This window comes from Homo sapiens, chromosome 4, assembly GCF_000001405.40.
Source record: "Homo sapiens chromosome 4, GRCh38.p14 Primary Assembly".
Taxonomy (NCBI): domain Eukaryota; kingdom Metazoa; phylum Chordata; class Mammalia; order Primates; family Hominidae; genus Homo; species Homo sapiens.
In genome coordinates, this window is record NC_000004.12 from 114450587 (window position 1) to 114522675 (window position 72089).

Consider the following 72089-nt stretch of genomic DNA (forward strand, 5'->3'; position numbering starts at 1 on the left):
TTCAAACCCCACTGACAGCGTAAGACAGATCATTGAGGAAGAAAACTAACAAAGATATTAACGACCTAAACTTGACAATGGAACAAATGGACCTAACAGACATCTATAGAACACTCCACCCAACAAGACAGAATACACATTTTCTCATCTGCACATGGCACATACTCTAAAATTGAGAACACACTCTACCGTAAAGCATTTTTTCAAAAAATTCATAACAAAACAAAATCTAACCAACCACACTATCAGGCCAGAGTGCAATACAAATAGAAATCAATACCAAGATTTCTCAAAACCATACAATTACATGGAAATTAAACAACTGGAACCTGAGTGACTTTTGGGTAAGCAATAAAATGAAGGGAGAAATCAAAACAAAATCTTTGAAACTAATGAAAATGAAGATACACTATACCAGAAACTCTGGGACAAAACTCAGGCAGTCTTAAGGGGAAAGTTCATAGCATTACATGCCCAAATCAGAAAGTTAGAAAGATCTCAAATTAACAAACTAACATTACAATTACAGAAACTAGAAAAACAAGAGCAAACCAAAACCAAAGCTAGCAGAAGAAAATAAACAACCCAAATCAGTCAAACTGAACTAAATGGAGACACAAAAAATTACACAAATGATTAATGAAATCAAAAGCTAATTATTTGAAAGAATAAATAAGATTGCTAGATCACTAGCTAGACTAACAAAAAAAACAGAAGATCCAAATAAACACAATCAGAAATGACAAAGGTGTGTTACCACCAACCACACAGAAATACAAAAAGCCCTCAGAGACTATTATGAACACATCTTTGCAAACACACTAGAAAACCTGGAAGAAATGGATAAATTTCAGGAAACATACAACCTTCCAAGACTGAACCAGAAAGAAATTGAAATTCTGAACAGACCAATATGAGATCCAAAATTGAATTCATAATGAAAAAACTCCACCAAACAAGAAATGCCCTATCCAGACAGCTTCATAGCTGAATTCTACCACAAACAAAAGAAAACCTGGTATCAATCCTCTAAAATTATTTTAAAACATTGAGGAGAAGGAACTATTCTCTAACTCATTCTATGAGGCCTGCATTGTTCTGATACTAAAACCTGGAAATAGGAAATAATGGAAAAAGAAAAATCCAGGCCAATATCCTTGATGAACATAGATGCAAAATTCCTCAACGAAATATTGAAAACCAAAACCAGAAGCACATCCAAATAATTCACCATGATCAAGGAAGCTTTGTCCCTTGGATGCAAGATTGATTCAACATATGCAAATCAATAAATGTAATTCATCACGTAAATGAAACTAAAATCAAAACAACATGATGATCTCAATAGACGCAGATAAAGCTTTTGATAAAATTCAACATCCCTTCATATTGAAAACCCTCAACAAACTAGGCATTGAAGGAACATCAAAATAATAGGAGCCATCAATAAAAATAAAACAAAACAACCACAGCCAATATCAGAGTGAATGGGCAAAAGTTGGAAGCAATCCCCTTGAAAACTAGAACAAGACGAGGATGCCCACTCACCACTCCTATTCAATATATTACTGGAAATCCTAGCCAGAGCAATCAGGTAAGAAGAGAAAGAAATAAAAGGCATCCAAATAGAAAGAGAGAAAGTCAAACTAGCCTTGTTTGCAGAGGATATAATTCTATACCTAGATAACCCCATAGTCTCTGCCCGAAGGCCCATACCTCTGATAAACAATTTCAGCGAAGTTTCAGGATACAAAGTCAATGTACAAAAAGTCAGTAGCACTTCTATATACCAATGTGTCCAAGTTGAAAGCCAAATCAAGAATGCAATCCCAGTTATGATAGTCACAAAAAGGATAAAATACCTATGAATACACGTAACCAGAGAGGTAAAAGATCACTACAATGAGAATTTCAAAACACTGCTCAAAGAAATCAGGGATGACACATATAGAAAAACATTCCATGCTCACGAATAGGAAGAATCAATATTCTTAAAATGTTCATACTGATCAAGGCAATTTACAGATTGAATGGTATTCTTATCAAACAGCCAATGACATTTTTCATAGAATTAGAAAAAATTTATTCTAAAATTTCATATGGAACCAAGGAAAGAGCCCAGATAGCCAAAGCACCCTAAGCAAAAAGAATAAAGACAGAGGCATCACACTACCCTACTTCAAACTATATTAGAATGCTACAGTAACCAAAACAGCATGGCACTGGTACAAAAACAGGCACACAGAGAATTAAGAATGCAGAAATAAAGCCACCCACCTACAGCCATCTGATCTTTGACAAATTCAACAATGAAAAACAATGAAGAAAAGACTCCGTATTCAATAAAGGGTGCTGTGATAACTGGCTAGCCATATGCAGAAGATTGAAACTGGAGTCCTTCCTTATACCATGTTAAGAAAGTCAAGATGGATTAAAGATTTAAATGTAAAACCTAAAATTATAAATCCCTGAAAAAAACTAGGAAATACCATCCTTGACTTTGGCCCTGGCAAAGATTTCATGACAAAGACTCCAAAAGCAATTGCAACAAAAACAAAATTGACAAGTGAAACCTAATTAAAGAGCTTCTGAACACTGAAAGAAGCAATTGGCTAGTAAATAGAAAGCCTATATTATGGGAGAAAATATGTGCAAAGTACACATTCCACAAAGGTGTAATATCCAGAATCTGTAAGGAACTTAAATCAACAAGCAAAACACAACCCTATTAAAAAATGAGCAAGGAACACGAACAGACATTCATGCAGCCAATAAGCATACGAAGAAATGCACAACATCCCTAACCATTAGAAAATGCAAATCAAAACTATAATTAGATGCCATTTCACATCAGTTATAATGGCTATTATTAAAAAGTAAAAAAATAACAGGCTGGCAAGGTTGCAGAGAAAAGGGACCACTTATAGACTGCTGATGGGAATGTAAATTAGTTTAGCCACTGTAGAAACCAGTTTGGAGATTTCTCAAAGAACTCAAAACACAACTACCATTTGACACAGCAATCCCATTACTGAATGTATACCCAAAGGGATACAAATTGTTCAACCATAAAGACACATGCACTTGCATGTTCATTGCAGCATTATTTACAACAACAAAGACATAAAATCAACATAAATCCCCATCAATAGTGGACTGGGTAAAGAAAATGTGATATATATATCTCTCACATTTATTCATATATAATGGAATACTAGGCAGCAATAAATAAGAAAGAAATTGTATTCTTTGAAGCACTATGAATGCCACTGGAGGCCATTTTCCTAAGCAAATTAATGCAGGAAAAGAAAACCAAATACCCCATGTTCTATAATCAGTGGGAGCTAAACACTGAGTACATGTGGACACAAAGGAAGAAACAATAGTACCATATGTATAATCTTCATTGTTAACTATGTAAAAGTGTTACAGGAAAGAAGCCCCAGTCCAGACCGCAAGAGAGGGTTCTTGGATCTCGCACAAAAAAGAATTCAGGGTGAGTCCACAGAGTAAAGTGAAAGCAAATTTATTAAGAAAGTAAAGGAAAAAAAAAGAAAGGAATAAAAGAATGGCTACTCCACAGACAGAGCAGCCCCAAGGGCTGCTGGTTGCCCATTTTTATGGTTATTTCTTGATGATATGCTAAACAAGGGGTGGATTATTCATACCTCCCATTTTTAGACCATATAGGGTAACTTCCTAACATTGCCATGGCATTTATACACTGTTGTGGTCCTGGTGGGAGTGTAGCAGTGAGGATGACCAGAGGTCACTCCCATGGCCATCTTGGTTTTGGTGGGTTTTGGCCAGCTTCTTTATTGCAACCTATTTTATCAGCAAGGTCTTTATGACCTGTATCTTGTGCTGACCTCCTATTTCATCCGGTGACTTAGAATGCTTTAACCATCTGGGAATGCAGCCCAATACATCTCAGCCTCATTTTACCCAGCTCCTATTTAAGATGAAGTTGCTCTGGTTCACACTTCTCTGACAAAACTGCCAGAAAATGAAATTTTTTAGGGGTTTACTTAGTATCTTGAATGATAAAACACACCAAAATGAATTTAGACCTCATTCTCCTTTCTTATTCTAATATTCTAAAGCATCTTCCTTGTGATTCAACTGATAAATGTTTTGAACTTCAAAAATCAAAAGATGAGTTCTTTGGCAATAAAGCGGAACTTGCTAATTTATAGCTGATATGTCTTAATGAATAAAACTCTGATTTATGAAATTTGAAAATATGTTTAAAGATAATTATTGTAATTTTTATAGTTTTTTATTAAATTAGTATATTATGTTATACTGTAAAATAGAATATATAAAAGTCTACTCTTATTATTTGTGATACTAATGTTCTATAAAAATACTACAAACACTGGATTAACACACACTGAGCCTCTACTCCTAAGGGAAATACAGGGTTAAGTTCCTATGAACCTATGGTCACATTTTTATCACTTAGTCAGTACGTAACTCTATTTTATGTATTCTTCTGTTTAAAGACAGATTTTAAAATATATATATTATTAATTTATTAACATTGAACTCATGGCCAACAGCATTTCAACTCATGCCTGAATGAACTTTATCTAACATGCATTTTTTTCCTAAATTATGTCACAGCCTCCTTGCACCTAGGAAACACTAGACAGCACTTCAACACTACAACTGAGGGCCATTAAAGAAGCGAAATCATCAACAACCAAAGCACAGAAATGAGAAAAAGAGGGCATTAGTTTATACTGATGAGAGCTAAAACAAAAAGGCAGAGCATCACCTTGTTCAATTTCAGCCGCACATCGGGCAACTCAAAATTTGCTTTGCTCTGTGCATGTCCACAAATGTTTAAAAAAGAGTCACAAGTATTGATTTTGGTGTTACAAGTAAATTTTAGTGAGTAGGCAAAATTGCAGATATGGAATCTATGAATAATGAAAATTGAAGATTGTGTGTTTACATATATGTATATGTGTGTATATACGTGTGTGTAAATAAACATGTGTCGAATAAATATTCTGCAGGAGATGTTTATAAGATTCTTTGGCTTTATGAATTCTTTTATCTTTTTTTTTTTTAACGAAATATCTTAGTGAATGGCCTTTCCATTTATCCAATGACCCACGTTGGTAACCAGGAGTGATCTTTGAGTTTATCCATATTATTGGATGCAATTAATCATGATGTGTCTGTTAAAAATTTTTTTGATTGTGTGTCACAAAATATCAGCAAAAAGTAGTTTGAGTATGGAGTGTAATTTATAATAAAGACTCAAGCATCACTCATGGAAATCAAAGTAAAAATCAAGTGGGCGTCTATATTGAACTGAAACCAAGTATTTCAGTATTTTCAGGTTCTTTTTCTACTTTTCTTGCTTCTATTTGTCTGCAATTCTTATCATTCATGCCTCTCATTAGATTACTTTTCTCCATAGTGAGCATAACAGACTATAGCCACCCACGTTTGGTAAATGAACAAAATTTGTAAGAGAATAGAGATAACATTGTTCCCACCCCACCCCCCAATAGGTCAGCTTCGCAAATTCATGGAGTATACCTTTTATTGGTTATAGGAAAGTGTTGAACAACTGTTGAGTCAATTTTCTGGAACAGAGTATTCTTAAACAGGATAAATTTTTATTCTACTAATATTAAATGAATAAGTTTTTGTTGCTAACCATATTAATGTCCCAGCTATTACCCTGAAATAATTTATGAAGCAGTCACAAAGGCAGTGTTTAAATATGCTGTAAGATATAAGGATAATTCTGCTATTAAACATTGATCAATCACATCTGTTATATATATACCCATCACATCTTAAATTTTTGAATTATGAGAGGTTGTACTATAAATCTGAAATTAAAACAACACAACTTTATTAGCTCAGATGCATTTTCATTACAAAAATGTAACTCATTGAGAATAATGCTTTTTTCTTCCTACTTAAACTGGAAAAGTTAGAAAGTATAATTATCCAAGCCCTTTATTTCAAGAAGTATCATTATTATTATTGTTATTATTATTTTTTTTTTTTTTGAGACGGAGTCTCGCTCTGTCACCCAGGCTGGAGTGCAGTGGCGTGATTTCGGCTCACTGCAAGCTCTGCCTCCCGGGTTCACGCCATTCTCCTGCCTCAGCCTTCCAAGTAGCTGGGACTACAGGCGCCTGCCACCACTCCCAGCTATTTTTTTGTATTTTTAGTGGAGACAGGGTTTCACCGTGTTAGCAGGATGGTCTCCATCTCCTGACCTCGTGATCCGCCCGCCTCGGCTTCCCAAAGTGCTGGGATTACAGGCATGAGCCACCATGCCCAGCCAAGAATTATCATTATTTTTATAATCACCTTTGATTAGAATATACTTTCATTTGGGCACACAAACCTAAAATTATATATGGTAAAGTTCTAAACTGAAAAAGAGTAAAGCTGTTTGTATAATCTTAATAGTAGCATTATCATCTATTAAAATTATATCAAGATTTAGAATTTGTTAGACAATTAATTATAGAAAACTTTGCATATGAGTAGATGAATGTATGTACTTTTCTCAAATTTTTTACCTTTTGGTAAACCATGTGTATAATTCAGTTTGTGCATTACATGTGTTCCATTACATATATACCAGGCTGGCTTCTATTATCATAGGGCCTCCTCTTATGAATTATGCTCCCAAACCATAGTAGCTATACTGACAAAAAAAAAAAAAACCCTCAACCCTGTAAAATATTTTTAAAAGTTTATTCTGAGCCAGATATGAGTAACAACAGCCCACGGCACAGTCTCAAGAAGTCCTGAGAAGCTGTGCTCAAGGTGATTGGGTTACAGCTTGATTTCATACATTTTAGGGAGACATAAGACATCAACTAATACATTTGAGGTAAACATTGGTTTGGCCTGGAAAGATGGGACAACTCAAAACAGGGGCGCGGAGAGGGTTATAGCTCATAGATGGATTTAAAGATTTTCTGATTGGCAGTTGGTTGAAAGAGCTAACTTATTATCTAAAAACCTGGAATCAACAGAAAGGAGTGTCTTGGTTAAGACAAGGGATTGTGGAGACCAAGGTTCTTATTACGTAGATGAGTCTCATAGGTGGCCTACCCTTAGAGACAAGAGTTGGCAAATATTTCCTATTCAGACTTTTAAAAGTTGCTAGACTTTTAGTTAATGTCTTCAGCGTTGGGAGGGACTGGAAGGGGGAAAGATCTAATTATGTTAATAAAGATTCTTTACAGATACAAATTTTCCCCCATGAAAGACTGCTTTGCAGGGTCATTTTAAAATATGAAAAACTGACATAATTGGGGGTAAAATATTTTGATTTCTTTATTTATCTGTCATGTGATATTATCTAGTATATCACATATCTAGTATGTGATATACTAGAGTCTGGCTGGAGTTTGGTATCTTATGGTTACAAAGAGTCTGTTTTGTCACTCTTATTATGATCTCGGTTTTAATGTTAATGCTGGTCAATTGTGCCTCAACTCCAAAGGGAGAAAAGTATAATGAGGCATGGCCTATCTCTTCCTTTCTATCATAGCCTGATGTAGTTTTTCAGGTTCCTTTGGGTCCCCTTGGCTGAGAGTGGAGTCCATTCGGTCAGCTGGGGGAATTTAGACTTTTACTTTTGGTTTACAGGTATGTGTTAAGGGAAAAAAAGTAAGATTTAATGTTAACATAATTAAAATGTGAGTATATTTCTTTGTATACATATAAACAAAAGGTACCAAATAGTAAACTAGTTAATTAACATCCATACAACTGACCACTTATTTTATTTACATATATAAAAACTTTGTTAGAAAAAGAAATTCAAATCAATAGTCATCCATATGTATAATTTATTATACTACACTTCCCCCCACTAGCTACTCACCTCAATTCTTAAAATTTAGTACTAATGTTTATGATGGAGGTTTACAGGTCATAACAACTAGCCTTTTGCTACTACTCATAAAAATAAACCCCTCAGAATCTATGCATTGTCTTTCGTTACAGTAGTGTATAATGTGGTTGGGGTCTTCATAACATTTATGCCATAGGGCCATATGTTGTTTTGAAATTAATCTTCCTTGGGGTGATTCATGTCAGTCATTTTAAGTACAAGCCTCAAGTTTTGATGGTACTCAGGAAAGATTTCTACCAAATGTCAACTTAAGCACTATCTGCAAGTGCCAGAAATTTTCCCAAGAATATTTTTGTTGTGAATTGAAATTCGGAACCCAGAGACTAGATTTTAAATGCAGGGAAAAACAGATAAGAGAGAGGAAGAGCAAATAATTCTCCCTGACAAGCACTTAATTAGCATCTTAATAGGGTATCTACACTCCTGAGAAGTTGTGCTGATGCATGCCCTATCTTAAAAGGGCACCATGCTAGAGTTTCTTTTCTCTTTTGTAAGAGGCTCTGGTTGTTTTTCTGCAATAGCAACTGAATGCTGAAGTAATATTTAGGTAATATCCTGAGAGATAAATCTCCTTTGCTGCTCAAAAGGCACTGGAATCATTAGAATAACTGTCAGGATAAGTGGCGAATTAAGTGAAGTAAACCTATTGGGAAGGGTTTATTATTACTCTGTTTTAGATCTATATTTTCCTTGTCTTGGTATTTGTGTCTTATTCTAGGTGAATAACAACATCAAGAAGAAAATGGAAGCTATCAGAAAAGCCTCTACCATCCCCACCACATCTACCTGTCTACCTGTGTGTGTTCCTAAACTCCAGCTTCTCTCATGAAAGAACTCTCCATGCATCTGGCTTAAGGTCATCCCATCCCTGATCTCCACTTAAGGTAATTGTTCCAGCAATTATCCTTCCCTCTTGCATCCTTGATTTTTCCTTTCCTAAGAAATCATACCATCAGCATACAAATATACTGTTATTTCTCCCATCTTAAAACAAAGAGCAAAAAGACTCCTCAAAAACCTTTGTTTCCACTTTCTCTTCTAGTTTGTGCACCATTTCTCTACTAATAATTGGAGCAAAACTCCTTGAAAGAGTTCCGCATACTTCCTATATTTCCCAATGTCCTCCTCCTATTTTCTCTCAAACACTTTTTATTCATTTCTTTTGTCCCCACTTCTCCCTCAGAACTATTCTTAGCAAGGTTATGATAACCTCCACGTTGTTAAATCCTACAGTGATTTCTCAATGCTCAATTTTCTTGACCTGTCAATACAAGTTAACAGAATTAGATTTCTCCTCCCTTTAACACTTGCTTCATTTGGCATCCAGGACACGACATTCACCTGGTTATGCCTTGTAAGTCCCTTTGCTGTTTTCTCCTTTTCTCTCAGGCATCTTAGTGTCAAAAGCCTCTTTTCTCTATTTTTACTTATTCCTTTGGTAATCTTATCCAGTCTCATGATTCAGAATATCATGTATATGCTGAAGGCTTTAAAGTTAATGTCTCTACCTTAAATCTCTCCACTGAATTTTGAGTCATCTGCCTACTTTGAATGTTCAATAAGCATCGCACATCTTGGGAGGATTCCTTGATCCCAGGAGTTTCAGACCCTGAAAAAAAAAAAAAAGAAGGCGGGGCATCTCAAGTTGACCATGACCACACTTAGTTCTTAATGTCTCCCAGAAAACCTGTCTTTCCTGTAGTTTTCCTCATCAAAATTTATGGAAACTCCATACCTTCAGTTGCCAAGGACCAAAATGGTTGGTTTTATCTTTGATTTTTCTGTCTTTTTCACCCCACATTCGAGGCAAATTCTATTGATTATATGATCACAATATATCTGTGAATCAAATACTTCTCATCTCCTTACCTACTACCACCAGTGTCTAACAACCCATTTCATGACTGTATTATTCTAATAGTCTTTTCATTGTCCTTCTTCCTTCTACCTTTGACCTCCACCCTACTTCAAGCCCTGTAGTTTATTCTCAAGAAAGCACCCAGGAATCCTGTAAAAAAAGAAAAAAAGTCCAATCATGTCATTCTAATGCTAAAAAGTCCATAAAGTCTTCTCATTTCAGTTGGAGTAAATGCTGAAGTCTTTAACATGACATATTAGACCCGATAGGACTCTCCTCTCATTTCTGCAACATCTTCTGCTATTATTTTTTTTTTCTTGTTCACTGTGCTTCAGCCATGCAGGTCTCCTCACTGTTACTTTATGCACCCTCCTGCAACAGAGCATTGGCTCTTGGTATTCCTTTTGCCGACAAGGCTCTTCACTTAGAGGTTCACGTGCTCAGCTCCCTTACTTCAGTCATGTCTCTAGGGTCACCTGCTCAAGAAAACCTTGACTGAACACTCTATTTAAGCTTTTACTATTCCCCAACTCCCTCTGCTAAGCTCCCTATTCTCCCTTGTTGCTCTATTTTTCTCTTTAGCATTTGCCACCATATTTACTTATTTATCTTGGTTATTGTCTACACTAGAATGTGATGGAGAATGGAAATGTTTCTGTTTTCTACACTGCCTGACGCATTGTGGTCAATTAATTTTTTTAAATAAAAAAGTAATACTTATTATTGCTACTTATTGGGTTTGCACACAAGATAAAGGAAATGATAGCTCAGTCTATCAGCAGCATGTTTACAATCAGGTAAGTTTGCTTGCTCATAGTCTCTAAGTCAGAACCCTGGTGCTACAGATTGAATGTGTCTCTCAAATTTCATGTGCTAAAAATGTAATCCTCAAATTTGTATGTTCACAAGTGGTGGAATATTTAAGAGGTAATCAGGATTAGATAAGGTGATTGGTGTGATGGGACCAGTGGCTTTATAAGTAAAGGAAGACAGACCTGAGCTGGCATACATGCTCTTGCCCTCTCACCACATGATGCCCTCTGCTATGGCTTGCTGCAGCAAAAGGGCTCTTGTCAGATGCAGACCTGTCAACCTGGGACTTCCTGACCTCCAGAATTGTGAGCTAAATAAAGTTGTATTCTTTGTAACATATCCAGTCAGCAGTATTCAGTTATAGCAACAGAAAATGGACTACGACACCTGTGTTTATATATATAAAAATATATTAACTGGTATGTTATTTTAACTGGTATTGTTATATTTTAGTGGTAGTATTAAGATATAATTAGGCAAATGGTGGCAATTGAAAATAGCCCGTAGGAAAGGAGAATAGCTCAGAGAAGTCTGAAAATATGAGGTATGCAAAATGTATTAGGCCGAGAGAGACAAGAGTATGTGACTGAAGTCATCTTCCTCCCACCCATGCCTGGGGCACTTGTTTTTGTTTTTGGATTTTTTTTTGAGACAGGGTCTCACTCTATCACCCTGCTGGCTAGAGCACAGTGGCACAATCGTAGCTCCCCTTAACCTTAACCTCCTGGGCTTGGGTGATCTACCCACCTCAGCATTCTGAGTAGCTGTGACTACAGATGTGCACCACCCTGCCCGTCTAATTTTTTGTATTTTTATTAGAGATAGAGTTTTGCCATATTGCCCAAGCTGTTCTTAAATTCCTGGGCTCAACCAATCTGTCCACCTCAGCCTCCCAAAGTGCTGGGATTACAGGCGTGAGCCACCGCGCCCAGCCAGGCAATTGTTTCAAAGCATTTTTTTCTTTTTACCCCTCCCTATAGTTTCCAGACTGATAAATTAACTACATAATTTATAAATTTATAATAACTGATAAATTACCTAAAATGTTACCACAGGTTGCACAATGTGACCCTCACTCATTATCTTCATGTTCCTGAAATTAGTGATACAAAGAACAATGTATAGCCAATTAATAGCTTATGTTATTTTAATGTAAACACTTGGTATAAAAACTTAAAAACTGCCCCTTTTTTTTCCATTTAAAACCCACTCACGATTTAATGAAGAGAATGGATTAATCCAAAAGAACGAATCTTCTCAAGAAGAAACTTTGTCAGCACTCAAAAGAAACAATGTTTTTTATATGTAGTTCTCATAATTGTTTGTGGTAATTAAAAAAAAATCATTGACGAATTTTGTTATGGTTTTCTACAGTTTTATAAACAAATGGTACGTCTCATATATAAACCAATATTTTTGTATCTAAAGTCAGTGTAATCTCAATGTCCTAGCCTTGTGTATTGTAGCCACTCATGAATATTTGTTGAATTAGTAAATAAAGATTAATACCTAACCTCAAAATATGAATCTAAGGAAGTAGGCATTCATATAAGTACAGCTAATATTTAGCTAAGAAACTTGTGTAAAATTAACATCATTGATAATCTTTGTGAGGTTAAGTATACACATGTGTTAAAGAGAAGAAGCATATTTTTAAGCCAAGTTACAGAACAGATATTCAAATAGAGAATGTTTTCTGAGTTTTTGTGAGCACATGAAATTATCAACCTGCAAAATGCCTTACTTCCAACTATAGACCGTATTAGGACTTTCACTGATACCGACATTTACTTTTAGGATTTCTAGGATTCTGTAGTCAAGTTTTAAAAGTTACTTTTGCAGCACAGTTAGACTTAACTTTGAATCGTATCTACCTGTCATCACTAAAGCAAAAAACAGCTGTAAGAATAAATAAGAGGAAAATATAGGTTCTCACTGTGAAACTGGATGACAGGAACCTACTTAAACAAGACAAAAAAAATTGACACTTTGGATTTTTTTCACTAAAATAAAAATCCATGAATTATACCACAGCAGGAAAAAAATGGAAAGTTCTCATAAGGCAGAAAAATGGCCACCAATTTCAAATGAGGAAAAAAGTGTCCTGTTTCATAGTAATTTAATTATTTAAAGAGAATATCTCAAAAAGGTTTTATAGATATATAGGCTAAAAGACTAAAACTCCAACAATTCACTTTGGGCGTTTTTGTTTCACTCTTATATTTGTTCTTCAAAGGAAAAAAAACAAGAAGAAGCAAACTCAAGGAAGATATTATCTATATACCGTATGATATAGTCCTTCCACAAATATGTGTAGATCACCTAAAATATGGCAGGCACAAGTACTTATTAAAAGCCTACTATTTGCTAAGTTGTGAACTAGATGCTGAAAATATAAGTACACACAAGACCAGTCGCTTATCTCAAGGAGTTTAAAGTATGCAGATGCCCACGTGGACACAAGATACAGAGATACAAGATACAGCATGTGCACTTGCACTTCCTGTCCTTAAGGAATCACCTTGAAAGGGTACCAGAAAGCTTTTAAAATGGTTCTCTTTAGAATCCTAAGCACATATTGTAATATTCCAAATGGAAGCATATGACAACTTCTCTATATTTCTCCTCTTTGCCTCAACTAAAACCTGGCTGGTCTTCAAATACCAAATACCTTCAAATAGTCCTTTCAAGAACAAGCTTATTCGTTGTCCCACACCCCAAATTCCTAAAGCAATTGCAACATTATCTCAATTTCTCTTTGCCAGTTCTAGATCATTATTTTTCTATATTTATGCAAGAAAAACCCCTTCATCCTTTAAAACTTACAGCATCCAAATTTGGTACCCTCTAAATTTTCTCCTTTCTGACATGTTTCTGATAATTCAATCTTCCCTCATATTCATTGAGGAGTTTGGCCCATGGTTTACATTCTTCTTTCCATCTTATTTTTCTTCATTCTTCTGGAAGATTTCCATATGCAAGCAGTGATTCTAACCAACCACCTAGTCACGATGTTTATTGTGATCTTCAAATTCAATCACTTCCATCTCTATTTTGGTTTAATACACACTCCCATCTCAGCACGCAGAAAGTTACCATATGAAAGCTCCCAACCCCTAAATTTTAAGGTTCTGTTCCACAATGCTTTCATTCATCTAACCCCCTTCTCTTCTAGCTTTCTAAATCTTTTTTGCCCAGAATCCTTGCTGAACTGAGATCTTTAGTCGCCCTGTCTTTCCCCTTATTGACTACCTTCTCTATGCTTTGGACATTTTGAAGTTCATAACTTCCCACGCTTTCTCTCCTAAATTCTTCATCCCATGTCTTTCTTTTGTTTATTTGTTTTTGTTTTTGTTTTGAGACGGAGTCTCACTCTGTCATCCAGGCTGGAGTGCAGTGGCGTGATCTCGGCTCACTACAATCTACACCTCTCAGGTTCAAGCAATTCTCCTGCCTCAGCCTCCCGAGTACCAGGATTACAGGTGTCTGCCACTGCGCCCTGGTAATTTTTGTGTTTTTAGTAGAAACAGGGTTTTGCTATCTTGGCCAGGCTGGTCTTAAACTCCTGACCTCAAATGATCCACCTGCCTCGGCCTCCCAAAGTGCTAGGATTACAGGTGTGAGGCACTGCCCCTGCCCGTGTCTTTCTTTTCTATGGTAGTTCCCAAACTGTCAGTCTTCCCCCTCACTTCATAAGCTCTCACATTGCTGCTGAGCAATGCCAGAGAAAATGTAACAACCACGTGGCTATTGGCAGTAAAAGTGCATGCTCACTGACTCAGGTCCTTCAGTCCAGATCAACAGAAAGCATTATTGGTCAGCTACTTCTCCCATTTCTGCTCTCCTTCTTCCAACTCCAACAAGTACCAAGACAATCTGCCGCCCCTCTCATCTTATGCTGACCTGGCTTTTTATTATCTGGTGCTATGCTTTACACTTCGGTGTGAAGTGTCCTCCCTTTATCATCATTATTTCATTTTCACTTTCAGAAAAAGAAATGCCAATAATCTGAGTCCAATGCATCCCTTTGCTCCATTATCTCTTCATGTGTTGGCTTCTTTATAGCATATGAATATGGTTATCGCTTCCATTTGCGGAAAAAAATTCCCTCCTTGACACTTTACATCATTATAATACCCAAACTTCTTTCTGGTTTTTTTTTTTTTTTTTTTGGCTTAAAAATCAAATTTCTTGAAAGCATAATTTATATGCATTCACTACATTTCCTCACATATCATTCACTTCTCATTTTCCAAGTATATTACTTCTGTACCCAAAATGCCCTCAAATATTTGGGGCCTTTGCTATGCCTAGAATGCCTGTTAGTCACCTTTCACCCATAACCATACTCTGTATTAAGGAGTACTTACTACACTGCTTTGTAACTTCTTGTTTGTTTATGTCCTTTAACAAACATACAGGAGCCATGTTTTTCAAAACTATAGTTTCCCTGACAAACACAGTGCCTATATCATAGCAGGTGGTAAAATAATATTAAAATGAGTGACTAGACCACTACAGATAATAAAATTATAGTATATTATTTCTACGAATTCATAGAAATCTATCACTGAAAGGATGTTAAAATCATTTAACTTCCCAATTTTCTGATACCCCCAAAAGTATTACCTCTGTTAGTTACATACTAGTAACTTTATAAGGTAATTTCCCTAAGTCTCCTCATAGGTAAACAGACTCTAGTCCAACACTATTCTGAAATGCACTTATTCTAAGTACAGTTTTCAAACACACAAAGTGCATGGCACATTGTAAGTGAATGCTAATACACTAGACTGAGGAAGGTCACGGTGTGGTCATTTATTTAGATTATTTGATTCCTATCTTTGAAGTACTTTAGAGCAGTTATGAATGAATGAATAATGAATGAGTGAGTGAGTAGAGGCTAGATTTGCTGCCAATTGTAAAAAGTTCTAATTTTTCCCCACCTCATTTTATGTTATGAGTTGCAAATATCAAATAAGAAGAGAAAATGTTAAACCCTTTGTGATTTTGTGAGGGAGAATGAGAATGATAGGGGTCAGGTGTTATAATCAAAATAAAATGAATATGTTCCAAAGAAGGTTCTAATTTTATATGACTATACCAAGAAATAAAAGTTAAATTGATGAAGCATGAAAAAAATGTGCAGCACTGTTTTGGGTTAATTCTATCTCTTTTTATTTTCTCTGCATATTGGACTCTGCTGTATTTATACTGCTCAGGCTATCAGTTTCCTAAAGCAGTTGAATAAGCCCCAGAGGACAAAGGTATCACTCTGAAGGGCGTGAGCTTTGCAGTAGGAAAGCTGATGGTGTTCTATTCTGTTGACTCAGTATCTCCTCAGACCAGATGAGTGAGAGAAACAGCCTGTCAGCAAATTTAGTGCTACTGCACACTCTCATGCCAAATCAAGCAGGTCCATAGTATCTCCAGAATTCCCTATATATGGATAATATCTCCAACTGGAAGGTAAAGCTGAAAACACCATTAACTGATCTACAGAAATTTTCTCACTTTTAAATATGGGTTTCTATACAAGAGTGTATGTATGACCTCAGGCAATGATGAAATAGTTAATAGGATCGTGCTCCATAATATGTAACCTAAAGTATCCAACCCCATCATTTAAACAGAATCATACCCAAATGTCCAATGCCTAAAATAATAGGACTTTAAAATTAGAATTTGCAAACACAATGGCACTTCAGTGAAATGAAATTTCAGTGAAATGAAGCTTCAGTGAAAATGAAATTACATCTACGTGGTATATTCTGTGAAATAGAAAATGCTCTAGTAAGTTTTAGAAAAAGTTTCAGCTATGAAAAAAGGTAACAGAGCCTTCCATAATGAAGGTTTTCTGCTTAAGCCTTAGACAGCCAAACAACTAAATTGACATTATATTGTCCTGACTTTCAAATTATATAGGATTTTACTGTACTTTTCAAGTTCAGCAATATCAGTTCTGAGACTCTGTGTGGAGTCAATAAAATGAAGAACATTAAGTTGACTGTGGCTGTGCCTACTAAATATGCACCTTACAGGGACATTGTTTCCCCTTCAGACAGAATTTTATTGAAATATTTCAGAAAAATTGAATTCTATACTTACTAAAAGTTTCTATAAATTGTACTAGGATTTCTCACCATTAATAAATAACTGCATTAATAACTTTGATTCTAAAGAAAATTATTCATCTTTCTGCAGGTAGTGGAGTTTAATGAATCATCATTTGTTATACAATAACCTTTGTTTTATGTGTTTGAAGTAATTTTACCCTCCTGGTTTTCCCCACAAAGTTTCCAGTTTCCATAATGGTCTTTCTAATCACCTTCTCTGATTATAAAATTAAAAAGCAACAATCAGATACAATCAGAGAAATTTCTACTATTTTAACATTTTTTCTGATGTTACCTATTTACTACCAAATATATAAAGAATAGCTTAGTACAATTTTAAAAAGTAGACACTGACATTAAATTCAAAGTTTTTTCAACCTAATATAGGAAATAAGGATGCACTATACAAATACAGTATACAGTAGAATGAGACTCATGCCATAAAAGCAGTGGCAAAAACATCATGACAATTTAAAAAAGGGAAAGATAGTATCTATCTGTATAGATCAGGGCAGGCTTCACAGAAAAGAAAAGATAGGATTTTTCAGGCAACAATTGGAAGAAAACATTTTAGTAAGAACGCAGGCAAATACACACAGGTTTGATAATAATGGGTGTTTAGAGAAAGGAGTAAGTAGTTCTTTTCCTTAAACATAAAATACAAAGGTCAAAAATAAAGTTGAAATGAAATATTACGAATATTTTATCATCAAAAATATAAAAATATAATAATATATTTCCCTCCATGCTCACCTGCATGTATATAAAATGCAATCTCTGGTTAATTTTCTGAGACATTCTCTCAGGAAAATTGTATTCATTGAGATACCAGGTTCTGATAACTTGTAATGGGGCAAGTATTTTTGACACTACACCTTTTAGAGTATGAGAAAAATTAAATACAATTATTCAGTGACACTTGGACAGCAATAAAATGTTTAGAAATCCACTTGCATTTGAGCACCTACAGTGTTCATATAATTTGGCTCTGTTGCTGATAGTTGTCTCTTCAGTTTAGGTATCTAGTTTAAGGATCAGAAGACAATTAACAATTAATAACAAGCTCAAATGGCTTCCCTCTTATTGTTTCTATGGTATTAGCTGGTTGGTTCAGCTACTTTACATCAATACTGCTAAATCAAAACAAAGGTTAATAAACAAGAAGGAAAAGAACAAGGGTGTTTTTAAAAATCCACAGCATTTGGTTTTTTTCTTTGTTATATAATTATTTTCAAGGTTACAGAAGTGAGCAATTGCCTTAAAAATATTCCAGTTTCTTAAGTGATGTAAATGTCTCATGGATACAGTCCATTTCAATCATTGGAAAAGGAAACTTTTACCCAGATGTATTGAAACTACAATAGAGAGAAACATAGATCCCAAAACCAATTTAATTTTTATCTCACTTTACATATTCAGACCAACTTTAAAAGCCGTGTTTTTATTTTGTAATTTTTTGGCTTGTTTTTCTAACATGTTTAGAAACACCTTGATGAATGAAGAAGAGGGTGTCAGTGTGTTAGATATATCCTAGAACTTTCTTTTTTAACTTCTCTAAATAATTAATAATTGGGATTTAAATAGTATATGTTCATAAATGCCTTATCTTCCATTTTCCTACATAAGATTTATTTCAAAAAAACGTGGCTTGCTCTCACTGGATTTTAAATTCCAAAAAGAAGCAAAACAAATGATAAATTTTTAAAAATGCCATCATGCAATGATAATGTGTGGCAAAACAACCAATTATGTCTTACACAAAATATGTCTTCCAGTTCCACTTATAGTTCTCTTATCTTTAGAGATTATGAAAGAAGAGTAAATGCCAGTTTGTATATGACGATTTTCCTAAAGTACACCATTGCAATTGTGTTGATCTCATTTTGGAAATCTAAGAAGGAAAAGACACACTTCACTTGAGTACATGGATTTTGAATATAGCATGTATTAGACACAGTTTTGGACTAGCCTGAGATATCTGGCCGTAATAATGTTTTCATTTGAGATATTGTTACTTTTTCCCCTAGGTAAGATAAAAACAATTGAGCCACCAATAAATAAATAAGCAGCTGCCTTCCTGAATCTAATAAAGGTTCTGCTAAAAAGTAAGCACCCAGTTTGATACAACAACCTTAATCTCAAACTAAATTCAGCTAGCTTTTTATGGAAATGAGAAAAGAGTGACAATCATTACAAAAAATCTGAGCTATTCATTTATTTATTTACTTAAACAATTATTGAAAATTGACTATGTGCCTAGTATTGTTCTAGGGGATAAACCATAAGTTTAAGAACATGATTGATTTATTTCATAAAAGGGTAACTATTGTTACTGTGACATAATAAAAAAATATATATTTAGTCTCTGTCCCCTCATCTCCTTCTCCCTGCTTGTTTTCTGGCACAGAGTTCCTAAAACGCTTGGAATCTCCAAAATGATGTGTCTTTTTGTATGCTCATAAGATGCCTGGTATCAGGCGCTCCTGGATAGTCTCAGGATGGTGTTGGTTACCCCTCCTATGTGATTAGAGGGTTAGAACTTTTAGCCCCATCCCCTACCTCCAGGGAGGGGAGAGGGACTAGTATTGACTTAATCCCCCATGGCCAGTTACTTAATCAATTATGACTCTATAATGAAGCCTCCATAAAACACACACACACACACACACACACACACACACACACACACACACACGAGAACAAGGTTTGAAAATCTTCCAGGTTGCTGAACACGTGAAGGTGCTGGGAAGGTGGCATGGCTGGTGAAAACACAGAAGCTCTGCACCTCTTCTCACATAACTTGCCCTATGTACCTCTTCATCTCACTGTTTACCTGTATCCTTTGTAATCTCGTTTATAGTAAACTGGTAAACTTAAGTGTTTGCCTAAGTTCTGCAACCTCTTCTGGAAAATGATCAAACACAAGGAGAGGGTTATGGGAACCTCCTGTTTGTAGCCAAGTCAGACAGAAGTTTTGGTGAGCCCGGAGACCCACCACTTGAGATTGGCATCTGAGGTGGGAGCCAACCTTGTGGGCCTGAGCCCTTAACCTCCGGGGTCTGCACTAACTCAGGTTAGTACCAGAATTCAATTGAATTGTAGGATGTGCGGCTGGTATTGGAGAATTTTCAGTGTGGGACAAAAACTCCACACATCTAGTGTGTCAGAAGGAAGTGTTCTGGAAGTATGAAGTTTTGTCTTAATAAAAGTGTTTTCTCTATTTCTATGCAAGGAATTACTGATTACAATTGGGTTTAAGTCGATTATCTCATTATGTTTTTAATCTAATTACCACATCTATTTTTGTTTCCTTACTCTCCTTTCCTTCATTTGTATTACTCAGTGTATCTTATTACTAATTTTTGAAGTATCTTTATTTTCTCCTTTTTAATATCATTTTTGAAATGATTACCCTAGAAATTTTCAGATGAATTCTTAATTACAAATGACCTGGTTTGGGTAATTTCTTCACACATGTGCATCGGTTAGAACCCAACCGAAGGCTCAGTGTTCCTTTGCAGGTCTCTGTAGCCCTCACTTTCTGAAGCTATCTGCTCTCTAGTATCCCTTCTGGTGAGTTCTAGACTTCTTGCCTCCTCTCCCTGCCTGAATTCTAACTTTATCGCTTCAATTCAAAGAGACTGCAGTCTGTACCTGGTTTCATTCTCCCTCCTCCGTGGCATGAAAATTTTCTCCAGGCAGTAAACTAGGATAAGCATGGGGCTTACCTTATTTGTTTCCCTATTGTTAGGAATGAGTATTCTGAACATTTTGACGCTCCATGTCTGAAAAACATTGTTATTTCCATTGTTAAAGGTGATAACAGTACATCCAGGCCAAGTTACTCATCTTATTTGGAGGTAGAGGTCTCCCAGCGTGTTGTTTTCTTTTTAAAACTTTTTTAGTATTTGCTTATACATATATATATGCACATACATTGGCCACCTTTTTACTGTTAATCTACTTGTCTGTATGTTCTAAGTGAATATATTTTGTGAACAACACGGGTCTGTTTTTATCCAATCTGAAAATTTCTGCCTTGTACTTGGAGTGTTTAGACTATTTATAATTCACGTAATTATCGATGTTATTAGATTTACATCTAGTACCCTGCTATTTGTTTTCTATTTGTCTCATCTATTCTTTGTTCATTTCTTATCTTTGTTTTACTTCTTTAGATTGGGTCTATTTTGTCATTCAATTTTATCATCACAAATGGCTCATTCACTTTATCTTTTTTATTTTTCAGTTGGCCAATGGGTTACAATATAACAATTTCATATTATTACAATTTATTTTCAAATAATATTATATGAATTTGCATATAGCATAAGAACCTCATAACAGTATATTTTCATTTTCCTCCTCTGCCCTTCATGGTACTACTGTAATACTTTTTACTTCTATATATATATTATAAAGTACAGAGTAAATTGTTATTTTTAAGCTATCAATATTTTTTTACATAGATCAAATAATGAGAAGAAAAACTCTTGTATGTTTATTTATATTTTTACCATTGCTAATTGTGTGTGTGTGTGTGTGTGTGTGTGTGTGTGTGTGTGTGTGTGTGTTTAGATCCCAATTTCACTCTGGTAACATTTTCCTATTCCCTAAGTCTTTGGACTGAATTTTGCTTCACTACCCTCCCCCACCCAGTTGTATATATTGACGTTCTAACTCCCAGTACATATCAGAATGTTACTGATAGTTGCAGGAAACAGACAAATTCCTAGGTAGACAGGCGCAGGTCCCTGGTGAAACCCAACCTTCCAGCCAGAAGACAGCCTGAAGCCTGCAAACTGGGCTGCCAGTCCCAGGTAGTATCCGCAACCTGGATTGAGAACTTCCTCAATGCCTTTTAGCCAACCGAATGGTGCTTTTTCCAGGCCCACCAATGGATCAATCAGCATGCACTCCCCCATGCTGAGTCCATAAAAACCCCAGACTCAGCCACATGTTGGGACTACTTGCCCTCAGGTAGAGTGAGAGCTGTTCTGTCACTCAGTAAAATTCTTCTCTGCCTTGCTTACTCTCTGGTTGTCCATGTAACCTCATTCTTCTTGGGACAAGAACCCGGAACCTGCCAAACAGAACATGGGAAAGGAACTGTAACACTGTACCCCGCCTGCTCTCTGACAGTGCCGGGCAGCCACCCCACATGACAGGAAGTGGCAACAGGGCTGGGCCAGCCCAGGAGACCTGGGCCAGTGGGACCAAACCAGCTGTAATAATAACAAGATGAAACACACCCCCCACCCACCCCATTTGCCACACTGAGGACAGAAGAAATGAACAAGCTGTGAAATGCTGAGGCTCCATGGTTGCTGGCATCTCCAAGTTTTCGGGCACTACCATGTTCCCCTCATCCAGATGCCAGCACCTAAGGCAGAAGCCATTTGCGGTACTCCTGGTCCAGCTGCAGCCTCACACAGAGCCTGAACCTGTGCCAGCACATGGAGCTGCCCACCTCACCACAGTAGCTGGCACTCTTGACTGTGTGCTGTGGCCAGACCCTGCGCTCACTCACTCACATGCCCCTCCCTGCTCTGTGCCTGGCTCACCCTAAGTGGGCATGGGATCTAGGCTAGTAATGTGGGCTGAGCGCAGCTGTCGGGCTGAGTGGGTGGAATAAGCCCAGCAGATATGAGTGAAACTTGAGCAGAAGCACCACCAGCCACAGAGGTTTCCGGCTGGCAAAGTGGCACCCAAAGGATCCTGTGTCATTACTATAGTTGGAGATAGGACCTTCAAAGAGGTAATTAAGTTTAAATGAAGTCAATGAGCAGGCCCTAATCTAATATGATTCGTGTCCTTATAGAAACAGAAATACCAGAGATGTATGCACACAGAGAAAAAGCTGTGTGATGGCACAGCAAGAAGGTGGCCATTTTGGAAGCCAAGATAGAAGTATTAGAAGAAACCAAACCTGCTGACAGCTAGGTCTCGGACTTCCAGCCTCCAGAACTGTTAGAAAATAAATTCTATTGTTTAAGCCACTCAGTCTATGATATTTTGTTATGGCAGTCTTAGCAAACTGATACACTAGGAATTTCCTTTAATAGTGTTTGACATGCATATCTGCTGGAGATTAATCTCACTATCTTTGTATGTATGAAAAATTTCCCCTTCATTGTTGAAAGATATTTTTGCTGGTAAGGAATTGTGGGTGGACTTTTTTCTTAAGTACTTTAAGACTGTTGTTTCATTGTCCTATGGCTTGCATTAGTTTGTTATTATCCATGCTTCTCTGTATAAAATGTTTCTTTTTCTCTGGCTGTTTTTAAGATTTTTCTTTTCATTACTGGTCTTAAGCAATTTGTGATGTCCCTTGGTGAAGTTTTCTTTGTGTTAATACCCCTTGGGATTTGCTGAACTTCTTGGACATGCAAATTTATATTTTATATCAAATTTAGAAAATTATCAGCATTAATATCTTTTCCATACTTTCCCCTTTTTCTAGACCTCTAATTATGTTTGTTAGGCTACTTGATAATGTAATTGATATGCTTTTTAATCCTTGAAGTGTTAATTTTTTTTTCTTACATCACTTTGAAATGTTTCCATGCTATGTCTTTAACATCATTGATCTTCTGCAGTGTCTAATCTGCTATTAATGTCTTCCTACTTTGGATTTTTAAATATCTTCCATTTCTTTCCTCATCATCATTGTATTTCCCTCTATCTTGTTGAACATATGGAGCATATTTTAAAAGCTATTTTAACATTCTTATTTTTTAATTTTATTGCCCCATTTTTTGCAGGTCTTCTATTGATTGATTTTTTCCTCTGAATTATTAATAATATATTTCTGTTTCTTTGCATACCTGTTAACTTTTTTGGATCAAATACATTGAATATAGTATGATTCTGATTGCTGTACATTATATATAGTATGATTCTGATTGCTGTCTGATGGGAACACAAAATAATTCCCAGTCCTGTTGTGCTCCAGATATTAGTTGGCCTATTACTTCCTGGTGTTTTTTTTTTTTTCTTTTTTTTTTTTTTTTTTTTGTTGTTTTTTTTTCCCTCCAGTCTTGGGTAAGTTCCTCTTGTGAATATACTGATCAGTACTTATGCAGGAAACTCTTATGTAGATTTCTAGAACTCACTCTGTGTGCAGTTCCAGCCTGTCTGATATTCTGAAATGAAATTCTAGCTCCTTGTCCTCCTCAAATACCGGGTTATTTCCCTTCTACTCATTAAGATTGCCAGGCTCTGTTGTGTTCCCCCTCCCTGTGCTGTGGCCTGGAAACAAACTCTAGATGGTAAGCTGAGGAAATCAAATGAGTCATCGTGTATATTTTTCTTCTATCACAGACCACAGTTTTATATCGCCTATTGTCCAATGGCCAAAAGCCCCTGTTTTATATATTTTGGCAACATATAAAAGAAGATCTGTGGTTGAGTTAGAAGATAAATAAATATCAACCAGACATGAATAAAGTAGAGTATGAGACTTTGTGTTTCCCATTGGGGGAGGAAGAAAAACATGTCTTTGGTTGTGCAAGGTATGGTTGTTTCAGGTTAGGAAGAAGCATGTTGTTACTAATTTTATCTGGAAGTTATACATGGAAAAAAAGGCAGTTATAAATTCTGAGTTGATAAAGTTGATAAAATATTGGAATGTGTAGGCAATGTAGAATTACATATCATATATATGCTATATATTTCCACTTGGAAAGCTGATTTTTCCAAAGAGCAAGCCATTAATAGATTAATAGCTTCCTCTCAGCCTAAAGCACTTTTTCGTTTTTTCCATAAGGGCTAGCACATTTAAAGTATTAAGAGATTTGGCATCATCAGCTTTCACCTTTTCACATGGGAATTTAAGATAATGAAAACAAGTAATAGTCTCCAGGTACCACTAAAGACGATAAAAATAGCAGGCCATTATATTAACAGTTAAAATTTTCCTCTAAAGAAAACAAGAAACTTGAACAGTTTTACTGGTCATCCAAAATTTCCAAGAGCAAATCATTCAATTCTTAAAAAAACTTCTAAGAATAGAAAAAGTAGAAAACTTTCTCTCATTTTATGATGTTTAATAATTTCACAACAGGAATAGTATGATAAGCAAAACTTAAAAGTTCTTTTCACTCATGAATAAAGATGTCAAATCCCTCAAATTACCAATAAACACAAACCAACACTGCATATAAAAAAGAGACATTATGATCAAATTAGTTTTATGCCAGAAAAAGGCAAATATGGTTTAATATTATAAAATCCAAAAAATTTATTCACTACATTTACACTTTAATATTATCATATCAATAGATGTAAATGCACAGATGTAATAAAATTATAATTTAATATTCCAGCCTCAGAATAACAACAAACAAAAACAAAAAATCTAACTACTTGATATCTTAAAAACATGCTCACTAAAATCTTGGATCAAAGATATTTAAAAATCATAAACTATAAAAAAAATCAAAATGAAAATACTGCATAGTTAATAATGTGATGAAAGCTTTATTTAGAGGTAAATTAATACACACACATACACACAACACACACATCTAGACCAACTTAAATATCTAGACAGTTACAGGTTAACAATATTTGTTAGCTTTACCTTGAAAAATAGCACACATTATTTATAATAGAAAGGTGATGTTAGAATAATAGCATTTTTCTAAAAGTCGTATTCAGTCTATAAACTTTGTAGAAGAATCACAGTGGCACTCAGCTATTTGTCTGTAAAAAAAAGCTGAAACAAATCCAATTTTAAAAATTAAAAAATAAAAAATAAAAGCAATGAAAGTAGGTTAGTCAGATATGCTTATTTTAACATATCTTTCTGTATTGTTTAGCTAGACAATTGAACAAAATATTTCTATTTTTTGACTAAATTACTGTGAGAAAGCCAAGTAATGCCTTTCAGGAGGCATTACCGTGTAATTAATTAACTTTAACAAATTATGATCGAATCATTAACCTCGTGAACTGTAAGGTCAGATAGTCTTCATACAATTTTGGAGGAAAAACCCTAAAGAGAAAGATTTCTTTTCTTATGCTACTATGTAGAAATAAACTACTAAGGAAATACAAGAAAAAAGAAATATTTTTCACCAGGTTTTTCTTGGACAGCCAACTAAAAGCATAATTTGAAAATGATAATTCTAAAATTCAATCACTGTTGTTATTTTTTTTTTTTTTTTTTTTGACTCGAGTCTCTCTGTCACCCAGGCTGGAGCGCAGCGGCGCCATCTTGGCACACTGCAACCTCTGCCTCCCGAGTTGAAGCGATTCTCCTGTCTCAGCCTCCCAAGCAGCTGAGATTACTGGTGCCTGCTACCAACCCCGGCTAAGTTTTGTATTTTTAGAAGAGACGAGCTCCTAATGCAGGAACAGAAAACCAAAGTTTCACCATGTTGGCCAGGCTGGTCTCAAACTCCTGATCACAGGTGATCCGCCTGCCTCAACCTCCCAAGGTGCTAGGATTAGAGGCGTGAGCCACCACACCCAGCTGGATGTGATTTTTTTTTTTAAGTAATTCTGGTATAATCTGACTATTTTATGTGTTAATTCTCTCACTTCGTTGTCGCAAGTGCTAAGAGAGCAAATGAAATATGGGCACATCAGATAACTTCTATTTAGTATTCTATCATATCTACTCACTTAAAATTAAGTGGAAACACCCATACTTGTTTTAAATTCTGATTCAAAGTGATGAGGATTTCGGAAATAGTAGGAATGACATGGACATAGGCCACTCTCAAGCAGGCTTGAGGTCTGATCCAAGACCTGAGATTTCTTTTCCAAACACGTAACTTTATTCAATCATATAATCTTACTTAGATCTTCCCCATGTTAAGGCTCAGATCTTCCCCTTAGTGAGTGAATAAATGTAACCCAAGTGTGTAAGGCTTCTTGTGAAGATCAGTTAAGTCAACTATAGTTTATTAAGTTTCTTCTATGTTGTAGACAGGTTAACATGAAATAGTATGTTAGATACTCTTGGCATATAGTAGGTGTTTTATACATAGAAATTAGGAAATGATAATGTTGTTTTGTTCTAGTAATGTCCTGCCATTGTAAGGGTAGAATGCAAATTCATGTTTAAGGAGGAAACAAACAGTAATTTTTCACAGCTATTATTTGCCAATTCTTTAAAAAATAAAAATAAATACATTAGATTGTTAAAGCAATTGTCTAACAAAAACCTAATTTAAAAAATAAAATCCCTTGGGTACACTAACATCTCAGACTTTACCACTATACAATTCATCTATGAAACCAAAAAAGTATTTGTACTCCAAAAGCTATTGAAATATAAAATATTAATTTACAAAATAAAATCCCATCTCCATTTTTGTGTTTAATTAGAATCATATGGTTGATGATTTTGTAAGACATACAAAAGAAAATATTTCCTTGTTTAAGTAAGTTTAGCCTATTAATGCACTTAATTAGAAAATTTTTTATTATTTCAACTACTCTCAAAATTTGCTGACACAATTTTCATTCACTTTGTGATTTTAGACACTTACAAGCACAATGTTGGAAAATAGTTCTTTGCTTTAGGATTGAGATCATGAAAATGAACTGCTAAGCTTTTTATTTTCTTCTTTTTTGATGGGAGAATAACCAAAAAATTATCAAAACTCAGGCTTAATTGTATAGAAAGCAATTATTATATTACACATTTATCCCTTATTACCAGGTAAGTTTTAAACTTCTCTTGTATATTCTTTCTTTTTTTAAAAAATTCATATATATATGAATTCTATATATGAATTATTATTATATATTATATATTATTATTATATATGAATTCATATCTATATATTGACATGGGGTCTCACTGTGTTGCCCAGGCTGGAGTGCAGTGGCGGGATCTCAGCTTACTGCAATCTCTGCCTCCCAGGCTCAGGAGATCCTCCTACCTCAGCCTCCCTAGTAGCTGGGACCACAGACGTGCACCACCAAGCCAGGCTAATTTTTTTGTATTTTTGTAAACAGAATTTTGCCATGTTGCTCAAGCTGGTCTCGAACTCCTGACCTCAAATGATCTGCCCACCTCAGTCTCCCAAAGTGCTGGGATTACAGGCATGAGCCACTGTACCCCAGCCTGTATTGCATATTCTTGATATTTGCAGGTAAACCACATCATTTATGAATTTTGATGTATGCATATGACAGAAAAATTAAAAACAAACAAAAGTGGTTTAAACAACATATACGTTTATCTTATTTTATACAAAAGAAATCCAGATTTGGCCAGTGGAAGCATATCCACAGTGTGATTAGAGGCCAGGCTTTCTTCTTTCTCCTCTGTAGCCCTTGCACATGGTTTCTTCAAGGTTACTTCATGGTATTAGATGGATTCTGAAGCTCCTGAAATCACTTTCATGACAGCACAAAAATAAGAATAAAGAAGAGAAAAGCAAAATGGGGACTTTCTGGAGATACAACACAGTGCTTAATATTTCATTGAACAAAAGTCATCTGGCCACAGAAAGCTGCAAGAGAGTCTTTTATTCTAGGTATCAATGTATTTAATGAAACCTGAGTTCTGATACTAGTATTTTTTGGAATAAGGTAGCTCTTCCTCCCACTATTTGGCATGATTTGGTTTTTTTCAGTCCTGTAGAAATTCTTTGAAACCTGTATGCTGTGATTAGTGATGGAAAATACACTGCAAAAAGTTTCAGATAGATGCAGATTAAGGCCATTTTATAGATTTGGTTAGAAGAAAACAAGAAAGTTCTTCTCTGACTGTTTCTGTTTCCTCATTAGAATATGACTGCCCATGTAGAATGCCCACTTAAAGCTCATGATGTTCCCTTTAAGTAAAAACCAGTCAGCTTACTCATATGATATTTCTTTCCAGCCACAGAAGTTTCTTCTGTCTTCATGTTAGAAGGTGAATTACTCATTAAAAATTTGGTTTGTCAGAGAATTACCATAGAAAGTGGCAGATGTAGAGAAATTGAGGATATTTGCAAACAAGTTTTTTTAATGAGTGATGGTAGTGTGGAACCATATAATCTAATGTGGTTTAAAAGGAAAACTAATATACAAGGAGACAGTATGGTAATGAGAAAATCGCGAGGTCAAGGAATTGGTCCTCAATGAAGTTGAGGAATTATTTCAGCAATGGTACTTTTGCAAGTGAGATAGAAAAGTAAAAGACAATCGTTGTAAAGCAATATGGTTGAAATACAGATGCTGTAGTTGACATAGTTTCTAGAAGAGAAGCATCTAGAATGTTGTTGGGTTCAGTCAGGCTGGTAGGGAAAATATTAGAGATAGTTACAGAGATAGACACAAATCTTGGAAGGCCAAGAAGTTTGCATAACTTTGGTAACAGATATGGTTGAAGACAACCTGATCTTAACCTTTAGTTAAATAAAGTAGAGTAGTAACAAAGGAATGTGGGGTAGTTAACTAGCTAGCTTGTTTACTCATGTGGTCTTAAGACTAACCTTTGATGTACCACAGGTGCTTAAGTGCTTTTTACTCGGGAAGTCCACAATGTCAATTACCCTCTAATGGTGTTGACTCAAGCCTTTGTGAATTAATCTTACTGAATAAATGTGAGTCTCATCAGCTGATTGGGCCATAGTTGCAACTGTTCACAATACTCAGCAGGGAATTTGTAAATGGCTTGGACACTCAGCTGAACTGGCAAAACAGATTATCTGTGTGTCAGTGTACTTTATTCATCCGTCGCTGGGTCAGGGTCTGCAGGCAGACCCCGGCAGCTGGTGCCCCTGTGTGAGGAGTGCTACCACAGGATTTGACCACGGGGATGATTTGTTGAGATGGAGATGGCAGTAAATGTTATTTAAAATGAAGAGGGCAAACCATGCATTATCAGCCTGTTGAATAGGTCTTCCTCTTGGATTTTGAATTCAATAAAAATGCTGATAGACAGGTAGATGTAGAAAACAAAATTGGTGGATCAGCAATTATAAAGTCAGATTGGGTAGAACTGGCTAGTGCGGAAGAACAAAAGAAAACCTCTGCTTGAGAAGGCTACAAAGAAGGCAATCTCCTCAGATCCTCAGAAGATTCTGAAGTGTCAGTTGGGACAAAGGAACTGGAGGGAATTTACAGAGAAGACAGAATATACGGGAACATACTGATCGTAGAACAGTATTTCAAGGACGTGATAGGGTTTGGAGAAGAATGGTGGGAACAGAAGAGGATATCGTTTTCTAGGCATCAATCTACATTGAGTTTGTAAAAACACTGATATCTGTAGTTTTTAGAACAGCAATACCACACAAAAAGAGAAACACAGAACTCATTACATTGTTCCGAGGAACCATCGATATGTGTGTGTCCATTAGTCCCCCAACAGAGTGGAAGGGTTTATAAGGTAGGGAAGCATTGATGGAAGGGAGTAAATAGAAGAATATCGAAAGAAGTATGAAGATGAGAGTGTAGGTGCTACTGGATGATCATAGTGGCAGTGATGATATAAATGGTGATGGGAAACAAGACAGAAACAATTATTTGTAGGAGGTGGGCATTCTGCATCAGGGTCTAGCTTTGTCATCTGATCTGTCGTTGGCACTGATAACTTCTGCTTAATACTTTCAAGCACATTCTCTTTCCTTATTTTGTTATCAAAAGATTCTCCAAAATATTATATTTGACATTTCTGTTCTAATCTTACTATAACATAGTGGTTAAGATTTCAGTTTTCAGAACCAAAAAGATCTGGGTTTGTATCATAATTCTTCTATTTATTGGCTATGTGACCTTGTCATGTTGCTTTACCTCCAGACAGTAATATGGGGATAATATCACCTACCTCATAACTTTATCCTGAAAGTCGTTGTGAAATGCCAAGCACAAAATGTGGTATACAGTAGTTGGTCATGTTAATTTTTATTAGCTGTTACTATTCTAGCCTAAGCCCTTTTTATGTTGATATCTCAGCAAGCTATTTGAATTATCTGCTTCTATACATTATTACTTGATTCCCAAAATTCCTCTCAGATTACTTTTCTAAAATTTTGCTTTCATTTTATCACTCTCCTGGTTCTGGTAGTGGAATAATTTACTGATATTGTGTCCGGAATTGTTGGGTTCTTGGTCTCGCTGACTTCAAGAATGAAGCCGCAGCCCCTTGCAGTGAGTGTTACAGTTCTTAAAGACGGTGTGTCTGGAGTTTGTTCCTTCACATGTTCAGATGTGTCCGGAGTTTCTTCCTTCTGGTGGGTTCACGGTCTCGCTGGCTTCACGAGTGAAGCTGTAGACCTTCGTGGTGAGTGTTACAGCTCATAAAGGTGGCGTGGACACAAACAGTGAGCAGCAGCAAGATTTATTGCAAAGAGCAGAAGAACAAAGCTTCCACAGCGTGGAAAGGGACCCGAGCGAGTTGCTGCTGCTGGCTTGGGTGGCCTGCTTTTATTCCCTTATCTGGCCCCACCTACATCCTGCTGATTGGTCCATTTTACAGAGAGCTGATTGGTCCATTTTACAGAGTTGATTGGTCCGTTTTGACAGAGCACTGACTGGTGCATTTACAAACCTTTAGCTAGACACAGAGTGCTGATTGGTGTGTTTACAAACCCTTAGCTAGACAGAAAAGTTCTCCAGGTCCCTCCCCAACCCAGAAGCCCAGCTGGCTTCACCTCTCAATGGCACTCGCTGTGGGACTTTGCGGCATCTAGCCCAGGCACTCCGGCAGCCCAAAGGGAGCTCATCCCCCAGTCAAGCCCAGTAGGCGCCGGCCGGCTGCGCCCAGTGCAGGGCCCGCTGAGCCTGCACCCATCCGGAACCCAGCTCCCCGGCTCCTGCCCGCGCCTCTCCCTCCACACCTCCTGGCAAGCAGATGGAGCCAGCTCTGGTCTCGGCCAGTCCCAGAGAGGGTCCCCCACAGTGTAGCGGCGGGCTGAAGGGCTCCTTGAGTGCAGCCAGAGCGGATGCCGAAGCCAAGGAGATGCTGAGAATGAGCGAGGGCTGCTAGCATGTTGTCACCTCTCAATATCTCCTGCCTGAAATCCAGAATTCAGATCTGTGTTTCCTGGAGATGCTCAGCGTACTGAAAATAGTAAATAATTTGGAACCAAAAAGAACTGGATTCCAAGCCAGGCTTGACTGCTTACTAGTTGTTGTGCCTTTGGTATTTCTAATATTTATAAGCATTAATTTCCTCACCTACAAAATTGGGATAAACATTGAATTTCTACAGCCTGTAGTGATGTTTAAATAAAATAATATAAAATGCTTGGCACATATTAGACAGAAAAAAAACATTATATTTCTATAACTTGCCCCTATTCGTATCCAAATTTAACATAAATGGATTTAGACCTTTCCAAAACATCTTTACATAAACATGATTAGATTATTCCATTGTACTATAAGAGTTTATGTATTTCTCTCATTTATTGGCTTAAAAGTTATTTTTAGAAGTAATTTATGATTTTTGTTTTCTTTACCCCATTTTGAAAGCTCTTGTATCCAACCTAGTGTGTGGTGTCTGGTAAGAAATTAGTAAATACATAAATATTTCTTGATTGGATGAATACACAACTTTTCCCTGTAAATGGGAGAAAATATATAACTTCTTTCTCAACCCCTTAAGTGCATAGTGGGAACACTTCTGTAACAAAAGACAGATTAACAAGAGAAAAACAGACATTTTTATCTATCTGTGCAGTGTACACCACACGGGAGAAACCTCAGTTCAAAAGTTTCTCATAATATGATGGCTTAGGGTTCCTGCTTATATAGCATATCTAACAAAGAACAATCAATTTAGAAGTGTTAAGACAGAAATAACAAGTAGCTTTAGGGTCCCAAATGTGGGAAAAGCTGCATAAAAATAGTCAAAGTCTGTTCCCAAATTCCTTTGACTCTGCTGGTGCCACCTCTGGGCTGATAAGCAAGCGAGAACTTATATCTCCATCTACATGTGGAAAGAGAAGGCAGAGCCCCCCTGCATCTTTTTTATAGGAATGTTTATAGCCTGCCATAGGTAAGAAAGGGAAAGTCAGTCTTTTCTGTAACTGCTGCTTCCCAATTGCAGTAAGCTTAAAACTATGTATGTCAAAGAGGTGTATTTTGGGGTGAAATATTCTCCTTTTCTTCACTTGCAAAAATCACTATGAAGTTTTAACATTCTCATTTTACTAAAATAAATAATATATAACAATCAGTATCAGAATGATTAAATTTAGCATAATTTTTTTTATTCCATGAATTCTCAGAATTAAGCTGGAGGACTTTATCCTTAGCAAACCAATGCAGGAACAGAAAACCAAATGCTGCGTGTTCTCACAAATGAATTGGATCTAATGATGAGAACACATGGACACAAAGGTAGGAACAACACACACTAGAGCCTATCAGAGGGTGGATGGTGAGAGGAGGGAGAGGGTCAGGAAAATAACAAATGGGTACTAGGATTAATATACCTGGGTGACAAAATAATCTGTACAACAAACCCCCATGACACAAATTTACCTATATAACAAACCTGCACATGTACCCTTGAACTTAAAAGTTAAACAAAACAAAGAAACAGAAAAAAAAACTATTTTAAGCTCTACTGGAGTCATTTGTATGAAAAACAAAGAAAAGGAGAAAAGATAAAATAATTTGCAACTAACTGTGTTATCTAGAACAAGTGCCACCCTACTGATTGGCTTTAATTTAGATATAATAAAGGCATGTATGGTTTACCTTCATTTTTCAAATATTAGTGAATTTGATATGGCCTACAGTAAAGTAAATTTTAACTTCAAAGCCTCTGCTAAGAATTTTAATGGAAAGATGGTTCTGTTTTGGACAGGATACATGGCTACATACTACCTACTAGTAATAGTCTCTAAACCAGGAAATTACGTGGTTTGATCTAGAGATAAGGTGGAGAATGAAACTCATCTGGATAATAATGTAAATCTATATCTTCCATTGTGATTACAGACAACCTTTAAAAATTGTATTACCCGAGGAAAAAAAAATTATCTTTCTTTCTGAGTATTATGGCTTGTATAACCCCTAACGATTAAATTAATATTTATTCTAGAACAATATATATGTTTGTATATGTATGTTTCCTTATACTGTTAGAAATACTACAAAGCCACAAATTTGGATTGTCAATAGCACACATATTTTTTTTTTGATACCATAGAGTACTAATGGTCATTCTGATGAAAACTGAAAACATCTATATCCACATGCCTTAGTTGATTTTTTTCTAAAAACAAACAAAACAAACAAACAAAAAATTTAAAAAACACTCTAACATGAAACTAAACCAGTAAACAACTTTACTGTTTTCTTCAAGAAATTCCTACAAATCAATTTATCAGAGATAAGTTTGTTCACCTCAGTAAAGATCATTTATCAAAGGTTTACTTATCATGTCAACACCTCACCTCAATGCATTCACCAACCCTAAACTACTGTGTTATGAACATTGTCCAATTCTAATAATTTTCCTGCTTGAAAAAATCTGCTTTAAACTCATCCCATTTTGAAAACTCTTGAGCCAAACTCCAAATCCTCTAAATTTCCTCCAATACTAAGACTCTGTCTGCTTTACTACAATGAGTTTGAATACATTCTGTCAGTCTTTATGAACAAGGTGTCTGATGACACTTTTGGGAATTCAACATCAGGCATTTCTTGCCAGTGCCACAGATAATGCTGGTTTGTTTTTGTTTTTTTTACCTAATCGTATGTATTGCCTTAGTGAGGAGGAGAAGAGAAGGCCCAAAGTAAATACCGTTCTTGTGGGTAGTGGTAGTGTATTGCTAAGGTGACAAGGAAAATTTATTCTCTGACTACATCATAAAGCAGCATCTCTCCTTGAATGATGGAGCAGCGTGAACTTGAGATTGGGGAAAAGGCTCTGAACTGGTGTATGTCCACAGATGGAGACACCAGGCCAGGGTCAGTCTTTTCTTTGTACTCTGGCAACAGTCATATTTAGTATATTAAAGTCCTGCCATATCTCATTACCTACCTACCCTCTCTAGTTATGCCTATACCTTCAAGTCACAGACACCCACTAGTCTAGTGGTGTAGGGAATTACAGAGCTAACAGCAAATGACAGTATTGTCTTCCCTAATACTTTGCACTGAAGCTGAGACAACAACAACTTCACTCCTCCACAGAAGCTGGCTAGCAAGGAGTGCCCCACAGGGCAATGTAGCAGCACGGGTGGGCTCTGAAAAGGATGACAGATACCTCCCTCCCCTTTCTCACGTATGATTTTTTAAAAGTATTTTCACGAAAAAGGGCAGTAGAACTTTGGGTTAGAGTTACAAAGGGATAGTTACCACTTTATCTTTTCTCTGAAGTCTCTTCGTTTTTCTGTCCAGTAAAGAAGAAACAAGAAATTAACTGCAATTCCTGCTGTGAACTTCTATCTCCCCACAGGCCTGTGGATGTCTAGAGGAGACACTGTCATTATTTCCAAGGCAAAAGCAGAAAAAGGAGGTTGATGCTCAGGAAGAGGTTGGTCGAAGGCTGCTGGGTGGTTCTAGAGCTGTAACTAGTAATTAAAGTTCATTAATCAGCTGTCTCAGCCAGGGGCACTAGGCCGGCTGCTATTTTGATCAAACAATTATTTATCCTGATAAGGGGGGAACATGTGAGAAGCTTCTTGGCAGCAGAATTTGTTCCTTTATTTTAAAGCAAGATGATAAATTATCCCAGAAAATGGGTTCTTGTTTTTTTCTAAGAATATACATGCATATAAAAGTAATATGTGAAGTGCAACACTATAATATTAATACAACTCTTTCTAACTAAAATTAATATTGATTTTTTTAAAAACCCAGGATTAGTAAGGGTATAAATAATCTTTGCTACCTAGTTAATTATTCATTGTATGATAATCCCTGTTTCTGTAGTCATCTAAATGTTGATCTCCTCCACAGTGTTTTTTTGTGACTGACTAACGTTGGAAATGCAGAAGACCCAACGAGAAATGGAGTTTCCCCTTGTCTTTCAGTTACAAGGTTAACTATGTCTTTTAAATGGGTAGTTGGCATATGATACAACAAGGAGGGCACCAATGGATGAATAAAGAAATCAAAGTTCCTGCCTGGGCTCAGCAATAAATTCCTATGGCCTTGGGGAAATCATTTAACCTTGTGAACAACAATTTACATTTTTCTAATTCCCTAGATCAAGGGTTGGCAAACTTTTTTCCTTTTACTTAATAGTAAATATTTTAGGCTTTGCAGGCCATTTGGTCTCTTGCAACATCTCAATTCTGCTCCTGTATTGCAAAAACAGCTATAGACAATATGTAAATGAATGGGCATGGCTAAGTTCCAGTAAAACTTTACTTATGAACAGTGAAATTTGAATTACATGTCATTTTCATGTGTCATAAAATATATTTTGTTTGTTTGTGTCCCAACCACTTTAAAATATAAAAATGATTCCTAGTTTGTGAGCTGTATAGAAACAGGCTGCAGGCTGGATTTGGCCCATGGGCCATGGTTTACTAACCACTGCTCTAGATGCTTCCTAATGATAAAATTCCCTTTGGTTTTCTAGAGTTTGGAAAAGACAAAGAATAAGCCAATTCTTAGATGAATAATTAAAATGATAATAAAGAGGCTTTTAGAGAAGTTGTAAGAGACAGCGTGATGAAGCGATGTTTTTGGAAGGGTATAACAAGCAACTAGCTGAAGTGAAAGATTACACAGAAAAAAGGAGTAGCTCAAAAGAATAGACTTGCCTGGTTGATAACCAGAATATCTAAGCAACACATCTTTGACTTAAACTAAAACAGAAATTAAACCATAAGAAACTCTAGGGTCAAGTAGACATGACTGTAGACAGGACATTATGTTTGTACACATGCACATTTGCATGTATAGTGGTCATTGACACACAGAGCCACACAGAAACCCTTGAGTGACTATGAAGAAGATAAGACATGCCTAATAACATGTGCTTGTGAGAAAAGAGGAACAAAGATATGAGCATAGGATGAGTAGGAATAAAAGCATTTTAAGTAAGCTTGCAAAAGAGCTGCCTGTTGTATTGGGATAATTTGCTTAAGAATAAGTTACACAGTAATAGGTGTGGCAAGAGCAGGTTGGCATATTGCATACTGATTTCTGCATATATCAACAAGAGGCAAGAAAAAGTAGTATTATTTAATGCGTAACACCAACGCAGACATTCAGAAACTTGTATTCTCCTCTGTTTTTCCTCTCCAGTTGTCAGGTATTGACCGTTCCTGTGATATTTGATAAAAGATGTTTCACATTATAATAGAGTGATTTATAACATTCAAGTCCTTAAAACATTTATCAAATGCAAACAGATGTGAAACTATTGTCTTTTCATTTTATGTGGCTAAGATGGGTGATACTTTTTCTTGTAATGTCTCTTTCACATTTTAGTATCAGGGTTATGCCATCCTCATAAAACAATTTGGGGTGTGTTATCTCCACCTTTATTTTCTGAAAAAGCCTTATGTAAGACATTATTTCTTCTTTAGCTGATTTATAGATTTCAGTGATGAGCCATATGGGCCTACAGTTTTCTTTGTGGAAAGCTTTTGGTGATGGAGTCAATTCCTTTAAAAGTTACAGAGCTATTAATGAAAGAGTTGATACGATTACAGTTTCATCTACTGGCTCTAAAGGAGGTGACCTGTATTATTACTATCTGGGTAATGTGCTGAGTTATGTTTTTGATAGGGTACGACTGTTCTAATAAACATACTAGAGTGGCATGGGTCTGTGACTTGCCTTATTTATTCAGGCCAATGTCTTCAAAGACTTCAGCCTGATCAGCATGACTATTAATTTATTTTTCTATCTAGTAGCAATTTGATAAAGGCATTCCAAAAAGATGGCTTCCTTTGGCCATCTATGAAGATAAACTGTATCACAAAGGATTGAGATAGTTCCTAATTCATCAAAACTGTATTCACTCTGATATTATATTAAAGGTGAAGAAAATACAGACACATTGGAAATATTCTTACAAATGTATTTCATGAATAAAAGCAATAAATAGCACTGGAGTGTCTTCTATAGGGAGTTGTTTAAAGTAATTAATAAGTAGGATTCAACTAAGTGCCGATTAAAGAAGAAATATTAGCATTCTTCCTAAGAGTCATAACCATTAATTTGACTCCCCTTTTACTCATCAAATATACTCAGATGTGTAATAAAAATTAATAAGATATTGTTAGGGAAAAACTAATTAGATGTTGTTAAGAAAAGATTTTTACAATTTCACATGGAAAAAATTGCTGACAATAGGTTTTGTCTTAAAGTAGACAAAGAGAATTATTTTAATGGACTCAAAAATATTCATCAAGGAGAGAAGTCACAGACTACACAATAACTAGTCTTGTATTAAGTAAATGCATTAATTTTTCTGTTTTAGAACTCTGCTAGTAAGATTTAGTGGCATGGTATTCTAGGATTTTGTGGTTATTATTCTTATTTCACAATAAGCCACTCAGCCTTACCTGGGTTTAATATGTATGAGAGCTCGATTTTGGGAATGTTTGTCAAGGCATTCTTTAGAATCCAACAAATCAAGGAGCACCTATTAAGTTGCTGAGACATTAGTGCTCTCAGAAGTCTATTACTATGTTAAAAGTTATGGTGTATACTAAAATCAGTAAGTTCTCTGCCTTCAGTTTCCGTTAACAACAATGCCACTGCAATTCCTGATGCTTTGTAAAATAATGTTAGCTATGTTTGGCTGACATGCAGAAACTTGTATTTCTCTTCTGTTTTTCCTCTCCAGTCATCAGATATTGATCATTCCTGTGATATTTGATAAAAGATGTTTCACATTATAGTAGAGTGATTTATAACATTCAAGTCCTTAAGACATTTATCAGATGCAAACAGATGTGAAACTATTGCCTTTTCATTTTATGTGGCTAAGTTGGGTGATAATTTTTCTTGTAATATCTCTGTCACATTTTAGTATCAGGGTTATACCATCCTCATAAAACAAGCTGGGGTGTATTATTGCCACCTTTATTTTCTGAAAAAGCCTTATGTAAGACTTATTTTTTCTTTAGGTGATTTATAGATTTCAGTGATGAGCCATAAGGGCCTACAGTTTTCTTTGTGGAAGGGTTTTGGTAATAGGTTCAATTCCTTTAAAAGTTACAGAGCTATTAAAATTTTCTATTTCCTCTTTTGTCAGATTTGGTAAATTGTGTTTTTCAAGATTTTTTTCATTCCACTTAAATAATCATATTTATCAGGATAAAGTTCTTTATAATATTATCTTTTCAATATCTATGAGCTCTGTAATCATATCAACTCCTTCGTTGCTATAGGTAATTTGTGTTTCTTTACTTATTTCTTGATCAATCCTTGTTAAGATTACCAATTTTATTAATCATTTCAACAAAATATTTGTGGCTTTGTAAACTTACTCTGTTGTTTGTTCATTTTCTATTAATATTTCTAATAGAAATATGTACAGTAAAGACCATTCTGATAAGGTGTGATGGAAATGAGGAATATCTTACTGTGAACTGGAGTAAAAGCCATCCTTGTTATACTGTAGCAAGGAACTTGCCTCCATTGTGTCCATGTTCTAGGGTTTTATGAAGGTGAAACTTAAGAATGTTGAACTAGGATTTCTGGAAAAAATTTCTAAACAAATTAGAGAAGGAGCTGTGTGGTTACTTTGACCTGCTTATACTGAGATCTGGGAGCAAATGAATAATTTAAAACAGAATTTACAACTAAAGGGCAGCAAAGCCGAAAAAATCTGGAAAAGTCACAGCCTGATCATGTTAAGGGTAAAAAAGCAAGTTTGGGAGAGATTGCTGAGGGTGTGGCCCAGTGACTACTTTCTAATAAGATTAGCATGAAAACAAGAAAGATAAGTGTTGTGTGTTAGGACAACGGAGAAAAGGCACAGGTCTAGAAGGGCAAAATGGCTTTGTGAGATGGGCCTGGAGTTCCCTGTATCCATACATTGCTGCTCCCTGGATCCTGGCTGCTCCAGCCATGGCTCAAGTGACTCCAGGTGTATCTTGTGCCGCAGCTTTGGAGGGCACAAGCAATAAGCCTCCGCAGCTTCCACATCCAGGTAGTGCTAATTCTGCAGGTCTGCAAAATGCAAGAGAGGTAGGGATGTGGTGGTCCCCACCTAGACTTCAAAGGATATATCAACCTGCCTGGGAATCCAAGCAAAAACTTGCTCCAGGGGTGAAGTTGCCACAGGTAGTCCCTACCATGGCAATGTCTAGTGGAGTGTTGGAGTGCAGCCACTGCTGGGTTGGGCCACTGGCAGCATGCAACATCCACCTGGGGAGCTATAGACACTGGGCTCCAACTCATCTAAGTAACCACCTGAGCTGTGCATCCAGCACAGCCCTAGGAGCAGATCTGCCTAAGGCCTTGGGGGCCCAACCCCAGCCCCAGTATGTCCAGGAGACAGCATATGGAATAAAGTATCATTTTGCAGTTTTAAGATTAAATTTCTACCCTGCTGAGTTTTAGATTTGCTTGGGCTGGTCACTTCTTTCTTTTGGCCTATTTTCTCCTTTTGGAAATCAAAATGTTTACCCAATACGTCTCCTACCATTTTATCTTCAAAGTAGATAACTTGTTTTGCATTTTACAGGTTCATGGCTGGAGGGAGCTTGCCTTGAGACTCAAATGAGATTTTGAACTTTAAACGATCGAGTTGTTGCTGAAACAGGTAAGACTTTGCAGCTATAGGGTGATTGTATTTCGTACTTGAAAAAGACATGAGTTTGAGGGGCCAGGGGCCGAATGCTATTGGTTTGACTGTGTCCCCTCTGAAACTTATGTTGAAATTGGATTCCCAATTTGGCAGTGTTTGGAGGTGGGCCTACTGCGAGGTGTTTGAAACATGGGAGTACTGCCCTCATGAATAGATTAATGCTGTCTTAAAGGAGTAAGTTCTTGCTCTTGCAGAAATTAATTAGTTCCCATGAGAGTGGGTTGTTATAAGTGAGCCCAGCCTCTCATGCGTGTCCCTTTGCACTCATCTGCTCGCCTTACTGCTTGTCTGCTATGTTGTGATGTAGCACATGGCCCTAACTAAAAGGTGAGCAGATAACAGTATCATGCTCTTGGACTAGAATTGTCACCAGAATTGTGAAACAAATGAATCTATTTTCTTTATAAATTACCCAGTCTCAGGGATTCTGTTACGGCAACACAAAATGGACAAAGACAGGAGGTAATTAGCATTAGATAAGATCCTCAGGGTAGGAACCTCATGAGATTGGCAGCTTTATAAGAAGAGGAAGAGAGACCTGAGCTGGAACATTTGCTCTGTCTTGCCACATAATGTCTCTTGCCAAGTCATGACACAGCAGGAAGGCCCTCATTAGATACCTGTGCCATGCTCTTGGACTTCCCAGCTTCCAGAAGAGTGAGCTAACTAAATCTCCATTCTTTATAAAATTACCCATTCTGCAGAATTGAAATATCGCAACAGACAATATTTTAAGACAATTACATCTTCAGACAATTAAGGCATAATTAAAACAATAGAAATGTTGAACTTACAGAATGCAGGTGGTGGGATTATTGAGAAGGTGCTGGTCAAAAGACATAAAATTTCAGCTGGATAAACCTAGAGTTTACAAGGGTATTGGGAAATGGATTTTAAAAAAATACTTCTGGGAGAGTAATGTTGCAGGCTTTCAAAAAAGCAGTTTGCGTTAATTAAGGTTTTTAATTCTGTATACTTCTAGGGATTTATTCTAAGGGAATTCATATGATTCACATACAGATTCCAATATACTAATCTCAGCATTATGTATACTAATGCAAATTTGAAAGCAATGAACATTGATTTAATAAACTGTCACATTCATATAATACCATGTAGGTATTAACATAGTAAGAAAAAAAGTATTCTAATATGAAAAGCTATATTCATGACAAATTATTAATTTAAAATCAAGTTAAATGGTTTATTTATAATAATCCTTTCTTTCTCATATCTCTTTATATGCATGTAGACAGGATACCAAAATGTTAGCAGTGATATTCTCTGGGTAGTGGGATTATCAATTATAAATTTTCTTTTTGTATTATTTGTATTTTCTAAATTTCATAAAATAGGTATTATTTTATAATAAAGTTTTCTAAAATTGCATTGCATATATCATGTAGCTTACCCTTCTTTTTTCTTTTAATTTCCAATTTATGCATTTTCTAATCACAAGCAAGGTCAAGAAATTGAGAGAGAAGAGTTGGCTGAAGAATGAGATTCCCAAGGAAGATCAATAGTGAATAATGATAGAAAAGTAGAAGAAAGAGTCTAAACAAAGTTAGGGTAGACAGTGAATATCGATTGCTAAGTGGGAAATCATTGTGCTCAAGGAAAATGGGTATATTAGGAGAGCCAGAGAAGGATGATTGAGAGTACTGAGTTCTACATTGTAATGGTTTTTCACATATTTCCTATGTTTGACTTTACAGAAAGCAGGCAGTAGAATATAGCAAAGTTTCTCCAGATAAGATCCTGTCAACACTCAGGTGTCATTAGCCTTAAGCTGCATGAAGAGTAAGGCCAGTCATACCATTACACTATTGCAAGGTACACCAGTCTATGAGGGGCATCAAAACAGTGAGAAAGCAGTAATAATGCAGTTGGGGCTCTACAAATAATTCTAGTTGTAACATGGAAACATGTAATCTAATCCTCCCTCTGCCAAAGTGGAAATGATAATGATATTTCTTATTTAGTATTATGGTTTTGATTTAAAAATCCCTTTGTAGGCAGCAACTATTTCACTAGTAAATAAATATGAAGGAAACATTTAAATATTGTCAATTTGTAATTATGCCGCATTATTTTTCTGCCTAAGGGCCATAGTAGGTTGTAGTTCATTTGTGCATCCAATTACAAATCAGAAAAAGGGATTTAACAAGATTCCAGTAAAAACCTCCCATGCTCATGGATTGAAAGAGTCAATATAGTTAAAATGGCCATACTGCCCAAAGCAATCTACAGATTTACTGCTATTCCTATCAGGCTACTAACATCATTTTCTATACAATTAGAAATATTATTCTAAAATTAGTGTAGAACTTAAAAAGACCCTGGCTTGCCAAAGCCATCCTATTCAAAAAGAACAAAGCTGGAGACATCACATTATCACATTACCCAACTTCAAACTATATTATAAGGCTACAGTAACTAAAACAGCATGGTACTGATACAAAAACAGACACATAGACCAATGGAACAGAATAGAGAACCCAGGAATAAAGCTGCACACCTATAGACATCTGATCTTCAACCAAGTCAACAAAAATAAGCAGTGAAGAAAAGACTCCCTATTCAATAAATGATGGCTACGATAGCTGGCTAGCAATATACAGAATAAACCTGGACCCCTACCTATCACTGTATGCAAAAATTAACTCTAGATGGGTTAAAGATTAAAATATAAGACCTCAAACTATAGTAACTCTGGAAAACAGCCTAAGCAATACCACCCTGAACACAGGAACTGGCAAGGATTTCATGATGAATGAAATCATGTCCTTTGCAGCAACATGGAGGCAGCTAGAGACCATTATCCTAAGTGAATTAACACAGGAACAGAAAACCAAATACCACATGTTCTCGCTTATAAGTGGGAGCTGAACACTGGGTACATGTGGATATAAAGATGCAACAATAGGCACTGGGGATTACTGGGAGGAAGAAGGGGAGATTAAGTTTCAAAGCCAACTGTTGTGTATGCTATGTACTACGATTAGTACCTGGGTGAAGGAAACAATCACATCCCAAACCTTAGCATCATGCAATATATCCATGTAACAAACCTACACATGTACCCTCTGAATCGAAAATAAAAGTTGGAGTTATTAAAAAAAAAAAAAAAAAAGTAAGTCAGGAATTTCAATTCATGACCCTGTTGGAAAACACCAGATCTGAACATGCAGAAGCAGTCAACCAAATGTTTAGACCTACAGTATTTTTTTTAAAACAAGAAAAAGAGCATTATACAACTGTATTAGTCCCTTCTCATGCTGCTATGAAGAAATACCCGAGACTGGGTAATTTATAAAGGAAAGAAGTGTAATTGACTCACAGTTCTGCATTGCTGGGTGGGGCCTCAGGAAACTTAGAATCCTGGCAGCAGGCAAAGGAGAAAAAGGCACCTTCTTCACAGGGGGCAGGATGGAATGAGTGCAAGCAGGGGAAATGCCAGACACTTACAAAACCATCAGATCTCCTGAGACTCACTCATTATCATGAGAACAGGGTGGGGAAACCACCCCCATGACCCAATTACCATATCAACAACACACTTAAAGGAATGCAGATCCCTTAAATGACCTATTAAAGAAATGGAAATAGATTTTTAGAGACTGGTAGAGTAAAAAAAAAAAAGAAACATTGTAGAGGAGCTAAAATATGCACCTAAACTAAATCCATATTCGAAATAGCAAAACAAAATGAACACATCAGAGAATTTGAGAAACCATCCTAGAATATAGAAAAAAAAGTTGAAAAGTACAAAACATGAAAGCTATCAAAGAGAAGATGGTATCTGTGGGAGAAAAAAGAAAGATTTGATTCTCTATAGGTATTTCTGAAAAAGAATCAAATTACAAAACTTGAAACAGAAACTAAAATCAAGTATACAATTTAAGAAAAATTTACTCTCCTGGAAAATATACTGTTTACATTAATTGATTTAAAGAGAGTTCACACAACATTAATGAAAGGAGACTCACTTCCTGATCAGATATTGTAATTATAAGACTGCAGAAATATTAAAGGAGTATTTGGACTAAAAGAAATAAATCCAAGGCCAGGTGTGTGGTGCAGACCTGTAATCCCAGCACTTTGGGAGGCTGAAGCCGGCAGATTGCTTGAGCATAGGAGTGTGAGTGCAGCCTGAGAAACATGGCGAAACCTCATCTCTCCAAAAAAAAAAAAATAAAAATAAAATAAAATTATACAAAAATTAGCCAAGCATGATGGAGCATGCCTGTGGTCCCAGCTACTTGGGAAGCTGAGGTGGGAGGATTGCTTGAGCCCAGGAGGTCGAGTCTGCAGTGAGCTGTGATATGATTGTGCCACTACTCTCCAGCCTGAGTGAAAGACGAAGACGCTGACTCAAAAAAAAAAAAAAAAAAAAAAAGAAAGAAAGAAAGAAAAAGAAAAAGAAATGATACGACTTCAATGAGTGGAGGAACACCAGGGCTCTTGTCTTAGGCTGAATTGCATAAAATGACAGATACACGTGGAGTAGTTTCAAGGAGCAGAGAGTTTAATAGGCAAGAAAAAAGAAAGAAGGAAGAAGCTTCCCTGTACGGAGACAGAGGGAAAGGGTCTCCAAGGCCAAGAGAGGAAACCCGGAGTGAAGCGGATACCAGCTTTATATGAGGAGGCTGGAGGAGGCGGTGTCTGATCTGCATAGGGCTTAGGGGATTGGTTTGACTAAACATGTCATTCACATAGCCCTCGAAAAAATGGGCCCTCCCACCTAGTCTTTTAATATGCAAATGCAGGGCGCCATGATGGTCTACATACCTGCGGATATGTGGGGGCAGGCATGTTGCCAGGCACATGTGGGAGCAAGGGCAAGAGGACAATGGTGGGAATCAACATGTTTAGATGGAAGTAGCTTCTAATGGCCTGTATTTGCATATCAAAGGTTGCCTGACTGGCTCTTAAGAGCCAGGCTTTCCTGCTAGACAAGAAATGTTTCTGGAGCTGCTTTGAAAGAGACAAAAACTTTCCAAGAACCGTTTTTCCACTCTATCTAGGAAAAATAATTTCTTAATAACTCCTATAACAGCAAGAAAAAGAAAAGAAGTAAATCCAGGCCACAGTCTCAGTTTTATCTGAATATTGAAAGCCAGAAGTCTTTTTTATAAAGTTTTGAAAGAATTAGAGAGACCTCTATGTTTTACTTCTTCATTTTTAGTAATTGGAAAGACAGAATAGCACATCGTAGACATCAATAATAATTTTATTGAGTGAATAAATGAATAAAGATTAGCTAGTTGCCCATCATGTATGAAGGCAAAATGCATTGTTAAAAATTTAATATACATCCATACACACCCCTTAGAAAACAAAAGAAATCTCTTAACATTGTATTGATAAAGAGATGTATTCTAATTAATATTTTGAGCACTGGGAAGTCAAGTAGACCATTAGTTCAGTCAATGACAAGAGGGGCTGAATAGAATCACAGCTGCAGGTCGCCACACTAGAGAACCCAGAAGTTAGTTCAGATGTTGCTTCCCAAAGATGCTTCTGGATAAAACTTCAAAGAAAATCAATTTGTCATAACTTTTTTTTTACTCATTACAGGAATAAGCTGTAACTGCCACACACACACATGCACATACACACAAATTCCTCCTGAATTGACTCTGAGTTTAAAAAGTCAGTTTTACTATTCCTAGACAAATGCCCCATCCCTCATTCCAACACACATGGAATGAAAACATACTAAAATATGGTTATCTTAGATCCAGAGGTTTGAGGTCAATTATCTATATTTTATTTTCTGTGTTTTCTAGTCTTCATCAGGTATTTATATTGAATAATTCTTTGTTTTCAGAAAAGATATATAAAATTATTATCTGTAGTGCTAATTTCTAGATTTTGTCCCCTAGTGATTAAACATCTTTGAAATATTCATATGAAAACAGGAACCCAGTTTTTTATTCTATTGATAGTTTCAATTGAGAGTCCAATAAAATATCGAGGAAGCAAAACCTCTTTCGTACATGTTATGCTTGCTTTGGGGAGCTTTCTAGGCATACAAGTGCTGAAAATTTTTTCTCAGGTTTGCTTTTAAACTCTTAATTGTATCCTTCTAGCCAAATCAACAACTCGAATTAGATCTTGATCCTGCATCTGAGCTCCTGGTTCCATGCTTCCTTCCTTCCAAGCCTGAAAAGATGATCCCTGACTTTCACAATGCAGGGCATTTTCTAGAGTCTTACTTGATTCAGCAGATTTGCCTGAGAGTGAACAAATGAAGCATGAAAATTTATATGGAACTCTCTAACACAAGCACATGTTATTATATCATTAATAAGAGGAATTAAATCATTGGCTCTGCTGTTTCCAGGCTTCAAAGTCAATTTGCTTTTATTGTAGCTAACTGGCAAAAGAGAGAAGTCAAATGATCAGTTTACAACAGGAGATGCCATGTCATTTGCTACACAATCAGTCCTCTGTGTTCTGTCAATGAGGATGCACCAAAAGAGGTCACTTTCAAATTTATTGTTGTAATAAAATTTATTGACCTGTGATCAGTGGAAATGAGATTATACCAGCCCTTTCTTTTGTGAAATATAACTTTCCAAATATTATAAAAGCTAGAAAGTAAAATAAATATTTTTGTGTAGGGGAAAGTAGATTCTTCTGACCTACCATGTTGGGTTTCTTACCCTTGCTTCTATAGTCAGAGTCCTTTTGGCTGTATGTAATGATAGAAGGAAAGAGAGGGCTTGAGAATATCATTATAACTGAGTGGTTACTGCAGAAGACAAGAAATTATTCCTTACCTAGTAAAAATAACTAGCTACCTAGAATTTGCATAAAGGCAACTGAGTTATCTGCAAATTTGGTATGCCCAGGGATGCTAAACGAATACAATCGATACCTCATGAAGATGTCTGGATGTTATAGGAATAATGTTGCAGACAAACAATATTGTAGATAGAATAAAAAATGTTTTCAGAAGTGGTCTGTCAATCTTAATGCAAGTTCTATACAATGTAGAGTGCACCACTGTACTCCACTGTTGGCTCTTAATACACTTTGTTTCACCCTGCCAAGGAAATAGTTATGAGTAAGACCTCAACTTGGATGCCAGTCTATTCAAGATACTTCAAAATGATCAAGATTCTATTGAGTGAGATTCAGAATTGTGTGAAAACAGGCCCTTAACGAAGGGCCCTTCAGTCTCAGATAGTAAGAATCAATGTCGTGTCCTAACAACCTATCTGAGATCTTTAGTAACTTGATATGACCATTTGTGGCTGTATACATATTATCCTGGTATGAAAATGAGAAAAGGTATCATTTGCTTTGGTTGATAATAGGGTTTATTCCTTCAATATATATTTGAGTGCATATTATGTATTCTACACTGATGTCAGCTGACATAAATCAGTCAAAACAAAATGAAACCAAAAACAAATGCAAAAGTCAAGGCCCCGATATTAAGAAGAATGCATTATAAACTTGTTACCTAGTAGGCATACTGTAACATGTCATTAGAGTCACAGATAAAAGATTTAAACAGAATTTTAATTTCATTAGCAACTTTGTTGAATGTTCTCATCTCTAGTAATTTTCACATGTATTATTTTAGGTTTCTATGTAGAAAATCATAAAAACTGCAAGTAATGGGAATTCTATTTCTTTATATCCCATCCATGTTTATTTTACTACTATTTTCCATTTCATTTTACCATAATTTACAAAAATTGGCATAAATTCCTTTGGAATCAATTTGTTTTCTTCTTTTTTTTTTACTTTTGACATTTTAAGTAAAATATGATACACACACAAAAGTGCACAAAACTACACATATAACTCAATAAATTACCACAAAGAGAACATATTTGTAGCCATCACCCTGATCAAGAAGCAGAATATCACAAGAACACTGAAACCATTAGACCCTTTCCAATTATCACCTCTACCTTCCCCATGAAAAGTAACTAATATGCAGACTTCGAACACCACAGTTTTGTTTTCTTGTTTTGGAATATTTTATAAAGTCATATAGTATGTGTTCTTTTGTATCCAGCTTTTTTCTTTTGTATTTAGCTTTTTTACTTCATAGTATATCCATGAGATCCATCTATTTTTTTTAAATCTTAAATTCTGTTACCATCATATGAATACAACATGATTTATTTTTACATTTTTCTATTGATGGACTTTTGGATTGTTTCTGGTTTTTGTTTATACAAGAAAGACTGATACATAAATAAATTTTACATATGTCATTTGGTGCATATGTTCATGTATATATTTTTAATATATATCTGTAAGTAGAATAGTGGGTTTATAGAATAAGCATACAGCCTTAATAGATACTGATACTCAGTTTTCCAAAGTGGCTGTATACTTTAGTTGTACACACCAAAGTGGTATTTATAATACCACCAGCAGTGTATAAACATTCCTGTTTCTTAATACCCATGCCACCATTAGGTATCATTAGTCTTTTAATTGTAGCCAGTTTGATGGGTGTTTAGTCATATCTAATCATGTTTTTTTAAAAAAAAAAAAAAAAATTTCCTGAATACTAATAAGGTTAATCAACTTTTAATATTATTATTATTTTGATATTTTAAGGCTTTATTATTTTCCCTTTCACATTTAGATCTACAATACACCTGCAACAGACTTTTATATATGGTGTAAAGTAGAAGGAAAATTTGAATTATTTCAGCACCACTTTCTTCAGTGCTACCTTTGATGTGAATGAAGTATGTACGTATAATTGGGTTAACTTCTAGATTTTCAATTATATTCCAGTGTTCTTTTGTTTGTTCTTGTACCAGTATTCTATTGTATTAATTATATACCTTTACAAATTAGAGTTGTATTCATTAGATTATTTCACCATGTTCTTTTAGAAGATTTTTATTATTAGAATTTTTGACTTCCATACAAATTTTATAATCATATGCCAATTTTTAAAATACTTATTGGAGTTTTTAAGATTGCATGAAATTTCTAGGTTAATTTAGAGAGAATTGCTGACTTTAAATTTTGCATCTTCCAGGCTGTGAAGAGAGTATATACTTCAATTAAATTAATTAAAAAAAAATTTATCCGAAGAACATTTTATTATTTTAGAAGCATTTTCACACATATTGTTTTCAATTTGTTCTTAGGTACCTAATTTTTTTATAGTATTGTTAATTTTAAAAATCATTTTCTGTTTTTGGAATGTAGAAAGTTGATTTTCGTACATCCATTGACATTGTATCTAGCAATCTTCAATCTTGCCAAACTGCTTATTAATTTAACAATTTATATGTACATATTGTAGATGTTCTAAGTTTTCAATCATAGTGTTTGCAAATAATGATTATTTTATTTCTTTTTTCCACCTTTTATTTTTTAAAAGAAAACTGTTATTTCCTCATTGTGTATTTATAATCTCCAATAGATGTTATTCATCTATCCAATAGATGTTATGCAGGGTTACTGGCAATTTTCATCTCTGCAAACATTGTTTCTATCTAGAATCTCTGCTTCTTTTGGAACTCCAGTTAGGCATATGTTAGAATTCTCAATGTATCCCATATTTATCTTACCTTCTTTTCTCTATTTCCCAAACTTTTGGAGCTCTCTGCTTCATTTTCAGTGCTATGCTGCTGCTATGCCTTCTATGCTATAAGGTCCTTGACTTTCTTTTCAGTTGTATCTAATCTACTATTAACCCAACTACTGAGTTCTTAATTTTAGCTATTGTATTTTTGGGATTTAGAATTTTTGTTTAGCTCTTTCTTTTATAATTCTCTTTGCCAAAATTCTCCACCTTACATTATATATCCATGAACATACTAATCATAAAGTATTTATATGCTAACTTTATTATCTGGATTCTCTGTGGGTTATTTTCCTAGTGTTTGTTGTATATATTTGTTTGGAACACACCTTTGCCTTCTGCCTTATTATTATATGTGTAATACCAGATAGGAAACATTATAGAAATATTATGAGTTGTAAGATGCTGTTAACTGCCTCCAGAAATGTTTTATAATGGTTTATTTTTTATTTTGTAATAAAGAAGGTAGAATCAATCTCAGACCACTTTAATCCAGTTCTGGAACTGAAATGATTAGAAGCTGGATTTAATGAAAGATCATATTTACTTTTGCTTTATCCTTACTCCTGGGGCTTAACTTTACCAAACTTGTGAATTTATCAGCACTATTTTCCCATTGTCAGACTGTGCATGCCAATTTTTGTCCCCTTGGTCTACTGAGGCTGTTTTCTTTGTTTGTCTTCTCCCACTATCAGTTTCCTCTTCTGTAATCTGCATATTCCCTCAGGGATAATGGGCTTCACTGCCGGGCTCACTTTTCCCCATTTACTTCCTTTTCCTTACAAATCTTATTTCCACAGTTCAAAATTGTCTTTGTTAGCTCTCCAGTGCTTTCAAACTTATGTTTGTTGTGTTAAACTACATTTTCTGGTTATTCTTAGTTCACGTGTGGAGCTTAATTATCAAATCTGCCTCTGCTGAAATTTCTTCCCTTTATTTCATTAAAATTTCCTCCCCTTATTATTTTTTCTCTAGCTACAAACAAAAATTACTGGAGAGAGACTTTCAGCAAACTGGAGTACATAAACATTTATGAAGCATTTATCACACACCATACCATTAGTATACAGTTTAATTGTCCCCATATTCTGTGAAATCATTACTATTAATCTCCTTTTAGAGATTAAAAAAAATCAACAAAACAGTGGATAGAAGATTCCACTTTAAGAGTGTTTTTCATATATTGATGTACACAAATCAACAATTCACGTGGGGTTATTGTTAAATGCAGACTCTGGATTCAGGTGATCTGTGGTGTGGCCTGAAATTCTGTATTTTTAATGAACTCCCAGGTCAGGCTAATGTTGCAATTCCATAGATCACAGATTGGGTAGCAAGGCACATCACACCACCAACACAGTTTTTCTTTTTGCCCATATGGTTTAAAATCAGTCCTCCTCCTCTTCTGACAAGCTTATCTTATTCCTTTCCAATTCTCATACTTCCCTCCTCCATGCTTTAAAACAACTTCCCTTTCTATGAATTTACTGCCAGTAATATTCTAACTAGGCTCCCTTATTCCTCAGTTTAAACTGTAATCTTGAACTCATCCATACCCTACTCCCGCATCTGACTTTCTGTTGCTTATACTCTATGGCAGCCATAAGTCTAGCTTAGTCAACAGCTTTGGAGCTCCATGCTTTCCAGGTTTAATTTTTTCAACATCTGCCTTTCCTTTCATTATTTATTATTTTCTAGTAAATGAGGGTTGTGTGTTAACATGCAAAACCAAAAACGAACAAAAGCCAACAGGCTTTCTGAGTACAGAGATCAAGTTGAAAAATTATGAATACTATTTCTCAAAATGAAATTGAAAACTTCTGTGCCATACTAAGGTAGTTTACTGGAAATAGGAAACAAAGTCATGTTACGATTGATGAAAACAATGTAGAATACCTAAATCAAGCTAATTAACATATTAATCACCTCAAATACTTATTATAATTTTTTGTGGTGAGGACATTTGAAATTTACTGTCAGCAATTTTGAAATAAATATATAATACTATAATTAATTATATTCACCACACTGTGCAATAGATCTCCAACAAAACCTAATTCCTTTGGTCTGCCTGAGACTTTGTACCCTTTGACTCACCTCTGCATTCGTCCAGCCTCTGAAGTCACCATTCTACTCTCTGCTTCTATGAATTCACTTTAGATTCCACTATAAGAGAGAATATGTGGTATTTGTCTTCCTGTGCCTGGCTTTTTCACTTAGCATAATGTTCTCTAATTCCATTCCTTTTGTCACAAATGACAGGGTTTTCTTTTTCGTAAGGCTGAATAGTGTTTCATTGTGTCTATATACATTTTCTTTATCAATTCATCCATTGATTAACACCTATGTAGATTCCATATCTTGGCTATTGTAAATAATACTGCAATAAATGTAGCAGTGGAGACGTCTCTTTGACAAACCAATTTCAAATCTTCTGGGTAAATATCCAGAAGTGAGAGTGCTGGATCATATGGTAATTATATTTTTTGGAACTTACTAGTTTTACATAATGGTTGTACTAGTTTACATTCCCACCAACAGTGTAAAAGGGTTCACTATTCTTCAAATCTTCTCCAACACTTGTTACCTTTCACATTTTTGATACCAGCCATTCCGAAAGGTGAGAGGTGAAATTTCATTGTGTGTCTAATTTGCATTTCCCTAATCATTAGCAATATTGAACATTCTTTTTCATATAACTGCTGGCCATTTGTATGTTTTCTTTTGAGAAATGCCTACATGGGTCCTTTGCCAATTTTTTAATTGGGTTATTTGTTTTGTTGCAATTAAGTTATTTGAGTTCCTTATATATTTTGAACATTAACCCCTTAACAGATATATAGCTTGCACATATTTTCTCCCAAATCATAGGTATCTCTCTTCACACTCTTCATTGTTTCCTTTTCTGTGAAGAAGCTTTTTAGTTCGATGTTATCCCATTTGTCTATTTTGGCTGCTGTTGCCTGAACTGTTGGGATCAAATTCAAAAAAATTATTATCCAGAAAAATGTTGTATAGTTTCACCCTTGTGTTTTCTTCTAGTAGTTTTATAGTTTCCAGTCTTATATTTAAGTCTTTAATCCATTTTGAGTTTATTTTAGTATTTGGTATGCAATAAGCTTCCAATTTCATTCTTCTGTATGTGGATGTCCAGTTTTCCCAGCACCCTTTATTGAAAGGACTATCCTTTTCCCATTGTGTATTCTTGACACTTTTGTGGAAAATCAATTGACCATACATGTATAGTTCATTTCTGGGCTCTCTATGCTGTTCTATCTGTTAATATATCTGTTTTATGCCAGTACCATGCTGTTTTATTTACTGCTTAATATACTGTTGATTTGTAATATAGATTAAAAGTAGGTAGCATGATGCTACCAGCTTTTTTCTGTTTGCTTATGATTGCCTTGGCTATTTGAATGTTTTTTGTTGTTATTGTACCATATGAATTTTAGTCTCATTTGTTCTATTTCTATGAAAAATGACATTGGAATTTTGATAGGGATTGCACTGAGTCTATAAATCATTTTGGTTAGTATAGACATTTTAACAATATTAATTCATTCAACTCATGAACATGAGATACCTTTCCATTTATTTGTGTCTCTTCAATTTCTTTCCTCAATGTCACAGTTTTCAGTGTGGAAGTCTTTCACCACCATGGTTAAATTTATTCTTAAGTATTTTATTTTTTGCAGCTAGTATAAATGGAATTAGTCCCCTGATTTTTTTTTCAGACAGTTCATTGTTAGTGTATAGAAATGCTACTGATTTTTGTGTGTTGATTTTGTATCTTTCAACTTTACTGTATTTGTTTGTTAGTGTATTATTAGTTTGTAAGTGTTTTGTAGTAAAATCTTTAGTGTTTTCTGTATATAAAATTATGTCAGCAAAAAGTGACAATTTTGTTTCTTCCATTCCTGTTTGGATGCCTTTTGCTTCTTTCTCTTGCTTAATTGCTCTGGAAGACTTTTAATATTCTGTTGAATAGAAATGGCAAGAGTGGGCATCTATGTTTTCCTCCACATCTTAGAGGAAAGCCTTTCAATTTTTCAAGGATATTAGCCTGTAGTTTTCTTTGCTTGTAATATCCCCATCTGGCTTTGATAGCAGGATAATGTAAGCCTCCTGATACCAGTTTAAAAGTATTCATTCCTTGGTGTTTTTGGAAAAATTTAAAGGGGATTGGTATTATTTATTCATTAAATGTTTGGTAGAATTCAGTAGTGATGACATAAGATCCTGGACTTTTTTTTTGATAAGAGAGTTTTAACTTATGATTAAATCTCCTTACTACCTTTTGGTCTGTTCACATTTTCTGTTTCATCATGATTCAGTGTTGGTAGGTTGTGTCTAGGAATTTATTCATTTCTTTTAGTTTCCTGAATTTGTTGACATATAATTGTTCATAATAGTATCGTATGATTCTTTGTATTTCTGTGGTATCATTTGCAATATCTTCTCTCTCATTTCTGATTTTGCTTGAGTCTTCTCTATTTTTTTCTCATTACTCTGGCTAAAGGTTTGTCAATTTTGTTTATCTTTTCAGAAAATCAGTTCTTAGTTTCATTGATCTCATATGGTTTTTCTGTCTTGGATTCATTTATTTCTGCTCTGATCTTTATTATTTCCTTTCCTCCTCCTAACTTTGGGCTTAGTTTGCTCTTTTTCTAGTTCCTTGAACAATAACATTAAGTTGTTTATTTGAGATCTTTCATTTTTTATGTGGGCATTTATTAAACAACTTTACTCTTAGAACTGCTTTTGTTGTACCCCACAAGTTTTGATATGTTGTGTTTCCATTTTCATTTGTCTCCAGATATTTTAAATGTATCTATTAATTTCTTCATTGACCCATCGGTTGTTCAGGAGAATTGTTTCATTTCCACATATTTGTGAATTTCCAATTTTTGTGTGTGTCATTGATTTTTAGTTTTGGGCCGGGCGTGGTGGCTAACCCCTGTAATCTCATCACTTTGGGAGGCCAAGGCAGGTGGATCACCTGAGGTCAGGAGTTCAAGACCAGCCTGGCCAACATGGTGAAACCCAGTCTCTACTAAAGATACAAAGATTAGCTGGGCGTGGTGGCGGGTGCCTGTAATCCCAGCTACTTGGGCAGCTGAGGTGAGAGAATCGCTTGAACCTGGGAGGCAGAGGTTGCAGTGAGCCATGATTCCACCACTGCACTCCAGCCTGGGCGACAGAGCAAGAATCTGTCTCAAAAGGAAAAAAAAGATTTCTAGTTTTATGCAATTGTAGTTGGAAAAGATACTTGATATGATTTCAGTCTTACATTTGCTAAGTCTTGTTTGTGACCTAATATATAATCTGTCCTAGAGAATGTTCCATATGTGTTTGAGAAGAATGTGTATTCTCTTGCTGTTGGATGGAATGTTCCGTATATGTCCGTTAGGTTCATTTGGTCCAAGTGCTGTTCAAATCCAATGTTTCCTTCTTTATTTGCTGACTGAATGATTTGTCCATTGTTAAAAGTGAGGTATTGAAGTCCTCTACTATTATTGTATTATAATCTATCTCTCCCTTCAGATATATTACTATTTGTTTTATATATTTAGGTGTTGGATATTGAGTATGTGTATATATACACATACACAAACACGTATGTATTTACAAGTATTATATCCTTTTGATGAGTCAATTTCTTTGTCATAATATAATGTTCTTATTTGCCTCTTTTTACATTTCTGACATAAAGTCTGTTTTGTCTGATGTAAGTATAGCTACCTCTGTTCTTTTTTTGTTTCAATTTGCATAGAGTATCTTTTGTCATCTCTTCACTTTCAGTCTATATGCATCCTTAAAAGTAAGGTGAGTCTCTTGATGTTTCTTGTAGGTAGCAAGTAGTGGGTCTTATTTTTTAATCCATTCACTCATTCTATGTCTTTACTGAAGAATTTAAACCATTTACATTCAAATTAATTATTGATTGCTAAGACTTATTATTGCCATGTCGTTAACTGTTTTCTAGGTAGTTTTGTAGATACGTTTTTTTCTCTCTCTTGTCTTTTTTTTGGTTTGATGGTTTTTTGTTACAGTATGCTTTGAACCCTTTCTTTAAATTTGTTTTGTGCTTCTATTGAAGATTTTTGTTCTGCTGTTACATGAGGCTTACTTCAGACCTCTTATAACACACAGTCTATTTCAAGCTGGTAACTTGAATTGCCTACAACACTGTACACTTATATTTCCCCCCATTTTATGTTTTTGATTTCAGAATTTACATCATTTTGTAATGAGCACCTTTTTACAATTTATTGTAGGTATTGTTTTTCTTAATAGTTTTGTCTTTTAACCCTGGAACTAGTAATAAAATTGAGTTACACACAATCGTTAAAGTCCTGAAATATTCTGAATATGGCTCTGTATTACTTATGCCATTGAGTTTTATGCTTTTGTGTGTTTTATGCTATTAGTTAGTAATGTTTTGTTTCAGCTTAAAGTGCTCTCTTTCACACTTCTTGTAATACAGGAAGTGGTAATAAACTCTCTTAAATTTTGTCTGAGAAACTTTTATTTTTCCTTCATTTCTGAAAGACAGGTTAGCTGGGAAAATATTAGTTAGCAGTTCTTTTTCACCAGCACTTTGAATATATCATCCTTCTGTCTTTTGCCCAAAATCTGCTGGTAGTCATATTGTGACTTATTTGAATACAATGTGTTTCTTATCTCTTGTTGCTCTCAGAAATTTTTCTTTGTCTTAGAATTTGATAGTTTGATTATTATATATCTTATTGAACTCCTCTTTGGGTTGAATTCGATTGGAGACATCTGCATTTCCTGTACCTGATGTAGGCATCTTTTCCCAGATTAGGGAAGCTTTCAGTCATTATTTCTTATAATATTCTTTATAGCCTTTTTTACTTTTTTCTCTCCTTCTTTAACTGCTGTTTTGTGAAGATGTGATCTCTTGATGGTGCCTCATAATTTCTGTCAGCTTTCTTTCTTCTTTTAATTTCCTTTGTCTTTTTCTCTTCTGACTGGAAAAGTTTAAATGTTCTGCCTCTAGCTAATTGATTTTTTTGTCTGCCTTATCAGTCTAATGTTGAAGACTTGTACTGAATTTTTTCGGTTCAGTCATTGTATTTGTCTTTAGGATTTCTACTTAAATGTTTTTTATTTCTTTGTCAAACTTCTTGCATTATTCATGTATTATTTTCCAAATTTTATTTTCTATCCATATATTCTTATATTTCACTGAACATTAAAAGGATTATTCTGAATTCTTTATCAGTAATTTTATAGGTCTCTATTTCTTTAGAGTCCATTATTGGAGCTTTATTAGTTTCTGTGGGAGGAGCTATGATCCCCTGATTCTTGTCTTTTTGTGTTATTGTCTGCATATTTGAAGAGACAGCCATCTTTTCTGGCCTTTATAGGTGTTCTTTGGCAGGGATAGCTCTTCACTATTTAGTCACAACTGTGATTCTATAAGGGGCAACTGGTGGTGATTTCAGGAAGGCAGGGATTATTGAGGGTTCTCTAGTTGGTTAGATTGCTGCCTTTGTTCCGACACTAAGTGTAGCCATTTGCTGGGCTCTGCTGTCTGGCCACTGGCCTCTGGTCAGGTCAGTCACGAAATATATTCCCTGGCTGTGTGACTCTGTTATTTAAAATCTTTAGTTGGGCAGATCTATAGTCTAGGTTCTGAGGTTAGGAAGAGTCACTGTTTGGGATGGGTGGAACCAAAGGCTATGCTCCTTAGAAATGCATGGTTGAGGATGGCCTCCCTGTCTGGAAACAACCATGGGGCAGGCTTTTTGCTGAGTGGAGCTGCTGTTTGACCTCCTGGGTCAAGCAGGTCTAGTCTTTACATATTTCTGAAATGCATGGAGTTGAGTGTCTCCCTGTCTTGGCTGTGTCATTGGGGTGGGCTCTGAAGGTTGGTATGTTGTCTAGGAAATCAAGCCAGGTTGAACCTCCCACTGTGCTTCTGAAGGCAACCAGCTCAGTTTTGCAGGTGACCTACGCAGTTGACTGGTATCTCTCACTGGGTACCACAGCTTGCAGGAACATAGAGGAACCACCAAAATCTGCACACTGGTCACTGAGAGCTCTGTCTTCTTTCTTTGTTTTTACTGGATCCTAGGTAGTACAGCTGTGCTATTAGTCTCAGTGTTCCCCCTGAGGTAAGACCAGAGGAAGCATCTCGGAATGCTAGGGAAGCTGGATGACTGACCACCTTCAGTTCTCTAGTCCCTCTGTAGAAACTGTGGACCCTGGGGAAATCCTCTCTGTGTAGCACTATGCCAACTTGCAGGGGGTGGGGCAGGGATAGCGTGGTTGAAGCATTACTATACTTACACTAATAATTTGCTTCTTATTTAGTTCTTTGGACCACATGGTTGTTTCCAGCTTGTTTTCAAGTCTTGGGATTTTAAAAAATGATACTCTGGTCTGTGGACAGTTGCTAGTTTAACTTTCTAGAGGAGGGGGGTGGAGAATGAGACTTCCTATTTCATTATCTTGCTAATGTCACTCAAACATGATTTCTTAGTCTTTCTGGGCCCTCCTCTCCCTAACAAAACACATTCCAAAAGAATGGTAAATATGATATCAGGATAAATGAAAAAGAAGACAATTATGTCAGAGGGAAAAAAACAACCTTATCAGATTTCATAGCAAATGATTTCAATTCGTATCTAACTTCTTTAGCCTTTTATATAATGTCAAACTCATTCTCCTGAGGAAAAGTAAGATTGTGCTTTTATCATTTAATATTAAGAACGCTCATCATTTTGTTTTGCAGAAATTTTAGCTTGAATGTTGATTAAATATTTAGGTGGTTGTTAAATTTGGTGTTAATTTGCAGGACTTCATTATTTCCAAGACTTCTAAGTTTATATTGTGATTTCTGAATCAAAATACTAGCTGGTCTCAAAACCTTCAAGGACACTCAACAATAGTTTGTATCAAGGAACACAAAATCTTTACTAGTAAAATTTCCAGCCCACTCAGTTAAAAACACCAGATAGCACTATTGAAAAGATGTGTGAAGAAATTGAGAGGGTAAGTATATTAAGGATTTTGATTAAAAAGTTTTAACCTTTACTTGAATCCATATCTTAATGTAATCTTTTTCTATTAGAAAATCTGGATCTCAATATGATATCACCTCCTAACAAGTTATATATTAGCAGCAAGTTTAATTTTTTTAGTTTAGAATATAATTGACAAAAGTTTGCTTAGTTTTGATTATATTTTCTGAGTTAATATTATTAGTATCTGTAAAGCTAAAAACAGTTGAATAATGAGCTTGAATATTTTAATGGCCTTACCTTGATTAGGTTGAAAAAGTAATGGTGGAGGGCGGAAATCATAAAGAAAGTAATTTCACAGCCAGCCAGCCAAACACATAAAGTACACAGTTTTATATTTTCCTGCTCCATAATTTGTCTATTATTTTGTATACACACTTATGCATAATAATGAACAAATTGTAGAATACTAAAATATAAAAGTTATTCAGTTAACCAAAATGAAATAAGCAGAAACAGTTTCATAGCCATTTTAAAATTTATAAAGTACTGCTACTGTCCTGCCTTAGTAAACTTACCAGTCAAACCAGCTGTTTCTTTCATTTCATCCAAAGGGGATCAAGTGAGAATGTGGTATAGCAATGGTACTCCTGCGAAAGGAAGAACAAGCCAAATAAGCTTGGTGAGGGTGGGTGCTCAAAAGTCCAGTGAAATGGGAAACCCAGGTGATCAGTGACAGTGGTGGAAGTATCATTAAAACTGTAGGACATTCGTGAGGAATGTGTTCTATTAATAGGGAAATCCCAGGAAATTATATCTTGCTGACTCCTTAAAAGGAGGAAATCAGTTGTAGGAACACAAGTCTATCTCTTTCTCTTCTCTGTGCTTCTTTTCTTTCCTTTCCTTTCTGCTTCTCTTCACAGGGCATGAATGAAAACTGGTTGGCAAGATACCAGGAAAAATTAGAATAAATGATCTGGACTAACTTGGAGAAAGAGGCCTTGGTAAGAACCAAGACTAGCTGATTTTCATACCTCTTCTGAAAAGCTCTCAAGCGTTTTCCATAGTGCAAGAGCTATTAATTTTACAAGTTAGCTAAATTGCCAAGTTTATTTTGTTAGTGTCCATCTTCTCTTTCTGAGTGCCTCTCCTATTTCCCCTTTTGATTCCCTTTATATTCTCTTCTCTTCTTTTCCAGGCAGCCAAAGGTCAAAACCTGCTAACTCACAGTTCTGACTTTTCCCTGATAAATTTCTTTTTTTTTTTTCCCAACCAACAAAATCACAACTAAGTGTCTGCATAGGAGTTATCAGCATGGCTAAACTAAGAAAATTCACTTTAGGGTATAAACATATGTCCCTGCTATCCTAGAGACACATGTGTTTCTACCCACCTCTTTGGTTTACTCCCACCTACCTAGTTAAAAGAAACAAAATCAGCATCAAAGCCAAATAAATATTTTCACCGCCTGTCTTTCTTACTCTTGATAATGTTCTCTGGTTGCAAATGATGGTAAAAGCTATTAATTGATGATGTGGGTACTGGTGGTGGTAGGAGGATTTGTAAAATGAATGGGTACAATAAGCCGGGAAATTTAAAGCATTGAAATTTATGACAGGGTGGGTAAACATGAGTAAGAGATTTTGCTCTGCCAAAGTTTAGCAACTGTAAGTTCTGTATTATAGCTCTGACCAAAAGATAAGGCCAAAATATTTACTTTGACTAGGAGATAAAGCCAAAAAATATATCCTAAACATTGTCTTATTGAAATCAGAGACCTCTCCATATTAAAACAAATAATTATTCTATTATTCAAGGAGCAAAACCAAAATAAAATTGTCCTATGCAAAGAAAGTAGTAGGCAGGTCTTGGGTATCAGGATTTTATATGACATTGATAAGGAAAGTTATAGAGAAAGAATTTTACAAATAATACATTTACATTTGATTTTTCCTCCACATATAAAAAAAGAAGGAATTTTCAGAGCATTAAAAAAAGAAGCCCATTAATTCACTTTTTTATTCATTATAACACACAAAGCTTATGAATACTTCTTATGCTGTAGGTAGCATCTGATAGTTGGGTTAGCCATGTGGATCATCTCAGGCTACTACCTCACTCTGAGGTGGAAATAGACATAAAATGGAAATATACAAAATAATAAAGAGACAAATCTGTCTTATGCCTTTTACAATATATTGAAAGTTTAACAAGTTTAAATAAATAGAGTATCAATAAAAGGAAATTTGGTTGTAAGTGACAGAATTATACAGAAATGGTCAGAGTAAGACCTTAGCCATTCACCTCCAAGAACTATCCAAAGGGAAGGAATCCCTGTGCCAAGGACTTGAGATGTCTAGTCTAGTGCCTGATATTTGTCTTTTGTGGGAAAAAATGTTATGTTCTGATGCTTTTAAACATTCATCTCAAATAAACAATATTTCTGTTGTGATTCTTCTTTCAGCCTGCAGAAATTCCCTGTTCATAATGTTACTTTTTCTATAATTTGCTTACAGAGAGAGAATGCACTGGTTGGAGGACTTGAAGTGTCTGAATATTTTAGCATTTATACTTATCAGTATACACTATTAAAAATGGCATTTTAATTTCTTTATATTTGTCTCATGAGCCTTATCTGAATGACTCAAACTCAAGTCTGATTAAGTCTGAAACACCTAAGGTGACACTTTTAGACTGTGTTCTAGGGAGTACAACTGCCCCAGCAGTTGTAAAGGGATGTTTTTAAACTAAACATTTTGTGCTCAAATAAATGTGAAACTGAATTCAAATTCACACTGTATCTACTCACTAACTATATGACCTGCATCAAATAGTTAACCACCCTCTCCCCTTTTTTTTTGAGCTGGGGTTTCACCCTGTCACTCAGGCTGGGGTGCAGTGGCTGATCCTGGCTCACTGTAACTTCCAACCCAAGCAATCCTCTCACCTAGCCTCCTAAGTAGCTAGGAGCACAGGCACACACTACCACACCTGGCTAATTTTTTGTATTTTTGGAAGTGATGAGATTTCGTCATGATGCCCAGGCTGGTCCTGAATTCCTGAGCTCAAGTGATCTACCCGCCTCAGCCTCCCAAAATGTTGGGATTATAGGCGTGAGCTACCATGCCTGGCCAACCCTTTCATAATCTGTAAAAATTCCCATTTTAATAATTATATCTATATAAGAGAGTTGTGAACTCTAAATGACAAAATAAAGGTAAAGTAGTCATCACTGTATAGTACTGAGTAAGGGTTCAGTAAATAGCAGCTAGTAGCCACAGCAATAATAGAAAAAAATAGCCTTTAAATTACCATATCTATGTCATCATATCAGAAGTCATTAACATTGTTTTTCATCATTAATGCAGCATTATATAAGATTTTGTTCATTTGTACTTAATATCCTTTATGTAGATTGGAAACTAATGTTAAGCTAATTTCTGGAATTTTTTTTCAATGACAGGTTTCTATTCGTCATCAAAAGACCTTCAGGCAATTAATAAGAGACATGAATGAGAATGAAAGTGATGATATAAAGCATGTTAATAAGTGTATAAAGGAAACATGACTCACTGAGAAAAGTAAATACAGCTCCATTGACTAAATTCTAGTGGTAAAACTAACTGATAATGATAAAAGAAGCCCAGAGTCATATAACAACATTTATTAGGGAAACTGCACATTCAACTAGTGATAACAAAAGCAAAATATTAACAGAAAATATGGGCAAGGATTATGGTTTCTGAATGTTGGAATTAGAAAAGCTAAAATGTCCCATGCAAAACATTTATTTCAAATTAAAATGTTCTTTAATAACAAACTAGTTTGCATTTCAAACAATTACTGATAAAGATTTCTGCATTAATAGGCCCTATAACTCATTATATGAATTGATAAATATAGTTACACAGTCAAATAGGAAAAGTTTGTCATTTTTCCTATTTTTTATGCCCTCTATTTGTTCACATCAATGAATATAAAGAAAAATGTAATGTGTTAATTTTCTTTCAGACAGGGTGTTACTCTGCCATCCAGGCTGGAGTGCAGTGGCATGATTACAGTTCACTGCAGCCTCAACCTCCTGGGCTCAAATGATCCTCCCTTCTCAGCCGCCTGAGTAGCTATGACTACAGGCATGCACCACCATGCCCAGCTAATTAAAAAAATTTATGTATATATAAATCATGTCTTATTATGTTGCTTGGGTTGGTCTCAAACCTCTGGACTCAAGCAATGCTCCTGTCTCAGCCTCCCAAAGTGCCAGGATTACAGGTATGAGCCACCACACCCAGCCTAATATGTTAAATTATTCTGAATTTTAACTCTTATCACCAACGTGTAAAACAATAAAAATGTACATTTACTTTAATCGAACATTACAAAAAACTAATATTTATGTCTATATCTTGATCTATATATTAAACAAGTTAGTATGAAAGTTATCAAAATCACAGTAGTAACAAATTACTAAAGTACATAAGCAGACAATAGTCTCATGAAGAAGTATAATTAGTAAACAAACAGGAAAAATATTTTTAACTTTGTGATATCCAAAAACTAAAGTAAAAATAAGACTTTAACTTTGCTTATAAAATCAGCAAAATTAATTTAAACTTCTAGAGTAGTAAAACTCTATGCTTTACAGGTAGACAAGGAGGAACATTGGTTTTGGTGTTTGACAAAACATTTTGGATTTGAATCCGAGATCTCTCAATTGCTATGTGATTTAAAATAAATTCTTAATATGCCTGAGCCTCTTATTTTTTTCCTTTGTGCAAACCTGGGGATAACAGTATTTTTCTTTTGGGATTGTAAAGAGGTGAATAAAATAAGGATTATTTATGTTTTTTCTCCATAATCATTACCAGTATCTGACATATAGTTGACACTTGATATTTGTTAAACTAATAAATTTTTAAAATGTAATGTGTTGTTTGTTTCTTTGTTTGTTTTGAGATAGGGTCTCACTATGTCTTCTAGGCTGGTGCACAGTGGTGCTATTATGGTTCACTGCAGACTCAACCTTCTTCTAAAGATTGATGTCTGTGGCTACCAAGATTCGTATGTTGAAACCTACTCACCAATGTGTTGGTATTAAGAGGTGAAGCCACTGGGTGGTGATTGGGTCATTAGAGCAGAGCCCTAATAAATTAGATTATTGCCCTCCTGAAAGAGAACATAGTGAGCTGCCTTGCCCCTTTTACCATTGGAGGGTGCAGAGAGAAGGCACCATCGATCAACCAGTAATTGAGCCCTTACCAGACACAGATCTGCTGGTACCATGATCTTGGACTTTCCAGCCACCAGAACTGTGAGAAATAAATTTCTGTTGTTTGCAAGCCTCCTAGTTTATTGTTGTCATAAATTTATTTAATATAGTTGCTGCCTTGGCATCAATTTATAGACCTGACATAAGTTGCTTGAAACTTAGTTGTACCACATCACCTTTGGCCTAGTTAAAACTTACCCTCCCAATGTGGTTGTTTAAGATACGCCTTCCTGGGCCGAGCGTGGTGGCTCACGCCTATAATCTCACCCAAGGCCGAGGTCAGGAGATTGAGACCATCCTGGCTAACATGGTGAAACCCCATCTCTACTAAAAACACACAAAAAAACAAAAAATTAGCTGGGCATGCTGGCGCGCACCTGTAGTCCTAGCTACTCGGGAGGCTGAGGCAGGAGAGTTGCTTGAACCTGGGAGGTGGAGGTTGCAGTGAGCTGAGATCACACCACTGCACTCCAGCCAGGGAGACAGAGCAAGACTCTATCTCAAAAAAAAAAAAAAAAAAAAAAAAGATATGCCTTTCTTAATTTATCATCTCACTGATCCAAAACCCAACACATTCCACAGCTGCTGACAATGGTAAAACCTAATGGTCAATACCAGAGTCATGCAAACAAATTATCCTAGAATGTGTTTTCCTTAAATTGGCCAATCCATAACCCCATTGGAAAACCTAAGAAATAATATATAAGAACCTTAATAAAGGCGTAGCCCTGCAGGTTCTCTCTCTCTCTCTCTGTCTTTTCCCCTTTCTCTTTCTCTCTTTCTCTCTCCCTCTGTTCACCTGCTGGTTAAGTTTCTCTCACCTCCAGATTTCCCACCAGCCCCTATTTGTACCCCTAACCTCTCTTAGACTTGAGAATAATACATTTCTTCCATTATATGCATTTTGGTTTCACTCCCTCATTGTGTCTTACCTAACAGACCCACCGACCGTAACTCTCTACCCCATCAGTGCTCTCTTAGAGGGTAGATATCTGGCTTATGGTCACTCTCCAGAGAGACCTTAAGATCAAATTAGGCTCCCTCTCCCTCTCCCTCTCCCTCTCCCTCTCCCTCGCCCTCGCCCTCGCCCTCTCCCTGTCCCTCTCTTTCCAAGGTCTCCCTCTGATGCCGAGCCGAAGCTGGACTGTGCTGCTGCCATCTCGGCTCACTGCAACCTCCCTGCCTGATTCTCCCGCCTCAGCCTGCCGAGTGCCTGCGATTGCAGGCGCGCGCCGCCACGCCTGACTGGTTTTCGTATTTTTTTGGTGGAGACGGGGTTTCGCTGTGTTGGCCGGGCTGGTCTCCAGCTCCTAACCGCGAGTGATCCGCCAGCCTCGGCCTCCCGAGGTGCCGGGATTGCAGATGGAGTCTCGTTCACTCAGTGCTCAATGGTGCCCAGGCTGGAGTGCAGTGGCGTGATCTCGGCTCGCTACAACCTCCACTTCCCAGCCGCCTGCCTTGGCCCCCCAAAGTGCGGAGATTGCAGCCTCTGCCCGGCCTCCACCCCGTCTGGGAAGTGAGGAGCGTCTCTGCCTGGCCGCCCATCGTCTGGGATGTGAGGAGCCCCTCTGCCTGGCTGCCCAGTCTGGAAAGTGAGGAGCATCTCTGCCCGGCTGCCATCCCACCTAGGAAGTGAGGAGCGCCTCTTCCCGGCCGCCATCCCATCTAGGAAGTGAAGAGTGTCTCTGCCCGGCCGCCCATCGTCTGAGATGTGGGGAGCGCCTCTGCCCCATCGCCCCGTCTGGGATGTGAGGAGCACCTCTGCCTGGCCGCGACCCTGTCTGGGAGGTGAGGAGCGTCTCTGCCCGGCCGCCCCATCTGAGAAGTGAGGAGACCCTCTGCCTGGCAACTGCCCCATCTGAGAAGTGAGGAGCCCCTCCGCCCCGCAGCCACCCTGTCCGGGAGGGAGGTGGGGGTCTCAGCCCCCAGCCTGGTCAGCTGCCCCTTCTGGGAGGGAGGTGGGGGGTCAGCCCCCCGCCCGGCCAGCCGCCCTGTCTGGGAGGTGAGGGGCGCCTCTGCCCGGCCACCCCTGCTGGGAAGTGGGGAGCCCCTCTGCCCGGCCACCACCCCGTCTGGGAGGTGTACCCAACAGCTCATTGAGAACGGGCCATGATGAGAATGGCGGTTTTGTGGAATAGAAAAGGGGGAAAGGTGGGGAAAAGGTTGAGAAATCGGATGGTTGCTGTGTCTGTGTAGAAAGAAGTAGACATGGGAGACTTTTCATTTTGTTCTGTACTAAGAAAAATTCTTCTGCCTTGGGATCCTGTTGATCTATGACCTTACCCCCAACCCTGTGCTCTCTGAAACATGTGCTGTGTCCACTCAGGGTTAAATGGATTAAGGGTGGTGCAAGATGTGCTTTGTTAAACAGATGCTTGAAGGCAGCATGCTCGTTAAGCGTCATCACCACTCCCTAATCTCAAGTACCTAGGGACACAAACACTGCGGAAGGCCACAGGGTCCTCTGCCTAGGAAAACCGGAGACCTTTGTTCACTTGTTTATCTGCTGACCTTCCCTCCACTATTGTCCTATGACCCTGCCAAATCCCCCTCTGCGAGAAACACCCAAGAATGATCAATAAAAAAAAAAAATAAAAGACCAAATTAGAAAGAAACCATAACCAAAAAAATCACAATGATGGTATTTTGTTATAGCAGCTCAAATGAACTAAGACCAATGAATAAAGGGATGAACAAACATGAAAAATGGCTATAAGAGCAATAACCAAAAATATATCCCACAAATATTTATTCCTATCTCTTTTTTTGGAAATGCTGAAATACAATTTCATATTGCTGATGACAATGTAAACCAATTCAACCTTTTTAGGAATTAATTTGGAAACTTATAATTTGTTATAAAGTTGTTTGAAGAAACATACAACTTTAAAAACCCAACAATCCTTTCTCTAGGAACTTTCGCTTAAATGTTATTCTAAATAAGGCAAACACAACCCAACATCTAGTGATTCATAAAATTTTCATATGAAGTATAAAATGAATGATTTTTCCAAGATCACACATCCAATCACACTTCCACAGAGGAGATTACTGTTAACAGTTTGTGATGTTCTTCCAGTCTTTAAGAAAAATCTCATAAAGCATGTTGATTAAAATCATCAGTGTACGGCCGAGGTGGGAGGATCACGAGGTCAGGAGATCAAGACCATCCTGGCTAACACGGTGAATCCCCACCCCTACTAAAAAAAAAAAAACACAAAAAATTAGCTGGGCGTGGTGGCGGGCGCCTGTAGTCCCAGCTACCAGGGAGGCTGGGGCAGGAGAATGGCGTGAAGCCAGGAGGCGGAGCTTGCAGTGAGCCGAGATCACACCACTGCACTCCAGCCTGGGCGACAGAGCAAGACTCCATCTCAAAAAAAAAAAAAAAAAAAAAACTCATCAGGGTACACAATTGCATATGTTCTAAATACATGATAATTGATAGAGTTGTATGTGTACATATTAGGAATATTTTTAAATCAGCAAATAAAATATTTGCAATAAATATTTGGATTATGTTGATTTCCAAGCTTTGATGTAATTACAATGACTCAAGAAAGCTGTATTCTGTACAGTGAAACGATTGCTTCCTGTGGACATAGCAAAAGACTGAAATAAGAATTCAAGCAATATTATTTAATGAGGAACAGTTTTTGCAATTGTTGTTATATCACACACACACACACACACACACACACACACACACACACACACACAAAGACCAGTATACTTTTGAGGATTTAACAAATAAAGAATATGGCCTTAGTTTGTAGAGCAAATTTATATTATCTAGCACAATGCTTACATTCAAATTATCTAAAACCATTATCAGATATCAGTATCTGATGAGTCGTTCTTCATATGAGTATTAAGATAATCACATCAACACTGAATTATACAATACTGTCAGGGTAATATACTTTAAATAATATGCTAAACTTGTATGACATCAAAATGTCATTACTATTTGGATAAATTTGAGCCAGTATAATTTAAAAAAAATGTTATCCAAGAGGTGAATTCTAGCTGTGCAGTGCTGGAAAAAAACAGATGAACAAACCATAAAAACAATAGTGTTTATACAAGATGTCAGACAACTTAAAAAATAAGGTAAACATATTCACAGCTCCAACCAATAAACATTATCAATTCAACTCTAAAAACATTTCAGCAAGATGCGGTGGCTCACGCTTGTAATCCCAGCACTTTGGGAGGCTGAGGCGGGTGGATCACCTGAGGTCGGGAGTTCGAGACCAGCCTGACCAAAATGGAGAAACCTCGTCTCTATTAAAAATACAAAATTAACCAGATGTGGTGGCGCATGCCTGTAATCTCAGCTACTCGGGAGGCTGAGGCAGGAGAATTGCTTGAACCCGGGAGGCAGAGGTTGCGGTGAGCCGAGATCGCGCCATTGCACTCCAGCCTGGGCAACAAGAGTGAAACTCCATCTCAAAAGCAAAAACAAAAACAAAACAAAACAAAAAAAATATTTCTACATATTCTAGTTTGGAAAACATTCCTGGTCATATGTTATACATTTCAAACATGCTTATGCAATGTGTTTTATGACCATATGTATTATCTAGGATGATTTTGGCTAGGAGCAACTAAAGACAAACAATTATAGCTGGTTTAAATAGTAAGAAAATGTATTGGCTAATATAACTGAAAATCCAAAGAGAGGGCAGGATTTAAGCCAAACTTTGAGCCAGGCTAGAGGGTGCTACAAGTCCCTTCTGTTCACATTCCATCTATGAGAACCGTCAGCTGTTTGTTCTGGCTGTAAGATGGGGCAAGGAAGAATAGGCCCTGGCTGAGTGACCAGCTGTGGATTTAATTCTTTGTTCCTAAGGAGAAAGGGCAAAACTGATTTGAGAGGACGAATAGTCTCTGACACACTATTTATAAATACTAACATTTTTCATGTATTTTGTCACATATCTGAATGTGAGAAATCAACCCCACAGAGTTTTATGTATGAAAGAAAAAAAATGAATGCAATATTGGATTATTGTTTGTTCTTTTTTGATTATTTCAACTTAGATGTGATGCTACTCTGATGAATAAATTCTGGGGAAGGAAATTAATATTATGTATGAAATCATTCAAAAGTTTTTTCCTCAAAATAAACTATTTTATTTGAGATAAAAAGTCACATGCAGTTTTAAAAATTAAAATTCAATGCAGTCATCTTTTTTGTTCTTTTTATGTGTATATATATATTTTTTCAGTAGTTTTTGGGGAACAGGTGGTGTTTAGTTACATGGATAAGTTCTTTGGTGGTGATTTCTGAGATTTTGGTGCACTCATCACCCGAGCAGTGTACACTGTACCCAATGTGTAGTCTTTTACTTCTCACTCCCGTCTCATCCTTCCCCCAGAGTCCCCAAAGTTTGTTATATGATTCTTATGCCTTTGCCTCCTCATTGCTTAGCTCCCACTTATAAGTGAGAATATACAATGTTTGATTTTCCATTCCTGAGTTACTTCACTTAGAATAATAGTCTCCAACTCCATCTAGGTTGCTGCGACTGCCATTATTTCATTTATTTTTATGGCTGAATAGTACTCCACGGTATACTCCATGGTATGCGTGTATATAGGTATATATGCACACATATATGTGTGTAGATAGGTATATATGCACACATATATGTGTGTAGATAGGTATATATGCACACATATATGTGTGTAGATAGGTATATATGCACACATATATGTGTGTAGATAGGTATATATGCACACATATATGTGTGTAGATAGGTATATATGCACACATATGTGTGTATATGTGTGTGTATATACACATATATGTGTGTATATGTGTGTATGTGTGTATATACACACACATGTGTGTATATGTGTGTATATACACACGTGTGTGTATGCGTGTATATACACACACATGTGTGTGTATATACACATATGTGTGTGTGTATACACATATATGTGTGTATGTGTGTGTATATATACACATATATGTGTGTATATGTGTGTATATATGTACATATATACACTACGTATATATGTGTATATATACACACATATACACACATATGTGTAGATATGCATATATACACATACATGTGTATATGTACACATATATGTGTCATATACACACATACACACATATATGTGTCATATACACACATATACACACATATATGTGTCTATATACACACATATACACACATCTATGTGTCTATATACACATACACACATATATATGTGTATATGTATGTGTGTATATAGACACATATACATATATATGTGTATATATACATATATACATATATGCGTATATACACACATATGTGTGTATATGTCTATATACACATATGTGTGTGTATATACACACACATATGTGTATATATGTCTATATACACACATATGTGTATATACACACATATGTGTATATATGTGTATATATACACACACACACACATATATACATCACATATATATATATGATGATGATCGTCATTTAGGATGGTTTCATATTTTTTCAATTGTGAATTGTGCTGCTATAAACAGGCGGGTAAACGTGTCTTTTTCATGTAATAACTTTTCTCTGGGTAGATACCTAATAGTGGGAATGCTGAATAAAATGGTAGTTCTACTTTTAGTTCTTTAAGTAATCTCCATACTATTTTACATAGTGGTTGTACTAGTTTACATTCCCACCAGCAGTGTAAAAGTGTTCCCTTTTCACCACATCCATGCCAACATCTATTATTTGTTGATGTTTTAATTATGGCCATTCTTGCAGGAGTAGGGTGGTACTGCATTGTGGTTTTGATTTGCATTTCCCTGATCATTAGCGATGCTGAGCATTATTTCATATGTTTATTGGCCATTTGTCTACCTTTTTTTGAGAATTGTCTGTTCATGTCCATAGCCCACTTTTTGATGGGATTATTTGTTTTTTCTTGCTGCTTTGTTTGAGTTCCTCATAGATCCTGGATAGCAGTCTTTTGGTGGATGCATAGTTTGCAAATATTTTCTCCCACTCTGTGGGTTGTATATTTACTCACTGATTATTTCTTTTGGTGTACAGAAGCTTTTTGGTTTAATAAAGTCCTATCTATTTATCTTTGTTTTTGTTTCATTTGCTTTTGGGTTCTTAGTCATGGATACTTTGCCTAATTCAATGTCTAGAAGAGTTTTTCCAATGTTATCTTCTAAAATTTTTATGGTTTCAGATCTTAGATTTAAGTATTTGATCCATCTTGAGTTGATTTTTGTATAAGGTGAGAGACGATGATCCAGTTTCATTCTTCTACATGTGGCTTGCCAATTACCCAACATCATTTGTTGAATAGGGTGTCCTTTCCACACTTTGTTTTTGTTTGCTTTGTCAAAGATCTGTTGGCTGTATTTCTGGGTTCTCTATTCTATTCCATTGCTCTACATGCCTGTTTCTTATACCAGTACCATGTTAATTCAGTAACTGTAGCCTTGTAGTATAGTTTGAAGTTGGTTAATGGGATGCTTCCAGATTTGCTCTTTTTGCTTAGTCTTGCTTTGGCTATTTGGGCTCTTTTGTGGTTCCACATTAATTTTAGGATTGTTTTTTTCTAGTTCTTTGAAGAATAATGATGATATTTTGATGGGAACAGCATTGAATTTATAGATTGTTTTTGGCAGTATGTCCATTTCCACAATAACAATTCTACCCATCCATGAGTATGGGATGTGTTTCCATTTGTTCGTGTCGTCTATGATTTATTTATTTATATGTTTTTTAATTTTACTTTAAGTTCTAGGATACATGTGCAGAATGTGCTGATTTGTTACATAGGTATATATGTGCCATGGTGGTTTGCTGCACCTATCAACTTGTCATCTAGGTTTTA

The 72089-nt window shown here is 36.0% G+C and overlaps 1 long non-coding RNA gene across 1 annotated transcript, besides 4 other annotated features; it reads left to right on the top strand.

The window, feature by feature from the left end:
* The first annotated feature begins 7525 nt into the window (after positions 1-7525).
* LOC105377379 (uncharacterized) lies at positions 7526-43521 on the top strand. Its single transcript, XR_001741520.3, has 5 exons — positions 7526-7641; positions 8628-8793; positions 32881-32992; positions 35064-35141; positions 40266-43521. It is a non-coding gene; the product is annotated as an uncharacterized LOC105377379 (long non-coding RNA).
* Positions 43603-44228: an enhancer, noted in NCBI's record as "OCT4-NANOG-H3K27ac hESC enhancer chr4:115415345-115415970 (GRCh37/hg19 assembly coordinates)". NCBI's record gives its function as "activates a minimal SCP1, AML or CMV promoter by ChIP-STARR-seq in naive and primed H9 embryonic stem cells {active_cell/tissue: H9 hESC(naive and primed)}" and the evidence as "EXISTENCE:reporter gene assay evidence [ECO:0000049][PMID:30033119]".
* Positions 44855-45480: an enhancer, noted in NCBI's record as "OCT4-NANOG-H3K27ac hESC enhancer chr4:115416597-115417222 (GRCh37/hg19 assembly coordinates)". NCBI's record gives its function as "activates a minimal SCP1, AML or CMV promoter by ChIP-STARR-seq in naive and primed H9 embryonic stem cells {active_cell/tissue: H9 hESC(naive and primed)}" and the evidence as "EXISTENCE:reporter gene assay evidence [ECO:0000049][PMID:30033119]".
* Positions 45481-46105: an enhancer, noted in NCBI's record as "OCT4-NANOG-H3K27ac hESC enhancer chr4:115417223-115417847 (GRCh37/hg19 assembly coordinates)". NCBI's record gives its function as "activates a minimal SCP1, AML or CMV promoter by ChIP-STARR-seq in primed H9 embryonic stem cells {active_cell/tissue: H9 hESC(primed)}" and the evidence as "EXISTENCE:reporter gene assay evidence [ECO:0000049][PMID:30033119]".
* Positions 62946-63191: a silencer, noted in NCBI's record as "fragment chr4:115434688-115434933 (GRCh37/hg19 assembly coordinates)". NCBI's record gives its function as "represses an EF-1alpha promoter that drives an FKBP-Casp9 reporter gene in an ReSE screen in K562 erythroleukemia cells {active_cell/tissue: K562}" and the evidence as "EXISTENCE:reporter gene assay evidence [ECO:0000049][PMID:32094911]".